The 70,295-nt window shown below is 39.3% G+C and overlaps 5 protein-coding genes and 3 long non-coding RNA genes across 15 annotated transcripts; all 8 read left to right on the forward strand.

The window, feature by feature from the left end:
- Positions 1-4,337: 4,337 nt before the first annotated feature.
- LOC133720486 (patatin-like protein 3) lies at positions 4,338-8,870 on the forward strand. Its single transcript, XM_062146821.1, has 7 exons — positions 4,338-4,550; positions 6,877-7,058; positions 7,265-7,451; positions 7,551-7,709; positions 7,872-8,177; positions 8,266-8,441; positions 8,658-8,870. The coding sequence occupies exons 1-7, from the start codon at positions 4,407-4,409 to the stop codon at positions 8,725-8,727; spliced, it is 1,224 nt and encodes a 407-aa protein (XP_062002805.1). The 5' UTR covers positions 4,338-4,406; the 3' UTR covers positions 8,728-8,870.
- Positions 8,871-9,027: 157 nt separating this feature from the next.
- LOC133720474 (uncharacterized) lies at positions 9,028-14,046 on the forward strand. Its single transcript, XM_062146814.1, has 5 exons — positions 9,028-11,734; positions 11,809-11,940; positions 12,010-12,096; positions 12,175-12,510; positions 12,585-14,046. Exons 1-5 carry the CDS (start codon positions 9,878-9,880, stop codon positions 13,254-13,256), a joined length of 3,084 nt encoding a protein of 1,027 aa, XP_062002798.1. The 5' UTR covers positions 9,028-9,877; the 3' UTR covers positions 13,257-14,046.
- A 9,674-nt stretch (positions 14,047-23,720) lies between these two features.
- On the forward strand, positions 23,721-26,902 carry LOC133720497 (uncharacterized). Its single transcript, XR_009851898.1, has 10 exons — positions 23,721-23,876; positions 23,975-24,117; positions 24,254-24,418; positions 24,505-24,573; positions 24,717-24,778; positions 24,930-24,988; positions 25,555-25,730; positions 26,090-26,266; positions 26,404-26,473; positions 26,711-26,902. It is a non-coding gene; the product is annotated as an uncharacterized LOC133720497 (long non-coding RNA).
- A 4,533-nt stretch (positions 26,903-31,435) lies between these two features.
- Positions 31,436-35,011, forward strand: LOC133711187 (uncharacterized). Its single transcript, XM_062137366.1, has 4 exons — positions 31,436-32,618; positions 33,403-33,618; positions 33,842-33,892; positions 34,050-35,011. Exons 2-4 carry the CDS (start codon positions 33,405-33,407, stop codon positions 35,009-35,011), a joined length of 1,227 nt encoding a protein of 408 aa, XP_061993350.1. The 5' UTR covers positions 31,436-32,618; positions 33,403-33,404.
- Positions 35,012-36,133: 1,122 nt separating this feature from the next.
- Positions 36,134-41,652, forward strand: LOC133720504 (uncharacterized). Its single transcript, XM_062146838.1, is given in 8 exon segments — positions 36,134-38,198; positions 38,200-38,278; positions 38,280-39,168; positions 39,255-39,897; positions 40,444-40,676; positions 40,768-40,819; positions 41,049-41,221; positions 41,319-41,652. Coding segments are annotated over 3 exon segments (1,752 nt in total). The 5' UTR covers positions 36,134-36,711; the 3' UTR covers positions 38,466-39,168; positions 39,255-39,897; positions 40,444-40,676; positions 40,768-40,819; positions 41,049-41,221; positions 41,319-41,652.
- Positions 41,653-43,019: 1,367 nt separating this feature from the next.
- On the forward strand, positions 43,020-51,006 carry LOC133727355 (uncharacterized). 6 transcript variants are annotated; one of them, XR_009855131.1, is made up of 7 exons: positions 43,020-43,087; positions 43,221-43,297; positions 43,509-43,587; positions 43,787-43,928; positions 44,017-44,094; positions 44,181-44,341; positions 44,719-45,352. XR_009855131.1 is itself a non-coding variant. In XM_062154947.1 (6 exons), exons 3-6 carry the CDS (start codon positions 43,824-43,826, stop codon positions 50,663-50,665), a joined length of 525 nt encoding a protein of 174 aa, XP_062010931.1. In that variant the 5' UTR covers positions 43,020-43,087; positions 43,221-43,297; positions 43,787-43,823; the 3' UTR covers positions 50,666-51,006. The 6 variants fall into 6 exon arrangements, 1 of the variants encoding a protein (XP_062010931.1); XR_009855133.1 differs by lacking the exons at positions 43,509-43,587; positions 44,719-45,352 and adding an exon at positions 46,907-47,062; XR_009855129.1 differs by lacking the exon at positions 43,509-43,587.
- Positions 51,007-52,861: 1,855 nt separating this feature from the next.
- On the forward strand, positions 52,862-55,074 carry LOC133727356 (uncharacterized). Of its 2 annotated transcripts, XR_009855134.1 has the most exons (4): positions 52,862-53,152; positions 53,240-53,291; positions 53,758-53,818; positions 54,919-55,074. It is a non-coding gene; the product is annotated as an uncharacterized LOC133727356 (long non-coding RNA). The 2 variants fall into 2 exon arrangements; XR_009855135.1 differs by lacking the exon at positions 53,240-53,291.
- Positions 55,075-66,014: 10,940 nt separating this feature from the next.
- On the forward strand, positions 66,015-68,071 carry LOC133727470 (uncharacterized). 2 transcript variants are annotated; one of them, XR_009855194.1, is made up of 3 exons: positions 66,015-66,422; positions 66,756-66,932; positions 67,605-68,071. It is a non-coding gene; the product is annotated as an uncharacterized LOC133727470 (long non-coding RNA). The 2 variants fall into 2 exon arrangements; XR_009855195.1 differs by having other exon boundaries at positions 66,756-66,927.
- The last annotated feature ends 2,224 nt before the right edge of the window (positions 68,072-70,295 follow it).

Raw genomic sequence — 70,295 nt, forward strand, 5'->3', positions numbered from 1 at the left:
AACCATTCATTCTCTGTAACATTAAATGTCACAAGTAACTCATCCCATGTAAACTGAAATTCTGCAACTGTCTCACAACCATAAAGACACTTATTGAACATTTTTTTAAAGTCAGAGATTCCTAAGTAGCTTGCTATATGTCTTGTTGCATTCAAGGATATATGCCACAAGCATAGATAGTGACATGTATCAGGAAAAACATCTCTAATGCCATTTTCCATTGCTTGACATTGATCAGTATAAATGGGGTCTTTGGTGGTTGATTTCCCATTGACTCTAAAAATGTTTCAAACAACCAATTGAATGAAGCAGTTGTCTAATCCAATAGAAAAGCACATCCAAACAATACATTTTTCCAATGGTTATTGACATCCACAAAAGGAGCACAAATCATGTTGTACTTGTTGGTTCTGTATGTAGTATCAAAGACTAATACATCTCCGAAGCACTCATAATCAAGTCTTGATCGGCCATCTCTCCAAAAGAAATTTATCATTCGATTTTCTTGATCCACTTGCACTGAGTAAAAGAACATAGGATCTTCAGTTTGCTTACGCTTGAAAAGATTAATTAAGCTGTGAGCATCTCTAGCCCCAAACATAGTCATTTTCTCATTATTCACAAAATTATAGCAATCTCTCTTTGTAAACCCAACATTTTGAGATCCGCCAACTTCTTCTGCTAAATATATATATATATATTTTTAGGGAGGAAAATTCCCCCCAAATTTATTAATAAAAGAAGAAAGAAAAAAGACTAACAAGATGGGGGGGGGGGGGGGGGACATGAACTTAACCCCTCCAATAAGAAAGTCGAAAGACGTCTGACCAAACAACCAAGCAAAAAAAATACCGAAAGCGAAAATTAGGAAGCCCCATAAAATCTCTATTGCAAAAAGAAGCAACAAAATCAGAATAAGGTAAGGATATCCTTACCTGACTTATATATATATGGATTAAAGTTTGTTTAGTCCCTGTACTATGCCTCCAAAATCGTTTCAGTCCCTGACATTTCAATTTAATCTGTAAAGTCCCTGATCTCTTAATTTCACTCCAATAGGTCTGCTCCGTTAGGGTTCCATCCAAATCTGCCGTTAAGATGCTGACGAGGCCATCAATTCCACGCCACCTCAGCTATTTGCATGCCACGTCATTGGAAAATTGTCCAATTTACCCTCTTGCATTTCTCCCCATTCTTCTTCTTCACACCCAAAATCCAAAGCGAAAATCACCAACACTACCACCATAACCACCACCGAGCTCTCTCTCCGAGCCCAACCACCACCATGAACCTTAATTCTTTACTCCTTTCCTCCTCTACTCACGATCGATCAGCTCCAAAATTCCATTCCGACTAAAAAATTCTAAAACTCTCCACCACCACCACCAATCCCACAATCCAAACTCTGCAACAGAATGTGGAACTCTCAGTACGAATTGCTCCTCCATCAATACAAAATCAAAAGACCCCAACTTTTAAACCACAAATCGCAAATGTACCAAATCAAACCCTCATCTCGCCGGAACACCAAAAGAAAACTCAAGCTGAAGCAAATGTAAAATTGATAGAGAAATTGACCTCCTAATGTAAAATTGATTCGAAAATTGAAATCTTTAACTAGCTAGCTCTTACAATTAAGATAAAACAAAGCTAATAATTATAAGCATCACCGTCTTCCTGGCCGGAGGAGAAAGTGCGGCTGGACAGACCCAACCATAGGACCGCCGTATGAATCGGCGTCTCTGGTCGAATAGAGAGCTAGGATTTGGGAATTGAGATTGGATTGAGGATGAGGAGCTGGGGCTAGGATCTCGGCTTCGGCGTTGTCGGTTTTGAGGTTGAGATCGACCGAACGGTTTTGAGGATCTCATCTTCAGCAACGACCCGGCTCATCCGCTAGCTCCTCCTCTCACGACAATACGTTGTCGTTCTGGAGGTCCCTCGACAGCTGGACCTGGTTTTGAGAAAAGAGCGAGCCCGCCACCGTCGGATGTCGTCGCCGACAGTCTGGAATCCTTCAGTTTGGATCGAGGACAGGTTGACGCAGAGATCCTCGCCACCGTTCTTCGGGGTGATGAAGCTGAACCCCTTCTGGTCATTGAACCATTTCACCGTTCCGATCAACCTCTCACTCAACCTTACGGTTGAGATTAACCGATCTGTGGCTGATGTCGGCGTGCCGGAGGACATGCAAGTGATGGTCGTCGATTTGGGCAGAGGAAGAGAGCAATTAGGTGGCTATGGTGGAGGGGAAGGACGACCAGGATTTGGGTTTTGGGAGATTCGGTGTGAGGAAGAAGAAGTTTTGTTCTTTCTGTCTGAACAGAGAGAACTCGTGAGGAAGATGAGGTTGCAGCAAATCGGGCTGCGATTCTTCTTCCCTATTGCACCCAAATTTCAATTTCTAGCTTCGGGTTTATGAATTTCGACGGGAACGCAATCAGATTTCTGGGTTTGTGGATTACGGGGTTGGGGTTGGGAGCAACGAACGAGAATTTTAATTTTGGGGTTTGTTTGAGGATTAGGGGTCTGGGGTCTGGGGTCTAACACCCGTAATAGAGGCCATGGGCATTATGGACATTTTGCTATTACGAAGGCTTACGTGGCGCTGAGTTGGCCAACATTTTATTGCCACATAAGCCTACAAACGGACCAATTCGACGGACTGTACCGATTAGAGTAAAATTGTGACATTAGGGACTTTTTAGATTAATTGAAAATATCAGGGACTGAAACGACGACCGACTTATAGTACAGGGACTAAACAAATTTTAGTCCTATATATATATATATATATATATATATATATCGATTGAAAGAAGAACGAAAAAGAACATCAGTACACCTACCGTCAATTTCAATAGTTATTGGAATGATTTTTTTATTGATGGCAATGTAGAATAGGGAGATAAATCAACTTACTTGTATCAATTGCCATTGAAGATTTGATTTGATGAAGACCTCTCTTCTCAGGCACCAGTTGGTTTCTTCTCCCGCTTCAGGGTTTTCATTCAATTTGTTTAGGTTTGAGACTGTTCGGTGAAAGAAACATGGTTTAGGTTTGAGATTCTTCAGTTCTAAACGGCATGGAAAAGGGGAGAAAACGGAGCCGTTAAACATAATTGAGATTCCTATCAATTTAGCAGCTGTACACATGTCGCACGGGTATTGGTTGAGACCACCATGTCAATATGACACGTGGTGGTCCAGGACCACATAATAATTTCCATGCTGGAATACATTGTTTTAGTTGAGACTCCTGTTATTATCTCAGGAAGTTCTCTTGATTCTTATTGTAATCTGGGGTTTAGGCACCATGTCTCTCCCATGTATTCTACAGTTTCATTAATCAAAGCTTCAGGGCAGCCGCACCAGCCTTTCTTCAAAAAAAAAAAAAAAAGAGTTGCTTACACAGTTACACTACGTCGTTATGAATATTTCTTTCTAGGTTTAGGTGGCCTAAATGAATTATTCAAACTTAAAGCTTTCATTTTAGTTGAAAAGAGGATGTGATCTTATTTGTTGTGGTAAATCATATAAAATTTTCTCAAATCTACTTTCAACTTAGAAATGAATGGGAACCAATTGAAAGACATTCAAACTAAGAATTTTATTGTCTCACACCAAAACCATATATAGTTTTGTTTTACCTGTTTACTATGGATTAAAACCTCAAATTCCTTTCGATTTTTCACCTTTTTGTCATTGAATGTGAGAGATGCTGTCTTAATCACTGAGTAATTGTAGAATTAACACTAACATTACTACTCGAGCTGAATTTGTGTTTCATGACTTGAATTGCATGCAGGCCCCAAGATCATTAGTTAAGAACTTTTTATACTCATTACCTACCTCATCAGTTTCGTGCGGGGGCTTTTTTTTTTTCTTTTTGAGAAGAATTTCGTGCTGGAGTTCAGTTTCGTGTTGCCCCCATACGTAATCTTTAATTGTTAGATTTTTCTTGCACGATTCTGTTTTCCCTAAATCTATATATATTGCATGTCACATACCCTTATTTACTTTGGACTTTTCTGTGAAAAGATTTTCTTAAAAGAGAGCACTAGTAAAATAATATTAATGCCACGTTAATATTGTATATCAGTGGCAGAGTTTCAAACTCTTGGCAAGTCGGATTTGGGGGCTCACTTCACTGCTCTTGATTGGCTTAAGTGAATGACTAATTTTGCAAAATAAGATTATTAAAAGCAAAATAAGAATATTAAAAGTTAGGATTTCATTTCATACTACCAACGTTTGAATTTTAGAGCACATGCGTACTTATGCACATGTACATATAGTTCCTAATCTCCTATATATACACTAGGGTTCACCCATTACCATCCACAAGCTTTTCTCCAAGCATCAAACATTAGTTTCAATTCTAAACAAATCAATTAGTTTCCCTTATGGCAAGTACAAGCAGAACCTCATCGCTACAAGTTCAGCCTCCCAGATATGGGAATCTTATAACTGTTCTTAGCATAGACGGCGGAGGAATTAGGGGAATCATCCCTGGAGTTCTTCTTACTTACCTTGAATCTCAACTTCAGGTAAGATATATTAGTCTAATGGAGGGTGATATATATTAGGACTAATTTCAGTTTACCCCCTTGAGGTTAGGGGTCGTCATCATGTTAGTCCCTCTAGTTTCAATTTAATCAATAACACCCTTGTACTCTCCAAATTCATCAGCCGTGTCCAGTGGCGTAGCCAAAAATATCACTTAGGAGGGTCAAACTTTATTAACTAACAAATATACTCATTTCCAGTCGTCTTCTAAAAATAACACAATCTTTTGCCCAAAAAAATAATAATATTAGTATAATTAAGAAAATTTAGGTGTAATATTTCTTATACTAATGCTGAAATTGAAAGATCCTTAAATCATGTTGAATAAATTTTGGGATCAAAGTATAGAAAAAATTATGTGTTACTTCAATTTAGCATATTAACAAAGAATCGTAAATATGCGCATATGGGCATATATCGATCAATAGGGTAAGAAAACCTTGAAAAGATTCGTATTAATTAGATATATATAGTGTAAAATATTATTACATTCCATTAAAGTTCAAGGATAATTAAAACTAATTAAGATAAATTTGTATTGAATTTTGAAAATTGAGACTAGTTAAGGATTTTTCAAAAATTGAGAAGGGGTCAATTTTATTTCATTTCATTAAAAGGTACATAGATCATTAACACTAATTAAGGATTTTTTTTTAATTGAGAAGGGTCAATTGACCCTTCTCGCCCTAGGCTAGCTACGCCCTTGGCCGTGTCCAGTTTCTACTATTCCGTCCAATTTGGACCGTTAAATCTGACTTTTGAGGGCTAAAATGGTCATTTCAAGACAAAAAAAAAATAAAAAAATAAAAAAGAATTTTTTTTCTTTTTTTCGTTTTTTTTTTTGCATTTTTTTTCTGTTTTTTTTTTCATTAAAATTGTTTTTTTCCATTTTTTTTTATTTTTATTTTTTCTTTTTCTTCGCTTATTATTATTATTATTATTTTTTATAATTTTGTCTTCAACCTATACACCAAAAAGTTATAATATGTTTATAAAAACAAAAAAAATACTCTAGGTGGTTAAAAATCCGCTCGCTGGTCTATGATATTTGTGATATATCTCCGATAAAGCGAAGAATTTTAGGATATATCTGTAAAATATAATAGGTTTATAAAGTGAAGAATTTTAGGATATATCCCCAATAAAGTGAAGAAATATCTACAAAATATGATTAAAAAAATAAATACAGATATTTCTTCACTTTATTGGGGATATATCCTAAAATTCTTCGCTTTATCGGAGATGTTCCACAAATATCGTAGACCAGCGAGCGAAGAATTTTAGGATATATCCCAATAAAGTGAAGAAATATCTGTATTTATTTTTTTAATCATATTTTACAAATATTTCTTCTTTTTATTGGGGATATATCCTATTATTTTTCACTTTATAAACCTATTATATTTTATAGATATATTTTACAAATATATCCTAAAATTTTTCGCTTTATCGGAGATATATCACAAATATCGTAGACCAGCGAGCGACTTTTTAACTACCTAGAGTATTTTTTTTTTTTATAAACCTATTATAACTTGTGGTGTATAGGTTGAAGACAAAATTTATAAAAATAAAAAATAAAAAAATAAAAAGAAACACCTAGAGTATTTTTTTTTTGTTTTTATAAACCTATTATAACTTGTGGTGTATAGGTTGAAGACAAAATTTAAAAAAAAATAATAATAATAAGAGAAGAAACAGAAAAAAAAAAAAATGAAGAAAAAAGAAAAAAAAAAAGAATTTTTTTTTTAGTAATTTGGAGCTCAAAATTACCATTTTACCCCCTACGTGGGGCCCACATAACAAATTTAACAGCCAATTTGGACGGAGGTCCAAAAATTGGACAAGGCTGATGAATTTGGAGAGTACAAGGGTGTTACTGATTAAATTGAAACTATAGGGACTAACATGATGACGACCCCTAACCTCAGGGGGGTAAACTGAAATTAGTCCTATATATTACTAACCAATTTCCTAACAAATGTAAGATTCTATGGTTAATTCAGTCGATTGTTTAAGTGGATTTTGGTTTCAGTGGGTGAGGTTGCTCCTATTTGGCTATTAGGAATAGTGTGAGTATTAGCTTGATATACAGTATATATTAACATATTCTTAAACAACTTAATTAAGCAGGCATTTAGAGCTTTTTGGGTCCGTATAATAACCTATCTTGACGATCAACAAAAGTTTTTCGGGGTCTTTTGTTCTCTAACACTCTAAGCTACAAAGCTTACAAAAATAACCATTCATGAGGATTCTAGCCATGAAGCTCACACTAATTACTGTTGGGCGGTACTGATTCATTAGGAACTAGATGGTGAAGATGCAAGGCTTGCAGATTACTTCGACGTGATTGCTGGGACAAGCACGGGTGGTCTAATTACGGCCATGTTAGCAGCACCCGACGAAAACAACAGGCCGCTATTCGCTGCCAAAGACATCGTGCCTTTCTACCTTGATAACTGCCCTAAAATATTCCCACAATCAAGGTAATTTTGTATAAACCCTGTGCATCATACATACATGATGATATATATAAGTAACCTAAGCACAAATGAAAACATGCAGGAGAGGAAAGTACTCGATTACTAGGCATATATATGATATTGCATGCATCGAGTCATTGACGCAGTTAACTAATATTTTGAGGCTCTTTTTTGTTTTATGGCTACGTACAACTCAAAAACATATATAGGGGATTGTGTGCCTCAGTTACAGATCTGGTTAAAGCTCTAATAGGACCAAAGTACGATGGGAAGTATCGGCACAAGCTAATAAGAAATATAGTAGGGGACAAAAGATTGAGCCAGACATTGACAAACGTGGTTATTCCAACTTTCGATATCAAGAAACTACTTCCTGTCATCTTTTCCTCCTATCAGGTTGTTTAATTACTATCAAACCTCGTATGGAATTTGTTGAATTAATTTAATTATGACGAAACCCTAATCATAAGAGTGAGCTGAACTTTCTTAATGAAGGTGACAAGCGATCCAGTCAAGAATGCTCAACTTTCAGACATTTGCATCGGAACCTCAGCAGCGCCTACTTACTTTCCTGCCTACTATTTTGAGAACCATCAACAAGGAAAAACCGAAGAATTTAACCTCATTGATGGTGGCGTAGCCGCTAATAATCCGGTGAGACATTCTTCCACAACAATTTGAGCAATTTATTTTCTGTAATTCAAAAACCAATCCATATCATGTACTAATTAAACCACATTACTTGGTATATAAAGTAGTCTGTACGTACTTGTCACATTATGTGCATGATTCACTAATATCATCCTGCATTTCTAGGCTTTGGTTGCCATTAGTGAAGTGACAAAACAAATTATGAGAAAGAATCCAGATTTCTCGGAGGTTCAGCCCATGGAACTATACAAACGGTTTCTACTAATCACGTTGGGGACGGGTTCAAACAGGATTGAACTGAAATACAGTGCTAAGATGGCTTCCAAGTGGGGGATTCTGAGCTGGTTATACGATGATGGCTCTTCTCCTTTACTGAATTGTTATAATAAAGCAAGTTCGGAAATGGTTGATTACCACAACTGTGTGGTTTTCCAAGCTCTTCAATCTGAAAACAACTACCTCAGGATTGATGTAAGCATTTTCTATAGAAGCACCTTCCAAATGTATGTTGACAAAATTTCAGCGGGTTAACCAGTTTCTTGTTTTTGAATGAAACCAGGAGGACACACTAACGGGAAATTTATCTTCAGTGGATAAAGCTACAAACGAGAACTTGGAAAATCTAATGGAAGTTGGAAAGCAATTGCTTAAGAAACAAGTTTCACGTGTGAATGTGGATACAGGTCTATATGAACCAGTTGAAAATGAGAGCACCAATGAAGAAGCACTTCAAAGGTAATACACAACACACACACACACATTTTTTTTCTTTTGAATTGGAATTTGGAACCTAGTTAAGTTGGGAGATTTAACTTCACGCTATATTATTAATAAAAGAATATACAGTTTGGAACGTAACACCTAAATACTGTTTTCTATCATATTACGTAATGTACTTTTTGTTTTCGGTGAGAGAGAAAGTAAATGTTTCTTTGGCAAATCTTGTTCCAGGTTTGCTAAATTACTTTCGGATGAAAAGAAATACAGGGAGTCGAAATCACCAAGGCCAAAGACAAAGTAATAGTGGAGACTCTGCGGTTGAAACTATTGTAATTTGTAAATAAACTTTACAAAATCATATTTACCACAGAGACTTGGTCGGAAGAATTCCTAATATTGATAATGCACTTTCCACAGCTTTTTCTAAAAATTCCTTATGTTTGCTTTGTAATGAACTAATTATGACCTCTTGGGTCTTTCGTCAGTTTCGATTCACCTTATTTGAAGGTCTTTTTGGCTGGTTTTGGCCTAGTTGCCCTTGTACATTTCTTCTTTACTAATACTTGGTGTTTGGCTCCAAAACCAGTTGGCTTGCAAACTGTCTCTTTTGAGCGAGTGATTGCGCAGGCGTGCCAGCACCGCGGGGTGCAGTCGTTGGGGTAGTCCCTTGACCTGACTTCTTCTTCAAGCGCTGTGGACGAGGAGAGCACCAACCTCGTCACAGGGTTCTTCTCTAGCCTTTCGGAAAAGGACTTTTGCCTTACGGATAAGGACTTTGGTTGTGGTCTCTTGCGTTCACCGAATCGATACTTAGTGTTGTAGACTAAGCAGAGCAATCACTGGGAAGTTGGGAGAAAGCACGGGTTGCGCTAAAGCGTGACTTTAGCTTCGCTGGGTTGCGAGGGCGTTACCCTTGCTTCGCTGGCAGTAACGGTGGCGGTTGCGCTCGCAGTCGGCTCGCTGGGAGACTGGGGCTGGAAGTACGGTCGCCGGGTTGGTCTGGTGATGCTGACAGTCGGCTCTTGGAGAGACTAGGACTGGCGCACGGTCACCGGGTTTCAACAAGGTTGAAGGTTTGCTCCGGGGAGGCTTTGTAATCGCTAGGATTGATTGATATGAGAGAGGTCCTTAATTCTTCCTTGAAACCTGGTATATATACCTAGGGTTTTGACTGCTCCTTGTTGTAGAAGGACTATTGATTGAAGTTTCCTAGTCAATCTCTGCTACTTGATTCCAATAAGGTTTCGTTTTCCCTATGGATTCCGGAATGGGCGAAGCTATAACCCAAACCCTAGTAGGCTTATTTTTGGGCCGCAGGTATCGGCCCGCTGTGCTAGATCCACTAAAGGATATTGCCAAAATTACTTTTTGACTCAAACATTGCCCCCCAGGCCTCGAAATCAGGCTCATGAAAATGCAACTGATTGAAGGGGACTAAAACGACTCGTTCAATGCTTGAAACGATGTCATTAATGAGGGTTGCGTCCTTTCACTCGCGAAACGCCTTTCCGTCGTATCGTTTCCCTCACAAAATCTCTTATTTAAATCCGCAGCCACTTCAGACCTGTCTCATCAGAAACTCTTTTAGTCTCCTAAACCCAGAAACCCTCTTTTACACATATCTTCCTCTTCGAAACCCAGAAATGGTTCCCCCGAAAAAGATAGTTATCGATCAAGAAGAAGAACTGAATGAACAAGCCGCCCATTCTTGGGGAGCCAACATCGGTGCCAGCCTGATCCTCCAGACCATTATCCAGAGACCCCTGCTCCTCAGACTCTCGAACAATCATGCCGGACTGGGTCCAACGCCGCGGGATTCTTTCCCGGCCGACGCCATCGCCTTCTATGGCTTACCTGTTCGCCGCCCCATCCCAGTCCTCCGAAGGACTCCTGGGGATTTTACCAGTTGGAGTGCCCTTAATCATCTATCAAAAATAGGGCATTGGCCATCTTTTATCAGTGCGGCGGAGCTTTCCTGGTATCGTGAAGCGCGAGCTCGAGATCTGGCTCGCTGGAACGCAGCAGGTATCACCCATACTATCGATCTTTGTTTTCGTCTTCCGCGCGGTGGCAATCGTTCGCCACTCGCTGCCTTTCTCTGTTTTTGGAACACCGCCACCAACACCTTTGATTTTCGATTTGGCCAAATGAGTATCACTTTATTGGACATTCTCACCATCACTGGCCTACCCATCGACAGCGAGCCTTATCTGCATGGCCAATTCGACTCTGATACCTTTACTTCCACCATGGCCCAAAATGGTCGTAGCGCTCATAGCGGCTCCTATCCGCGGTGGTTGGCTTATTACCGCCAGGAGCACAACGCGACTGGCGGGATTGCTTTCTTGGAGTACTGGCTTTGTAAGTTTGTCTTCTGTACTTCCTCCTGTAAGCCCACTGGTGCTTGGACCTTGCTGGCAACGGCCCTCTACAACGGCTGCCGCGTGGGATTAGGACAACCAGTGCTGGGTGCCCTCTATCGAACTTTGTACCAAGCCACAATGCATCCCTTCGAGACTGGCATTTCTGGCCCTTTTTGGATTCTTGACTTCTGGATTCAAATTTACTTCCCATATTTTCGTCGCGACGACATCCCATTGCTTCCACCTACTGATCAACTCCTGGGACGATGGCTCTGTCGCGATGAAAGGTACACATCCCCTCCTTATTCTGAGTGCTTCACATACTTGTACCTTCTGCACGAGATGCCATACTGCGACTTGGTGCTGAGTCGAAGATTCCCGGCTCCGCTTGAACATGGATTTCTTCCTGGCGCCTCTCGCTACAGTGATCGCGCGCGCTTGGCCTTTCGCCGCGCAATCTCCTGTTCTGACATCAGGATTGCCGCTGACGAACTCAGTTACGAACTCTATGCTCCCAACCACTTCGCTCGCCAACTCGGCCTTGTTCAATTAGTTCCATTCCCTCTGTATGATGCTTGGAACTATAACACCTCTTGGCGTAGATTTGGGCCTCTTTCTGGGCCTCCGCCAGCACAAAGCACACTCGTACTGGTTGACCTCCCTGACTGGGCTAGAGAGATTGACTCTGTGGATGGGACTGAGGAAGGATACGAGGCATGGTGGGCAGAAGTTTCTGTTAACTGCTGGAGGCAACAGCATGATGAGCTATTCGCTGCCATTTTCGGGGAACTGCGATACCCCTACCCTGCCGACGTTGATCTACTTGCTCGCGTCCCTGAAGACGCTGCACAAGTTCCTCCTCCTGCTGCCGAGCCGGCTCCGCGACCCGCGCGAGCCCCTTGTCAGGCCCAGGCTGGTATTGTAATCCGCGAACCCCCTCAAGAGGTAAATATCCTGACTCGTGTTTTGTCCTTTGTTCATTTGCTCTTCCCTTTTAATTCAAACTTTTGCTATTCCAGGGAAACGCGCCATCCTCTGGCAGTCGCGCAGCCAACGCTTCCCAAGCCACTGGCCAGTCTGGGAAACAAAAGGCAGTAATGACAGAGCCTGAAGACAACGAATCCTCCGCTGATGATGATGACTCGCAGACGGTAAGAACTTTTTGTTTGAGTAAAACATACTTCCTCCACGAATCAAACCTAATCTTCTGACCCCAACAGATCGCCGCCCTCTCGGCTCGGAAACGTAGTCGCTCTGATCCTCGAACTGACCTATGGGCAGAAGATGAACCAATCGCTGACCGACTGGTAAGACACAAGCCTACTCAGTACTTGTTAGCAATTTCTTTCCATTCTATGCGACCATGTAACAATCCTCATTCGCAGGTCCGCCATAGGTCCTTGAGACACACTGAAGAAGGATCTTCAGCTGCTGGTGAAGGCACATCTGCTTCCCAAGCCCAAGCGCCAACTATTGTGAACAACTCTCTACCTCCTGCGGGCGCTGCCAATAATGCACAGTTGGCCTTGATCCCAGTGCAGATCATAGATGATAGCTCGCCTGAGGCCGAAGATAGAGTACCGCTACCGGATGCACCTCACGAGGAACCAAGCGATATACCTGTCCTGGAACAGATAGCGCCTGACTCAATTCCTGTTCCCAGTGAAGCTAACCCAGAGGCAATGCCAGCGGTCGTTGAGCGTGAGCCCCCAGCCGAGGAGGTATTTCCTTTAACCAACTAATTCATTATTACTTCCTGGCTTAAACATTCTATTCTGACAATACCTTCTTCCAGAATCCAAATGCCTTCAACACTGAGGACGCTGAAGCTGTAGAGGCAGAAGCTGCTGAACCCGCTCTTAATATGGTTGGCCAAGAACTTCTTCCCCCTGCCCCCCAAGTCACTGAAGCCGGAGGATTGGGAGACCTTCCTGAACCAATGCCAGAGGCAGCACCTGTCGCTGAACCTCCTGAGGTCCCTGTCGCTGAGCAACCAACTCCCTCCACTCTGGAAATGTTAGCTCGTGTACTCGAAGTGACCCCTCCTGGGGTCGTAGATGAAGCTAGAGAAGGCCTTCGTCGCTTCCTGGGCCCTGATATCCTGATTCCTGGTGCGCCCGTGAGAGTCTTAGAATATTTGAGAGTACTTCTCCGCGAGGGAGCCATCACTGAAGATCAGTTCCAAGAGGTCGATCAACTGCTGCAAAACCTCCCTCAAGGGCTCAATGAGCGGGCAGTCGCGAGCGCGCAGGCTAGGCAGACCGAGACGCACTATCAGAGCCTCACTCAACAAACAGAGACCGCGCGCGATTTCTTGGGTGACCAAGCTAACCTCATCAGGGAACTGACGCTCAAAAGGAACCACCTGAGGTCCCAGATTCAGGCTCTTCAAGCCCGGTTAACTGACGTTACTACCAGGCTTACTCATGCGGAGCCTCAGTTGGAGCAACCCCCTCGCTGCCTTTGAGACGCTATCCCAGGAACTGGCTCAAGCTCGCGTGGCAGCCCAGCAAGCCGCACAAGCTGCTGCGGATGCTAGTTTTCGTTTAGATGAACTTTTCCTTCGCCTGACCCATGCAGGCCGCAGACTTTTGGGCCTCTAGAATTAAGCCCATGTTTTGTATGAACAATAATATTATTATTAACTTAATATTTAGCCCACATTGCTTGGCCCAAATACATATCAACTTAACTTCTCGAACTGTTCAGCGCTTTAATTTGTTTTAATGCTTTTAAAACTGTTTGAAAAGATTGAAAAGATAATCTCGAAATGGAGCGGTTACCTCCTTGGAGACTGCCCCGCCTCCCACGCGCTTTCAATTATCTTCATTTCCGAGATCTTAGCATTTAACACCAATTGATACGCTCATTGATGGCAATGAGAATATCACAACCACCCATCGTACGGTCAAGGCCACTGAGACTGGCACTATAAATATCTGCACTCTGGGGAGATGATATACACAACTGAATATGGGTTTCCCAGAGATAGAATCACAATCTCTGCTTCTCTTTCTCCAGTTTCTACAATCTTCTCCTCACGATATCAGCCTTAGCCTCAAATTCCTAGGCCTTATGGCTTAACCTCAATACCTGGGTAGGTCTTATGGCCTAACCTCAGGTCCAACCACATGTCTTTGGTCTCTGGAAGTCGCGGTGAAATCCACCGGTTTCATTTAGACTGAAGAACATGTGGTGCTCCCGCCGCGGCAGAACCCGATTTTGAGGGGTCCCCTCTCTCAGATTGCCCGCGTGGAGCAGGAGGAAGAAGGGCGGAAGACCAATATGGGTCGCCTGTTCTTGCTCCGTAGTCTACCTCCAGGGTCTGACTACGTGACTTATGTTTTTCCCCTGGAGGTAGATGTGGTTGTGAGTCGCACTCCCCGTGAAGACCATCTCCATCCCGGAGGGTAATCCAACCAAAAGGGTTGCGATGGATAATTTCCTTCCTTTTTCTCCGGTACAGATGGTAACGGCTGCAACTCAGATCAGAGAAGGCATGTGGGTGAAGAGAGGGAGAGTATGAATGCCCGAGCACAGCCCCTTCGCTGCCACAAGATCCAGAAACTCTTAGTAGATCTGTAACTTTATGGTTTTCACTCTAAGCCACTTCCGGCCTTGTAAACCGCAAATGTAATTATTTTGATTTGCACTTTGTACTGCTCTTTGGCCGCAAAGCCACTTTATGAATGAAAGTTTTTAACACTTTTTGCAAAATCAACGTATAAAATAAGGCCTCAGGTATAGGCCATTACATGCATTCTTAACACCATAATGTCAAAGAAAAGAAAAATCGACAACAATAGAAATTTGAAATTGTTGACCGAAACTAAAGCCTCAAATAAGGCCTGAAAATAAAGCCTCAGATAAGGCCTGAATGTACAGAGTGTTGCCCCCTAGTATGCGTAGGTGAAGCAAGTACAGGATACTAAGGCCACAGAAAAGGCCTGAATATGGATGAAGCGAACCTGGGGAGACTAAGGTTGCCCCCCTGTCTGAGAAGAAGGTTGATCTGGTGGATCTTCAAACTCCCAAACACTAGGGTAATATTTCTTCAGGAACCGCCCGTTAATGGGATTGCGGTGGAGGTCGTCATCCAAATCTTTGAGGTGAAAGGCCCCGCGCTCCAGAATGCGATGAACAACGAAAGGTCCTTCCCATCGCGGAGTCCATTTACCGCGACCGGTCAACTTCTCGCCAAAAGGCAAAACAGCCTTCCAAACCAAGTCACCCTCTTTGTAACTACGGCCACGCGTCCTCTTGTCATAGGCGCGAGCAATCCGTTGCTTTTCCAAAACCAAGTTGTCCAAAGCTGCCAAGCGTTGCTCGCTGAGATCTTCGTGTTCTTTCCACATCGCCTGAACATAATCTTCCCCGATCAAGTGATGCTGATCTTGGACGCGCAGAGACTGGATGTTGATCTCCAACGGTAAGATGGCATCATGACCGAACATTAGTGCATAGGGGGTCGTAGCAGTAGGATTCCTCTTGGAGGTACGATAAGCCCATAAGGTCTCATACAACGTATCGTGCCACTGTCTAGGGTTTTCAACAAGCATCTTCTTGAGCAGGGTGATAATAATCTTGTTACTGGCCTCTGCTTGACCATTGGATTGGGCATAATATGGTGTGCTGTGGACGAACTGGATGCCCAAGTCCTTGACAAGTTTCTCTACCTCGCCGCCCATAAATGCTGCCCCCCTGTCTGAGACCAACACTTCTGGAATGCCAAACCTGCAAATAATATTCTGAAAGATAAACTGGCGAATGGTAGCGCCGGAAGCTTCTTTCAAAGGTTCAGCCTCAACCCATTTCGTGAAGAAATCAGTGGCTACAATGATGAACTTATGCTGGAGCGAGGAATGAGGGTGAATCATCCCAATCAAGTCCAAAGCCCAGCCTCGGGCAGGCCAAGGTTTAATAATGGGTTGCATGGGAATATTGGGAATGTGCTGCACTGGACCATGCGCCTGACAGTCTTGGCAACCTTTAGCGAACGCGATACAGTCCTTCAAAATGCTGGGCCAATAATACCCATGTCTTCTGATAAGCCAACGCATATTGGGGCCTGCTTGATGGGCGCCACATACTCCCGTGTGCGCTTCGCGCATCAGCCTCTTGGCTTCGCGGCCATAGACACAGCGAAAGTCTACGCCATCTTCCCCACGACGTCGCAGCTCATCACCTCTGAGGAAATAATTTAAGGAAAGAAAACGAGTCTTCCTGTATGCTGTAGGGTCTGGGTGCTTGAGGTAGTCAATCAGCGGAATGCGCCAATCGACGTCAATAGGCTCGAGAACCGCGACAACTGGATCATCCGGTGGGTCAGGCCGCGCGAGCCACGAAGGCAGTGTGCGGCGCTCAACCTTCAGGATGCGCTCGCGAACGCCATACTTCAATGTAATGCCTGTAGCCAATTGAGCGAGCTCATTGGCCGCAAAGTTGCGCTCACGGGGTATGTGCTCCAAATCCGCCTCATCGAATTGATCCAGAAGCTCAATGGCGCGATGCAAATAAGGTATAAGCAAAAGGCTTTCACACTTGTACTTTCCTTGGAGCTGATTGATTATAAGCAAAGAGTCGCCGTGTACCTGAACGTCCCTTACTCCCAACTCTAGCAGAACCTCTAGGCCAATGATCAGGGCCTCATACTCTGCTTGATTGTTTGTACATTTGAACTCCAACTGGAAAGAATAAGAAAAACGATCGCCTGCTGGATTCTCCAGAACAATCCCTGCCCCTGCTAACGTTTCCGTTCTTGAACCATCAAAGTACAGTATCCAGGGCTGCAAGGAGACTGTGACTTGATACCGGATAGCGTATTCTGGGATGCGCGCTAAATCTGGCCGAGTTATGGTTACAGCTGCTATCTCTAACTCCTTCACTACGGGGATGTCCAAGGTAGGGTGGTGTGCCAGGAAATCTGCGATAGCCTGTCCTTTTACTGCCTTTTGTGGCACGTACTGTAGCGAGAATTCAGATAAAGCCAATACCTATTTGCCAATGCGGCCTCTCAGAATAGGCCGCGACAGCATGTACTTGACCAAGTCAGTCTGAGCGATGATGCAAGTGGTAAAGGATAACATGTAGTGGCGCAGCTTGCATGCTGAGAAGTACAATGTGAGACACAGCTTTTCCATCGGAGTGTACCTTGTCTCGCAGTCTGTGAGTGTCCTACTAAGATAGAATATGGCATGTTCGACACCACCCTCATCGTCTTGGGCGAGCAGGCTGCCAATGGAGGCCTCAACTGCAGAAATATATAGTTTTAATGGGAATCCAGCCCTAGGAGGAACGAGCACTGGTGGGCTCGCCAGGTAGGCCTTGATTTTATCAAAAGCCTCTTGGTGTTTATGCTCCCAGACGAACTCGCTCTGGCCCTGTAGCTTCAACAGAGGAGAGAAAGGCTGGATCTTACCTGCAGAGTTAGAAATAAAGCGTCTCAAAAAGTTGATTTTACCGAGCAAACGCTGCAGCTCTTTCTTCGTGCGTGGCGGAGATGCGTTGATGACTGCGCTCGCTTTGTCTTCAGGGACCTCAATTCCCCTCTGATGGACAATGAACCCAAGAAAGTCTCCTGCTTGAACCCCAAAAACGCACTTAGCGGGATTCATTTTTAGCTTGTGCTGTCGCATGCGCTCGAATACTTTCCTGAGATCGGTGATGTGATCCCCTCTCTTCTGAGATTTGACAACCACGTCATCAATGTAAACCTCCAATATCTTTCCAAGGATGTCATGGAAGATTAGGTTCATGGCCCTTTGATAAGTCGCACCAGCGTTCTTCAGTCCAAAAGGCATAACCACATATTCAAAAACGCCTGCGAACCCAGGGCAACGGAACGCGGTTTTGTGTCTGTCTTCTTCTGCAACCGGGATCTGGTGATATCCTGCAGTGCCGTCCATGAAGGACAATAATTCATGTCGCGCAACGGCGTCGACCAACATATCCGCGACCGGCATGGGGTAGACATCCTTAGGTGTAGCAGTATTAAGGTCTCTATAGTCTACGCAGACCCTCATCTTGCCATTCTTCTTGCGGACAGGCACTATGTTAGATAGCCACTGATTGTATTTGGCCACCCTGATAATGCCTGATTTATGCATTTTTTCAACCTCCTCTTTGACGAGGATTTGAGTTTCTGAATTCATTCTTCGCGGTTCTTGTTTCACAGGCCTCTTGTCAGGGAGTGTTGGTAGCTGGTGGCAAACCAAGTCTGGTGACAGGCCGGGCATATCCTCGTACTTTTCCGCAAAGCAGTCTTTGAATTCTAGCAATAAGTCGATAAGCCTCTGCTTCTCGCTAGGCTCTAGGTAAGCGCTGATAGCCACTTCCATGGGCTCATCTGCTGTCCCGAGATTGACTTTCTCGGTAAGGTCTCTGACTTTGGGAGGCGTGTCGTCCAACGCTGCCGGAGCGAGCTGAATCTCCACCTCATCCTCTTGTTCCTGATCAGAGAGTTCTTCTTCAATGATTTCCAAAGTCGCGATTCGCTCATAGGCCTCTTTTTCCACTAGATATGATGATAATCTTTCGTACAGCGAGTGGAGGGCCTCTATCCCTTCCTCTGGAAGGTCGTAATCCATTAATCGTTTAAGGGTTTAGGCACAGCGTGGCCAGGCCTTTCCAAGCCTTCTTTTGCGAGCGTAAGCCCCCACTGTGCCAGTTCAGAGGCCGTCACCCCTGTGGGGCGGCCTTTGTTATCGAGGCCACTGACTTGCAATGGAGCGATAGGCTCCAAATAGTACCTGGCATCTACATAGTTTGCGGATACTGGGAATGGACGAGGATCCGCTTTGATCACCTCAGCTTTATCTGTCTCCCTGTTCCACATAATAAGTTCCTGATGGAGGGTTGACGGAACACAGTAGCTCCGGTGAATCCAGTCCCTTCCCAGGATAGCGCTGTAGGCCGCATAGCAATCTGTCACAAAGAAAGCATAAACTCCCTCTGCTGGACCTACCTTGATACGCAAGAAAAGTAATCCCAAGGTCTTTGTTACAGTCCCCGCGAAGTTCTTGAGAGTGAGAGACGTTGACTGGATCTTCTCCTTCTTGATTCCAAGCAAGTGCATGGTTCTAGTAGTAATGACATTAACCGCAGCTCCAGTATCAACCATGATCTTGCTAACTTTGGTACCGCCAACGTCCGCCGTGATGTATAAAGGTCTCATGTGCTGGACCATAGCAGGCGTTGGCCTAGTGAAGCTCATGAAGAATTCTTTACTGGTGGCGTCCTCTGTTTCCAGACAGACAATCTCTTCTACCGGTGTTGGGACCGCTGACGTGATCTGCAGGGGCTGTGTATTACATTCCTCAGTTTCTACGCATTCCTGAGCCGCGACCGGTATTGCATACCGCGCTGGGAGCACATAAACCATATTGCAGGACGTATCTAATTCACCTATGTCGTCCTCCAGGTTGAGCTTGGGTTCGTTGACAGGGATAACCGTGTTGAACTGTTTAGCCAACCTGTCTACTAAGGATTCCTCAGTGAGGCCCTTTATCTCACACTGCTCATGCTCCTGAACCACGGGAGCGTTTTCAGGGGAAACTGATTTTGGTTCCCTAGCAGAATCTGCCTCTAGGGGGGCAACTACTACACTCTGGACTTTTTAAGGTCTCCACTGTAAAGTGTCGGTAGTCCTATCCTTGCCCCCCAGTCTCTCGAAAACTGAGGACTTGGCTTCCGGTTCATCGCGAAACACACGGCGCCTGACGTGCGGTCGCCTGGACGGCGAGCTCTCCTTTCTGGCTGGCGGAAGTGTTCTCTCCTTGGTAATTCTGCAAAAAACACTGGGCTCAGAAATCCCTATTGCTGAGCTCGCTTGCTTTCGCAAACTACGAGGGGCCACTAATGGCTTGGCAGCAAGTGCTTCCATCTCCCTCTGATACTGCTCAGGCGATTTGACCAATTGTGAAGGTTTGATCAGGCCCTGGTCTAAGGCCTCGAGCGCGCGCTTGGCTTCCCCAAACCTGCGCTGCAGTTTTCGCTTTTTGGAAGGACTTATCTCCACTACCTTCCCCTTCTCCCTGGTGTACCACTTCCCTTCCTTGATGGTAGCGGTTGAAGCAGGTGGGATGTAGGGTTTTGTCAGAATGTCTTTGTGCTTGTTTGCAACCTTCGCCTCTGTCTGCTGATCAACCGTAGTTGCCCTCAGCTTCTTAAACAGATTGGAGTCCTTTGTAGGTGACCCCATTTCCTCCCTTTCTCTCGGGCTGGAAGGTTGATAGTTTCGCGATGGCGAAGCCCACTTGATGGGCGGGAGAGAGCCAAAATGAAATGTCTGCTCGACCTCTTCGTGCGACACTTAGATGCCACACTCTTCCTTGCACCGCGAGCATAACACTACGGGTGAGGCTTGACCAAATGGTTTAGCCTTCTTCTGGGCAGTGGCCTCGTTCAGCTCTCCTTCTCGCCCCTTTGTACTCAAATCCAGGGTTGGTTTCCACTGGTTCTGCTTGGTCCAGTTCACATCGACCATGTTGATCCCAGTATCAGGAAAAGGGTTTAGGTCAACAAGCGCTGCTGCAGTTACTGGAGCCTCTACTTGAAGACTACCGTTATTGAGCCATACCTGAATCTGGTCCTTGAGCTTCACACAGTCAGCTGTATTATGGTTCCACAAGTTATGGAATTTACAATACTTCTTTCCTTTCAGCTGATCTGGTCGAGGGAAAGGTCCAAAGTTGGTCTTTACCATCTTCGCGGCGATCATATCATCTAGAATCTCGTGTGCCTTGTTGGCATCATATGTATACGCCGCGAACTCAGGTTTAGTGAAGGCCATCGATTTGAGCTTGACAGGTTCCTTGGAGATTTTCAGTTGCTTCAAGGCTGGGTTCTTTCTCCCTGTCAGTTCATAAGCAGCGATGTCGCTCTCATCTTCCTCATCGTCCTCCTGAACCAAATCCTCACTATGATAGTTATAGTAAGGATCATACGTAGCCGGCTGGTAGCTCAGGGCCGCTATGGTGCGATTTTTCCCTGGTACATACGTCCCTCTGGACGCATTCTTCCTGGCATCAGTTTCTCTGAGGAGATGTTCGAAGCTCCCCACCTCTGTGATGAGCTCTCCCATTGACTGAATCATGCTTCCATGCTGCTTCTTTCGCTGGCGCAGCTCTAAGCCTTTGATCGCCAACTTGATCAACTCTTTCTTCGGCAGGATCACATTCAGTTTGGCCTTCTGAATCTGGAAGCGCTGAAGGTAGGCCACAGCGGACTCCGTGGGCTGTTGGGCCATCTCGGTGAGAGAAGCCAAGTCTACCTCAGGCTCTGTGGCCCCAAAAGTCTCTCGGAAGAGCTTTTCCATTGCAGGCCAATCTGCCACAGTTCCTGGTCGCAGTTTGGAGAACCACCTAAAGGCAGCCCCTGATAGAGAAGTACCAAAGATCCTGCACTTGAGGATGTCATCATTCTGGTACTGGCCGCATTGTACCCTGAACCTGGCCAGATGAGTTGCCGCATTCTCGGTATCCTCCCCTGAAAAGGTAGCAAATATGATGTTTTTATAACCCCTGGGGAAAGGCGCGAGCATTATGTGCGGTGGGAAAGGTCCTTCATAGACCCCATCCATCTGGGCCCTAGGGTTAGCCTGTCTGATCATCTCCTCTACCTCATCTCGTCTCACATATTCTGGACCCGGAGGAGGAGGAGGTGGTATTGCCATTGTATGGCGAACAGGCTGCGCAGGTATTGCTTGGTTTACAGTCGCTGTCCCTTCTCCTATCTGCACAACGCGGGTTGCAGCTGGTTGTTGAAGAGTCACTGCTGGCATAGGCATCTCTTTTGCCAAAGCTGTTATCTTGATCGGGTTACCAGCCTGGTCAATCCCATAATAGCTTCCTGGCAGCTCTTGGTATACATTCTCTGCCCCATCGCTGTCGTACTGAATGAACACAGCGGGGTCGGACGAAGTGTCAGCATTTTTCGATGCCTGCTGCTTCTGTCTGGCGGTCTGTCTAACTGACGGTGTGGTTTTTTCCTTGCTGCCGCCAATAACCAGAGCTCGTTCCTTATCTCTCACTTGCGTGGTAGCAGCGGTCGCGGCAGGTGTAGCGGCAGGTGTAGCGGTACTGCTGCTACCCTTTTCTCGCTGATTTGGCGGCACATATTTACCCGAACCAGATGGTTGGCCCAGGGAACCAAGGATAGCGTTAGGATCTCCTAACGTCTTATTCAACACTTCTTTAGCTTGGTTCAACTCAGCTCTTTGCATGGCCACCTCGGTTGCGAGAGTTGCTCCATCTTTGCGAAGACCTGCCATATCTAATGCTGTTTGCTTGGTATGATTCGCCAGAGCATCAATGATCTTTTTCTGCTGCTGACTCTGGGCATCTGCGATGCTTATAGCTTGAGCTTTCAATGCATTCTCAGTTTGCGACATCAGTTGCTCAGTTTCCATAGCTTGTTGGGAAATACGCTGGTTTATTTCGAGTAAGATTCTATCTGTTTTCGCGTTCTCCCTTTTCAGATCAGCAGCCATCTTCTTGCGATGGTTTTCAATGTTTTCTGAGATGATCGCGCATGCAACCTCGACGGTCGCTCCCTCTGGAATAGGCTTCTCGACGAAATCCTCTGATTCTTCACTCCCCACCGTATTGGAGACAGGAGTAGCGACAGGCTCACTGGACTGATTAGTGATGACAGTCTGACCCTCAGTAGCGGTCGAGTGACTCTCTCCCTGTTCAGTTGACATATCGGAGAATTGGGGATGAAGGGAGAATCTTTGAATCACTTGTTCTTCTGACAGACCACGACAATCCGCGCGAGGATGCGGTTTGTAACTGGAGGTCTTGTGTTTTGAGCAGTTAGCGTAGCCCTTTTTGTAAGGGTTTTCGCTTGACTTCCCAATGGCTAACGTTCACGAAGAGACACTTAGTTGGATCCCACCGGGCGTGCCAAAATGTTTGGCTCCAAAACCAGTTGGCTTGCAAACTGTCTCTTTTGAGCGAGTGATTGCGCAGGCGTGCCAGCACCGCGGGGTGCAGTCGTTGGGGTAGTCCCTTGACCTGACTTCTTCTTCAAGCGCTGTGGACGAGGAGAGCACCAACCTCGTCACAGGGTTCTTCTCTAGCCTTTCGGAAAAGGACTTTTGCCTTACGGATAAGGACTTTGGTTGTGGTCTCTTGCGTTCACCGAATCGATACTTAGTGTTGTAGACTAAGCAGAGCAATCACTGGGAAGTTGGGAGAAAGCACGGGTTGCGCTAAAGCGTGACTTTAGCTTCGCTGGGTTGCGAGGGCGTTACCCTTGCTTCGCTGGCAGTAACGGTGGCGGTTGCGCTCGCAGTCGGCTCGCTGGGAGACTGGGACTGGAAGTACGGTCGCCGGGTTGGTCTGGTGATGCTGACAGTCGGCTCTTGGAGAGACTAGGACTGGCGCACGGTCACCGGGTTTCAACAAGGTTGAAGGTTTGCTCCGGGGAGGCTTTGTAATCGCTAGGATTGATTGATATGAGAGAGGTCCTTAATTCTTCCTTGAAACCTGGTATATATACCTAGGGTTTTGACTGCTCCTTGTTGTAGAAGGACTATTGATTGAAGTTTCCTAGTCAATCTCTGCTACTTGATTCCAATAAGGTTTCGTTTTCCCTATGGATTCCGGAATGGGCGAAGCTATAACCCAAACCCTGGTAGGCTTATTTTTGGGCCGCAGGTATCGGCCCGCTGTGCTAGATCCACTAAAGGATATTGCCAAAATTACTTTTGGGCTCAAACACTTGGGATGTTAGGGAGGCTACACTGACCTTGTATCAACGAAAAAAGGAAAGAGAACATATATATATATATATATATATATTATTATTATTATTATACATTATACATACATCTAAAGCTGAACCCACTGTTCATAAGGGCCTGAGATGGAGTTACGGTTTTGCCCTTTGTTTTACTCTCAATTACAGTCTGCCATCCTTCTACACTCTTCTTATTCCGCGTGGCTCTGTTTCCTTGCTCCACGAAGAGAGAGAACAATCCAGAGAGAAATCAAGAACGATCGAGACTTCGAGTGAGAGAGAGAAAAGGGTTGGATTTTGATCACCGGAGGATATTTATCAAGCAGCGAAGAGTATTCTTTATCAGGTCAGTTTTCCAATTGCAAGTAACCAAATTTTTCATCTGGATTCCCAGCTTTAGCTTACTTTAAATTTGACTCCTTACATCTGAGTCTTCGTGTTTAGAGTTTGCTTCTCAATTAGTCTCTCTCAGTTTTGGTGTGTGATCGCTGGAGACCGAAAGAGAGGGGAGAGTGCATGTGCATGGTTTAGGAAGAGCGAGTAGAAAGAAAGACACCGACACTCCCACTCCCACTCCCATTTCCAAGGTTTGATTTTTTCGCACCCCATGTGTTTGTCGCAATGCCTCTCTCAGTTTTCTAAGACCTTTCTTCACATTCTTGGGTTTATGAAATTAAAGCTTCTTTCTTTATTTTTCTGGGTTGTTGAAATGGGAATCTGCAGACGCTGAAAAGGATGAAGGGTCGCCTGAAAGAGATGAGTGAGTGGTGCAGGCAGCTGATGCGTGAAGAAGATTTGGAACAAGATGAAGAACTTGAAATTGGAGTTACTCAAGATATTCCTGACATTGATGCCACTCAAGATATTTCCAATGGTACTTCTACTGAGGTATTGATTTTTCTCCTCACAATTCTGTGTCTGATGGTCTCCATCTGAAGCTATTTTTGATCGGTGTGGATTTTTCAAAAGAGCAGTTATCAGTTGCTTCTTTCCGGCACAAGTTGAAGTCCAAAGCCTGCTACATGAACATTGAGTGAGCACTGGTAAATTTAATGGTGGATCAACTACTATAGTTTGGAACCTAATTCAGGATTTTGAATGCAGCTTTTATTCTCTCCCTTTCTCACTCCAATGGCATTGAAGTTCTAGGTTGTTTACGATATCTAATTCATCTTTGACTTTATAGGCTCAAGAGTGTCCATCCTTGATCTTAACAAGAGTACCAACCCAGTAACTGCCTCATTTCAGGTACTTTTAACTTGATAAATTAATCCTTTGCGTTTTAATACTTAATAAAAGTTTTATCATATATATTGTATTGACAGTTTAGACGTGCTGAATGTTTCTCCTATCACTAGGAAATGATGATTGACAATATTGTTGTCCCTGTGGCTTCCAGTTTTGGCCTTGGAGAGGATTATAATTACTTAAGGAGATCAATCAGAGAATTTTTGACAGGTGCGTTTTCCTTGGTTTGCTTCTAGCATCATGCTTTTACCAGAAATTTTGGTATCTGCATCTGAAATTGTTTCTGTTAGTTGAAGCTCTCTTTGTTCAAGGCATTTAGGCTTGGTTTAATCAGTAGTTGAGTTGATAAAAGGTACTTAGATTAATAAATTTCTGTGAATGCAGGGGAGGAGTTGGAGAAGCTCGCTTTAGATGTAGGTTTTTCTGATGCAAGATATTATGATTAAAAATTAGAAGATGAAAAAAAAAAAAAAAGCTGGAATCTTAGTTGACTTGAATTAAAACATGATTGATTAGGTGAAGCCCAAAATGTTAATTCGTTGAGCTTACATTCATATTGATCCCATATGTATGTGATCTGCATGGTTTTAAATTATAAATTAAGCATTATGAAGCCTACTGGAAAGAAGTTATGCCACGTGAAGTCAACAATATATTTTTTTTCAACCATGAGTCTATGCATTGGGTTTAGGAAAAATTTACTGTTCATTCAATAGAAGGATTCCACTGTATGATATATATATATATATATCTTATTAAGCGTTCTTATCTTCCAGATCAGGTCGCATATTTGTGATAGACACAAAAACAGATCCAAAAGCTCCCTTTCTGCATAAAGTTGTTGACCCTGAAGACATCGTACAGAAGACTGGATTGGCATACCCACACACATCTCACTGCCTTGCATCTGGTGATTTCTTCTCCGTGACTCAGAGTTTAATGTCAAGGGAAGGTACAGCTCTCTGTTCCTTTGCATAAGTTTGATTTAAGACACAAAAATCAATATGTATATATGTATGTAATACAAATAAACTATATATATATGTATTTAATACAAATAAACTAAAACCAACATGTTACTTGAGATATGATCACTCCTAGAGAGTCTCTGCAATGTTTGTACTCATCTGGTAGTCATTTGGATTAATGATGCTTACAGAAATCAATATGTATGTGTGGTTTGCAAATATCTTTTACAATAAACTAGCACCAACATGTAAGATATATGATTACTCATTGTTCACTTGCATGGTAGACCGTAGATCAAACACATCTAAGTATCTGACTTCTAGCTATCCTATTATTTATCAGATGGGACAAACCAGGGCACACTTCACTTTTTGGTTATGATTTCTGGTACCAACGGCGGCACAAGACAATGATAAGCACATCATGGGTGCCCCGCTGCTTTCACCAAAGGTTTCAACCTTCAGCATGTCTCTGATGGTCTCTATGGGAGGCATCTTCATGTCTACAGTTGGCCTGAGGGTGAAATAAAACAAACTTTGGATCTTGACAATATGTGTTATTTTCTTTTTGGTTAATCTCCTTGAGCAAAATGATGGAACTTTTTATTTCTATTTCAGATCAGTTGCTAACATACATTTTGCAATCTTAATTTACAGTGGAATTATGGATATTTTACAAGCAGACCAGCCCTCAATCACTGTTAGAATGATTAGCAGCTAATATATGGTATACTCTCTTGAATATTTTAGTTTCTGTTGGTAATAATCATGTTTTAGGCTTTTAGAAAAACATTTGCAGGATTTCTATGGTAATTTTTGCTTCATTGTATGAATTGGCGGCAAGGCAATTGGAATTTTTTTAAGGGAATAAGTAAATCAGGGCCTAACCCATATTCTCTAGCTGATGCTTTATCAATTGTATGCTCAACATCATGATGCAGTTACATGTTCTTTTTTTTATTAGTGAGCATGCAGGAAATATAGTGCAGAGGTATGAAAATCCGAAGAATATAGATCGATCAATGAGAGTAAAGCTATGTTGTTAGAGAAAATACTTTTCATTGTTTTGTAACAAATACATGAAAATTTAGTATGTCACTGATCATAATAATGGTTTGTATGGAATCTTTTTCTAACTTCAGTTGAATTGATTATGATGCAGCTCAATTCAAGTTTTTATGACAGTCATCAAATGTACTGCCCAGGTAAATTGACTAAATTCAGTACTCTCCCTTAGGCTGTTCATGTTCATGTCATTTGTTTCGAAATTGAAAAACCTGGTCAAAAATTCATCTTGGTGCATTTATTTCAATTCAATCCATGAAAGTTCAGTGCATACATTTATAAAAGTTCAAACAAATGTAGAAGTGCCCATTTGAGTTATTTGTCTGATCGAAAGTAAAACTTGGTGTGTTTAGATCAATTTGTGTTTGAGTATTCAGCAGTTATCATATTGTTGGTTGTTTTCATATTGTTGGTTCCTATGCTTAATCATTCTGCATTTTTATGTTACATGGCAATTGATTGCCTTAAGTAACAAAGCAAAGAAGTGTAAATTTACTTACAATAATTACTGTTACAGTTCTGATATCTATTTGTTCTTCCTGTTTCAGAAGTTCTATGTATACTTATTGTATCTCCTCTGATGTGAGTTTGAATGTTGGTCATGAAGTCCTTATTTTGTTTGATTTATGGATTGCTGTACATTTATCTATGGATAGAGATTTTGAATGCAACAGTTACTCAAGGAATACTTTGAGTTACTGGAATTGATGTGTATTTGTCATTCAGCTTATAATGATAACTTAACTAATATATCAACTTGGTTCAACTTTTGAAGGTTCAAGTAGGAGAATCAGTTTTTTTTTTTTTTTTTCAAAACTTCATTTGCTTTTGTAGTGATCGAATGATGTAATTGAGCTGAATAGGATCATAGTGCTACCACATTAAGGACTGTAGCTCACTCATTTTTCTCTATGTATCATAGCCTGATTTTCATTCATAAAATCCTCTCTCTCTAAATATCTGTTCTTTAAGACTTCATACTTTTTCTTTGTTAATTTTCTTTCAGTTTCCATTTGAAATTTTCATGGCTTTGGAGTCATAATGTGCAGTTATACGAATACATACTTTACTTTTCTTATTTTGTGGGAAAAAAATTTAATATGAGACAGAAGCTTAATTGAAACAAGCCATTTGTGTTGCTTCATTGTCTTAGTTGCTGCAATCAGAACATATAAAATAATGCATTCATTCTACATTTAATCACTTATACAAGTTATGAACTCATATTTTAGTTTTTGATCATTAAATCAATTTATATGATATTTTCCCTATTTGAAAATCATCATGTCAATGAATATTAACTAATACTAAGTTGTAATCATGATCTAACTGCTTTTGTGGTAAAAATCCCATCTATAATAACCAATTTATGTAGAACAATTAAAATAGAATAAAACCTGCAGCACATAAATCTGGTAATCATTCAATATTTACAAGTGTGACGAATTCATATTGATGTCTGGTTTGGAAATCAATTAACTCTCTTTGAATTCTATTTGACAGTTGATTTTAATTTTAATCAATTAACAAGCTAGCCTGTTCAATTTTATAGACATGTTGATATTCAAAAACACCTGTTTGGTCAAAATTATAGATATATTCACATTGATCACGTTATCCTGTTTTAAAACATTAGTAAAGTCTATAGACATGTTCACATTGATTGAAGTACCCTGTTTTGAAACATTATCTCCAACATTCTTTCCATATCTATAGGCTATTCTGCAACTTTGGTAATTGCTATAAGCATGGAAATTTACTAAAGTCACATTTGGTTTCGCAGCCATCAAACTCTCAGATAGAATTTTAGCTTTTTCGCGGAGCCTCGATCGACATCCATCTTCACTATTTCGTAGGATATTCGTCTTTTATACTGGTGGAACTACAGGTGATGTAACAGCTCAAGTTTGATGACAGAAAAGACATAATTCATTCATATTTCAGTAAAATTATAAAATATGAGTAAATTCACTTAACTATTATGTATGTTTTATGATATGAGAGCGAACAAACTATATTTTGGTTTTATATTTGGGTTTTCGATTGTTCTGTTTCTTGGTGAAATTTTGGGTTTGGTCTGTTTGATCCTCGATTGTGGAAAATGAGAATAAGGGCTTGGTTTTGGTGTGCTTTGGTTTTTACTGGGTCTTTTCTTTGACTTAGTTTTGGAAATCTCAGTATTTGGTTGCGTTTTGCAGTTGTCAGTATTGTGGACTGGAGTATCTGCCTGTTTTTGCTTCCTCGATTGGATCTTGCTGTATCTAGCGTGAAGCTGATCAGGTATTAGCCTTTGTTTTTATTTTAAGTTCTTGATTGATTGCTCTGTACTTTTGGTTGTTTGAGTTCAGAACATTGGTATTTGGTAGCAAAAAGAATTTTGTCTTTATATTTATTTTTAAATTAGTGTGGTGGCTTTTAACGTTATGTCACTGATCAAGTTCTATAAGACGATATAATCAATTACAGTTTTAACTAAGATTTGAGAAATTGGAATATTGAGGTTTTATGTTTTTTATGGTTTTGTTGTCAATGGTTTGAAGTTATGGTTTGAGGTTTACAGTAGTGGTATGTATTTCTGAGAAGAAAATTTTGGCAGGAGTTCAGCAAGAGAAAGTCATTTGATGTTTCCATTTTAGTTTCTTAACAAATAGGAAACCAATATTTTGATATTTTGTACTTTTGCTTTTTGAAACATGGTTAAAGAATGCAATGGTGTAGTATATTGGAAAGGTGAATTTCGTGTGTTGGGATATATCAAAATAGTACCAAAAGTGGTACATCACAAAATAATTTGATTGTGACGAAGATTGAGACTGCACCTATTTGTCACCTATTTTCAAAGGTGTTATCCTGTTTTGAAACATTGTGTAGCTTTTTTTTTTTTTTACCTGGTAAGTTGGAGATAGTTCTCTGTTTTTGCCCTTCGGTTTGTCTCAATCACAGTTTGCCATTGTTTGATAGTGTTGTTGTGCGATGGGTTTTTGCTATTTTGGTTTCCTCCTTTTTTTTTTTTTTTTTTTTTTTCTGGTTAGAATTTTAAGTTAGTCTTTACTCTGTCATTATAAGCTGCACCTCAAGTTTCTTTAACTTTTCCCTTTTCATTTTCTTTGGGTTCTTCTTCATCAATTTTGTTTACTTCTGTACTGAGATCAGAATTAATTTATCCTTTTTTGCAGCTCTGATGCTGTTACTAGATTTACTGCCCTTGATCTGTCAACCCTTGATCTTCCATCTATTCCTCTTTGACATATACCTGCACCCTTTTATGTTAATTCCTTTCTCTATTCATTTTCAGGTAATTCAAACTTAGGAACTGTCCATGGGATAAAGCTTTGAAGTTAGAACTCGATATAATCTTAGGAAAAAACTCGATATAAATTGTTGAAACACTTAGAAAATCCTGTACTGGCTTACAATTTCTATTACATCATCTGATGCTGCAATAAACTAGAATAGAATTCTCAACATGAAAATTTTTGGATCACTTTATTTTACATATGCCTTGCTTCAGTTAAAGATCTTATTCATTTTTGTTAATCAAACCATACTCACTTACAAAATCTGCAACTAAGTAATCATCGCGTAACAATTCTGCCCCGCAGCAACGCGCGGGAAACATTTCTAGTACTATATATTAAAGGAGGGTGCGGGATTCACTGTTCATCATCGGCTTAGTAACAGTACCGGCTCCAGCCGAGCCGATGGTGAAAAGACGATTTTGTCCTCCTTTTCCTTTTAATTACAATCGGCCATTCACCCTAGCCCGATCTTTTTCCACGCTTCTGTCTCCCAATACCCTAGATCTGCAGATAGAGAACAAATCCAGACAGAAGTTCCAGAGAGAGATCGGTGTGATAGAAGCATACTAGAGAGAGAGAGAGAGAGAGAGAGAGAGAGAGAGAGAGAGAGAGAGAGAGAGAGAGAGAGAGAGAGAGAGAGAGAGAGAGAGAGAGAGAGAGAGAGAGAGAGAGAGAGAGAGAGAGAGAGAGAGAGAGAGAGAGAGAGAGAGAGAGAGAGAGAGAGAAGACCTCCATCCGTCCGCACGGGCCGCCGCGATTCGAAGAAAGTCCCTCGCCCTCAATCGTCAGCCACTGCTTCACGGTCTCGATTCCGATCCCGGCCTCGACCTCCATCAAGGTCAACACCCACTGTTCGCTGATATCAGGCTTATCCATCGCAATCAACATCAGCAGAATCTTGGTAAAATTTAGCTTTCATAAAGTCAGTTGATTTCATTTACCATGTTATCTACCTTTATCTTTCTACCCAGATCGATCAATTTTTTCATCTCTGTAAACCATATGTTTACAACTTCTTATTCTTTCTGATCTCGAAAACTTTGTTCCTTATGATAGTATTTGTTTTTGTTTTTTAAGAATTGGGAAACTGAAATTTTGTTATTAATCTGACAAAATAGAGTTACAGTAGAAATCAACCGAAGAAACTTGATTTCTAATAAAACTCTGTTTTCCCTATTATTCTATTAATTTTTATGTATTACGGCTTCTATTAGATTATCTATTGTTCTCAATTTTGAACTGATATCAGTTTTTATCTTCTACAGATACTGTTTTCTCTGCAATTTCACATCTAGGTGGTTAATTACAACAACTTCCACGTATGCTTTTGATCTGTCACAATTTCAGATTTTTCACTACTGATCTATAGCATCTACTTTGTACTCTTAATTTCAATAATTCAATTATCTTCCAGTAAAACTAATTGTCTTCCAATGTTTTTTTTTTAATTTTTTTTTCAGATTGATGTAAACTTTAGGCACTTAGTTTCTATGGATGTATAGTTTAGTTCATAGATTGTTTTGAGTTCTTCAAATTTATACTTTCTCAAATTTTCAAGCAAAGTTTTAGATTATAAACGTTGAGCATTATGAAAACTTGGTGACGGTTCAGTTTAGTAGAATCAATAAGAATACAGGGGCAACATCATAGATGGTTTTTTTCTATAGTGAAACTGATCTGAAATCTGAAGTGGGGTTTCTCTTTTTATTTTCACACCCTCGGTTTCAACAACAAGACTTCAGATTCTGGAGTTTATTCTTTTTATCACATAAAATTTTTCAATTTTTGTTGGCATCATGGGGTTTATTTTCCCCTTCTTCATTTTGACCTGGGGCGTTGTTCATGTTTCATGTTGCTGGTCTGAGAGTTGGCTTCTTCTATTTAGTTTGATTGACTATGGTTTAATTTCTTTAGTATTGATATTGGTAAGTACATAAGGAACTTCTTAATTGTTTCTTCATTTTGTATGAAAATCCATGGGCTGAAAGAAAAAAAAAATCACTGGATTATGCAGTCAAATTTTAGCTGTAATTCACTGTATTTCTGGACGGTAAAAGATTTGCATTTTATCGATGTTTGTTTGTAGATGAGTGACACAGTGTTATCAGTGTTTGTTTAATTTGACTTCCAACGTTGTTTTAAATCGACACAGTTCATTAAAAAAAAAAAAACAATTCCTCTTTTGGTAAGTTGACAATGTCAAATGTTTTTGGCTTTTATTTTGATTGAGTGTGCGAGGAAGCTTTCAACAGAAGAAGAGGTATATGTTTGATTTGGATTTCGTCTCAAATTCAGTGTGTACCTGCTTCCTATGTAACATTTCATTTCAGTGTCTAAATGTTATTCATCATTTCTATGTATCATTTCAATGTTGTTTTAGGTAATCACATTCAGTTTCTTTTCTATCTTTTTTCACGTGGAACTTGATTTTTAATCGCTGCCTTATCAAACAGGCTGTTATTAATTGTGGAGGACGTTGCGCAAGGAATCTAAACATATAGAGTGCAGGTATGTGAAATTACACTATATATTAAAGGAGGGAGTGTAGAGTTTAAAAATAGGGAAATCAAGGTCTGAGAATAGAGTGATTGATACAAACTTCTTTGGCTCAATCAAGGCATGTAGGTAAGGCTTTTCTCTATGTGCTTCGATCGAACCAAAGATGAGCTTGGTATAGGTTACAGTTATTTATTTATTTATTTATTTTGGCTCGCAGAAACTTTGTATTAAAGTTATTGTTAGTAACTTTACAATTAATTTTAGTGTTTCATAGTTGTTTTATTTGATTTCTGAAGATTTTATGCAAAAGAATTTTGGTACTATCTTTCTGCAACTGTTCCTTTGTCTATTGCTCAGTATCATCTTGCTTGCTTATTCTTACTCAGGTATAAATTCTAAAAAAATTAGATTGCTTCTGTATTGAGTTTATGGTATGTATAGCCATGATAACATCAAATTATATTCTTAGTACAGTAAAACCCCCGAGCAAATTTCGTATATTTATATTTAGCAAATTATTTATTTGGAACTATTTATGCTTTGTTTGTTGAGTTCCGTTTTTCAGTTTAATTGCTTTTTGCTGTATGTAGAAATAATGTCAGCGATACTACAATTTTCATTACACACGTGTTTAATGTTATGTAGAAAAAAAAAGTTTTTTTTTTTTCCTGATGGATACATATGAATACCGTGTATATTACATTCAAGCAAATAAATTTAAAAAAAAAAACATTTTCAATTTGCTTCTCTTTTTAAATAAAACTGTGTTGATAAAACATATTTTTAAACGCAGTTATGCCTCCCAAGAGCAGGACAACAAGGAAAAGAAGCCTCTTAGAAGATCACAGCTCAGTAAATTTATCCAAGAGCAGCACAACAAGAAAAAGAAGGCTCTTAGATGGAGATCCCAGCTCGGCAAATTTATATCATGCTGAGAGTCTGGCCGAAAGCTCATCAAGACCAGGGGATATATGTGTAAACTCATGCAATGAGACTGAAAGTACAATAGGTAATTCCAAGCAGTTACTCAATATTTGCAAAAGAAAATTAATAGACAATATACATAAGAGCTTGATCTGTTGTTTTATATTATCACAACATTTAAGAAGTAGTATCTTTCACATTATAGATGTTCATGAAATCAGTGTCAAATTTTTTCTATGCACTGCATGTATGCAAAATTATTATATTAATTAATACTGTGAGTAACAATTTTTAAATTTTACATGCAGTTGGAGGTTCATCTTTTTTTGGTCAGGGGTTATATCAAAAGAGTAGACAAGGTTTTAAGTTTTCTATTTCAAGTTCTACTGTTTTATATTCACAGAACATTTAATTCCAATGAACAACATGATTCTGACCTTCATTTGTTCAATTTGGTCGATCTGATACTTAGAACTAACTCTTTTATCTCTTTTATCTTTATGGTTACAATTGCAGGAATGACTACGAAGTATGAGGATTTTGGTGACAATGTTTTTGCATGTAATCATTGTGGCGCACGTTTTTGGTTGAAAGAAGCAAACAAACAAAAGTCCAAAAATGCACCCATCATCTATACAAATTGTTGTAAGAAAGGAGAAATCAAAGTTCAGCAATCAAACCCAATACCGGCATTTCTTGAACATCTATTGAATCCAGAAAATGGTCCAGAAAGCAGGCTTTTCAGAGATAATATTAGAGTTTACAATTCAATGTTCTCTTTTACATCAATGGGAGCAACAATTGATCATGGTGTAAACGTTGGATCAGGTCCTTATGTCTTCAAAATAAATGGTCAAGTACATCATTTAATGGGTTCTATGTTGCCTCCTGATGGTGAATGTCCTAAATATGCACAATTATACATCTATGATACAAAAAATGAGGTTGCAAATCGTATTAACGCTATTGATCCTTCTCATATCAATGAAAAAATAAAACCAGATATTGTACAAGGATTGATTAAGATGTTTGATGAAATTAATGAGTTGGTTAAAACTTATCGAATGATCAGAGATAAATTTGAAGATAATTCTTTGCCTTCATTCAATATGACTATGCTTAGTCGCCAACTAACTGATAGTAAACAATATGAGGAACCAACAAGTGAGGAAATTAGCGGTTTAATCGTTGGTGATATTGGAGAATTCAATTCAAATAAAGATATAGTCATTCAATCAAACGACGGACATTTAAAGCGGATTTTCAAAATACATCCAAAGTACATGTCATTACAATACCCAATTCTTTTTCCATATGGTGAAGATGGATATAAACCTGATCTACGAATGCAAGCAACTGCAACAAATCGTGAAAAGAAAAGAGATAAGATATCAATGCGAAGTTTTATTGCATATCAGATTCAAGATAGAAATAACAAAACAAACACTTTATTAAAAGGTGGACGACTGTTTCAGTAATTTTTAGTTGACTCTTATGCAACTATTGAAGAACATCGTTTGGACTACATTAGAAAAAATCAAAGAGATTTAAGAAGCGAAGCTTACAAAGACATTTGTACTGCATCTTCAGCTGGAATCAATGAAGGTCGTAATTTAGGACAAAAAGTTTTTTTACCAAGCTCTCACACTGGAAGCCCTAGATACATGATCAACAATTATCAAGATGCAATGGCAATTTGTAGACAATATGGCAATCCAGATCTATTTATAACTTTTACTTGCAATGTTAAATGGCCAGAAATATTGAGATATTTTGAAAATACACCTGGATATAAACAAGAAGATAGGCCTGACATAATTTCAAGAATTTTTAAATTGAAATTAAATGATATGATTACATATATTAAATCCGGAGAACCTTTTGGAGAAATTGAAGCAGGTAAGTCCGTTAGTGTAAAAAACCTCACTGTACATATTTTTTTTGTTCATTTTTTTGTCAAATTTATTTTATTTCCATGAAATTTAACTTAAGTTTAATTCTATAAATGTGCCAAAAATAAGTATATCTAAATTTTCATTTCTCATTTTTCAATACAGATGTTTGCACGGTAGAATTTCAGAAGAGAGGACTCCCTCATGCCCATATGCTATTTTGGTTGAAAAGAAATTACAAATGTTATACAGCGACTGATATAGATTCTATTATCTCAGCTGAATTACCAGAAAAAGATGCCAATCCAGAACTTTTTAAAATTGTTAGCCAATTCATGATTCATGGGCCTTGCGGACAAATAAATCCAAAATCTCCTTGCATGCGAGATGGAAAATGTTCCAAATTTTTTCCAAAACCATACAACACAAACACTACATTTGAAATAAATATGCCACCAACATACAGACGTCGTGATGACGACACAAGATTTGTAGTAAAAGATGATGTACATATCGGCAATAATTTTGTTGTACCATACAATTCTAATTTATTATTGAGATATAACGCTCATATCAATGTTGAATCATGTTCCCAATCTATGCTGATCAAATATTTATTTAAATATATAAATAAAGGTCCAGATAGAGCTCGAATTATGTTTCATGAAAATCTAAATGATGAAATTCAGACTTATCTTAATTGTCGTTATCTAACTCCTCATGAATCTGTGTGGAGATTGTTTGAATATGAAATTCATTCTAGACATCCTTCAGTTCAACATTTACAAATTCATATGCCTTTAAAACAAAATATCATTTTCAATGAAACTGATTCTCTTGAATCAATAATAAGATATAGAAGTACAGAAGATACTACGCTCACTGGATGGTTTAAAGCAAATATAACTTATCCAGAAGCACGAGAATTAACTTACACTGAATTTCCAACTAAATTTGTATGGGACAATAGAAAAAAATTTTGGGCACCAAGAAAACAATATCAAACCATTGGCAGAATAGCACACATACATCCTGCATTAGGTGAATTATATTTTATGAGAATGCTATTAAATATTCAAAAAGGTTGTTGTAATTACAATTCAATAAGAACAGTAAACGGCATTATACATTCTTCTTATCAAGACGCATGTCGAGCTTTGGGTTTGTTAGGTGATGATAAAGAATGGATTGAAGCACTAACAAATTCTTCACATGTTGCAACAGCTTCAGAGATGCGCTAGCTTTTTGTTACAATAATTTTGTTCTGTGATGTTGCCAATCCTCAAATGCTATTTGATTCACATTTGTCAAATATGTGTGATGATATCTTATACAAACTTCGAATTGAATCCGGAATTCCAAATCTAATCGTACCAGAGTCAGAATTGAAAAATAGCCTTTTATTTGAATTAGAACAACTATTTAACATTTCATCCAGTTCATTAAAAGATCATCAACTACAGCTACCTGATGCAAATAAAATGTCAGAGTTGAATAATAGATTATTAAGAGAAGAATTAGATTACGATTGTCTTGCATTAAAGCATCAACATACAAACTTTCTGAGCCAATTGAATACCTGTCAAAAAATTGTCTACAATGAAGTTATTAGAGTCATTGAAGAAGAAAAATCAAGTATTTTCTTTGTTCATGGTTGTGGAGGAACTGGCAAGACTTTTTTGTGGCATACAATAATAAGTAAACTAAGATCTGAAGGAAAAATTGTTTTAGCTGTTGCTTCATCTGGAATTGCATCATTATTACTTCCAAAAGGCAGAACAGCTCATTCTCGGTTTAAAATACCTCTCACATTGACTAATTCCTCAATATGTCCAATAAAAAAAGGCACTCATCTTGCAAAATTACTTGAAAAAACAGATTTAATTATTTGGGATGAAGCTCCAATGTGTCATAAGCATTGTTTTGAATCACTAGATAAATCTCTCCGTGACATTCTATCACATGTTAACAGTACGCAAACAAATAAACCATTTGGTGGTAAACCTCTTTTATTAGGTGGAGACTTTAGACAAATTTTACCAGTCATTCCAGGAGGAACTAAAGAACAAATAATTGAAGCTTCATTAAACAGTTCATATCTGTGGTCATCATTTAAAATATTCAATTTGACAGAAAACATGAGATTATCAAAAAATGATTTAACTATAGAGCAAAAACAGAAAATTTCAACTTTTGCAAATTGGATATTGCAAATCGGAGAAGGTCATACACGTTCAATTCATGATACAAATGATAGAGATACATCTTGGATCGAAATTCCGGACGACTTACTCATTAACTCTTATACAAATCCAATAGAATCAATTTTCCTTGCAACTTATCCAAATTTTAACATTAAGTATAATAACTTTGATTATCTAAAAGAACGTGCTATTGTTACACCACGAAATTCAACTGTTCGGGATATAAATGATTATGCTATAAATTTATTACCGGGTGAAAAAACTACTTATTTAAGTTCGGACACCATTTTGTTAAACTCTGGAAACAATGAAAATATGAATCTTTTATATCCTACAGAATTTTTAAATAAACTTGAATTTAATGGACTACCTTCACACAAATTGAATTTAAAAATTGGAATGCCCATCATGTTATTAAGAAACTTGAATCAAGTCTCTGGCTTATGCAATGGTACGAGATTAATAATAACAAAGTTATTTGATAGATTGATAGAAGCAAAAATATTAACAGGAAATAACACAGGACAAAAAATTTTCATACCTAGAATTATTCTTACTGCATCTGAAAAAAAAATGGCCATTCATTTTGAAAAGATGTCAATTTCCAATTAGACCATGTTATGCAATGACAATCAACAAAAGTCAAGGCGCGCCAATCATTAAATCAAGTAGGCATATATCTACCTGAACCTGTATTCACTCATGGTCAATTATACGTCGCATTATCAAGAGTTACATCAAAAGATGGTCTAAAATTTTTGATAAATAACAACAATGATATACCAAACAAATATACTAAAAACATTGTATATAAAGATGTGTTACAGAATTTGTAAAATCCTCCTCTTCATAAATTTTGTAACGTTTACTACTCAATGTTTCCTTTATATAATTTGCACAGTACTAATCATATATACTATATGGTAAAAAAATAATCAAAGAAAACCTCTTTGTCCATATAATGAGAAAATGGCTATGAAAAGAATTCAAACTACTAATCGAGAATAGAAGAATGGTGTCAGGAAAATGAAGCCCAAGAGTAGGACAATCATGGTAAAATTGTTGATTTGATTTTGTAGATTATTTTTTTGGCGGTTATTTGGTTTTGTAGATTGAGCATTGATTTTTTATGTATGCAGAACACAAATGTGATACGCAGGAATTGATCCATCAAAGAGGAAGCAATCAGTATTTTGATCATGGAGGTGGAGAGTTAATGCAGTAGCTAAACCTTGAACAATACTGGGCACTGGCAATGATTTCTGATAATGAGAAAATGCACATAAAAGACAAATTTTAGGAATCAGGTTACACGTGTGCAAGTTAGTTGCACCAAAACTTGAAAGTTGAAACCCAGCACTTCCTTCTCTTAGTTTGGGATTTGGGAACATCTATCTCCTGCTACAGCCATTTCTCCGTCGACTAATTTGTTGTGCTGATTATCAGGCGGCCTGGGAAATCTTCTGCATTGAATTGACAACGGTGAGCTAAAACTGCTTCCAGAGCATCACGATCGCCGCCGTGACGACTTCATCTCCGGTAATCATCTACTTAACTTTCTCAATTCCATTGTTTATTTGTTTAAATTTTCGGTAATTTTGATCGACTTTGATTTATCGTTACAGATGTGTTTCCTCCCTCCTCTGCTCTCGATGTGTTCATCATAGATTCATAGGCAACAACTTTACCAAGCCTCAGTTTGGAACCACTGCTTGCCAAGAAAGGTAGCCTTTCTAATTCTTCCTCTGTACACTTTTGAATCTCTCTATTGTTTATGTTTTCTATCAGTAAAAGTAATTCACTTTCTCCATTTGACATAAATTATGTTCCTCATCTCTTTTGTCTATCAAATTTAATGTCGGTTGGATCTATTATTCTTGATAGTAACACAGCATAGAAAGAGCAAACAAAGGCAAAGATCATTTTGCCTTACTGGGGAAAGTTATGGAAGTAAGGGAGAAGTTGGTCAATACAACAGAGAAGTCAGCAGAAGAGTGAAAATCGCAAACCTAAAAGCAGCTAGAGGAACAATTGGAAAGAGGATATATCTGGATTCACTTGAAAATTCCATTTAAGAGCATGCGAAGCATGCTAAGGCGTTGCAAAAGTTGTTAGAATAGACGAAGAAGCATTTGGATTCGATTTCCAAAGAGAAGAAGCTTAAACATAATGCCAGACAAATTGGATTGCAGCTAATGGAGAATGACGCTTCTGTTATTAATGGTAGATGCTTGCAGCTGATAATGAGTCAGCAATTCATCAAGAAAGGTGAGCTTAATATTAGAATGAGCAGGTTTCACTAAAATTGATTTTTTTAAAAACTCTATGTACTATGTATATTGTTATTAGTAATAATCTGATTTGTAGTGAAGCATAGCATGAAAATGCTGCTTATTGTTATTGGAATTCTTTGGCATCTTTTAAGAAGCTATTGTCCTTTTTGAAAGATGCAATGTTATTAAAATATGTAGAGGACGTGTGAAGAGTGTCTATACTGATATCCTGTTGCCAATTAAAAGTCAGATCTTCATCTCTTATGGAAGCTCCTGTTAAAGAAAGCAGTTCAAAATTATTATTCTTTTCGTTTGTCCAAGTCCAAGTTCCCATCTTAAATGATTCAATTATGTTTAAGACTTTTGAGGTGTTCATTGAGTTGATTCTTTCTTTCTTTCTTATGTTTCTTAGTGTGTAATATTTTCATATGCAATTGATTGTTATATTATAAAACATTTACGAATCGTATATAATCAGTCGATGCTTTGAGTATTGTTAACATGTCTGGTGTATATTAACAATGATTCAATCTCTGTTCAGATATGGCCTTACGACAAAGAAAAAAGAAGGTACATCTTCTTTTGGGTGGACAAGAAAGTGAGGAGGATCCAGCTGTTTCTTAAACCTCTAACTAATTCGTCAAATAAGAGCAACAAAGACAAAAGCAAAGAGCTGGTAATGCTGCAACGGTTTCATCTACTTCTATTAGTATTCCAGAAGCTGGTCCATCATGCTCAAGAACACGTAGAATGCGTGAACACACTCAAAAAAATGTAAGACATTGTCATTTGTATAACTCATTTAGTTGTCAAAATGTAGTAAAAGCGCATTATAATAAACAGTAATCTTTCTAATTTTGTTCAGCTTTCAACTGCATCGAGCGTTGGTCAAGCTTCATATCAAAGAAATAGAAGTGGTAATGGTTATTTATTGTTTTAAACGTAAATTTTCATAACAAACATTCTTTCAATAAATTTATACATATATATATATTTTTTTTCTTTCATATATATGTATTTTTTTTCTTTCATATATATGTAAACCATTTTTACAATGCTATGTTATTAGTTTGTCATTCTATTGATTATTTTCCACTTATTTATTTATCTATATGTGGTTTACAAGAACTCATATAAGTTATGCAGATTTTGGAGACAAGATTTTCAAATGTCGTCACTGCAATGCATTATTTTGGTTGAATGAGTCTATAAAAGCGAGATATAAAAATCAACCTCCAATGTTTACATTATGTTGTGAGCAATGCGTCCAACACCGAATATTCTTGATGAATTATTAGATAAAAAAAAAGGCATAGAAGGTATGTAATTTTGCAGCCAGAAGTGAGGATTAAATGTAATAGCGTGATTCAGTATGCTTCATTCCATCCAATATTCCTTACGATGTTCCTCCATCAGGCTGCAGGTGAAAATGCCAAGTTGTATGCTGCAATTACAAATGGTATTGTCAGTAAACTTGACAACGGAGGCCTTGGTTTTCTATGTGCAAAATGATGGACAGCTGCTACAACATTTCTATTCCTTTACTTTAGCATTCCCTGCTTCCCAGTGGGAAGTTCCCACAATACTTGATGTTGTCAAACAATGTAAACCAAACAATTTTAGAGAGATGAAACTCTCTCATTTTATCATTCTGTCATTATTGTAAATTATTAGCAACAACAAATCCCGCGGCAAAGCGCGGGCACTATTACTAGTATATATTAAAGATGAGTTGGGGTTACTATTTTTAATTGTTCATTAGGGGATGGGAAATGACGTAGCTATCCCTGACTTTGGGTTTGAATCACAAAATTGCTGTAGGTGTTTTTTGGGAGTCAAAAAATTGCTGTGGGGGGTTTTTGGGGAGAGCATGTACTAAAGATGAGTTGAGGTGGTGAGTTGAGATCGGGGGTGGGAAATGACGTAGCTGTCCCTGCTTTTATTGACGTAGCTTAAATATATCAACTACAAAATGGTTTGTCTTTTTTTTGTCGAGAATCTAGAATCATCGAGAGATAGAGAGAGAGAGCGCGTCAAACTGAGAGTGCCAGAACGATCTAGAGAGAGAGAGAGATCTGATCCCTCATCGTTACAGGTAGAAAGAGAGAGGTATTGAGCTTTGCTGTTTTGTATTGGTTGTGTTTTATTCAAGCTGATTTTCTTGAATTTGTTATGTGTGTTCTCCAGTTTTGTAGTGATTGGGTCCAGTTTGTGACGAGAAGATTTCAACCCAATCAAGTGGAACAGGTATGGTATTTGGTTGTATTTTTCTTTCTTTTAAGTGATTAGTTGAAAATTGTAGGGCTGGGCACGGGCCGGGCCCAAAACGTGTTTTTTATAAGCTAGGCCCGAAGTAAGCCCGGACCGTAATTTTTCGGGCCGGTTTTCCAGGCTTACGAGCCCAAATAGGCCTTCAAAAAAAAAAAAATGCTGCGCACCAAAAACAAACTAATCTTCTTCAAGATCTGTGCCCCCAACATGCAAAACCCTCCATCCCATTCCTCTCCTCCTCTACAACCTCACATCCACCAGACCCATACCAAATCCACCTCCATCCCCCAGAAATTGGACCAAGTCCGCGCTAATTACATGGAAATAAAGAAGAAGATGCAGAAAGTCCTCCAACTCCAGGATCTATTACTGGTTGACCCGAAAGCCCACCTCCAAATCGAGCAGGAAAAGTGAGCCATCACCGATGTGGGTCTCCGGCGACGCAGATCCAGTCAATTGGTGCCGTTAGAAGATGATCCTCATCAAGATGGCGTTAGCAGAAGAAGGGGTTGTGCACTGAGGAAGAAGAAGGGGAAGAGAAAAAGGAACTGACGAAGAAGAAGAAGGAAAAAAAAATTGAAGAAGAAAGAGAAAAAAGAAGACCGCGAGTAAAAGAAGAGGCAATTGAGTGAATGGCGCTGGGTTAAAAAATAGAAGAAGGAAATATTAACTAATACTTCGGGCCCAACGGGCTTTTACATATTTCAAAATCCAGGCCCGGGACCGGACTGGGTCAGAAACTGTGTGAACCGGACCGGCCCGATTTAGCATATTTTTTTGTAAAACCCAGACCGAACCGGCCTGTCCGAGCCGGTTTTTCTGGCTTCCGGGTTTTTTCGCCCACCCCTAGAAAATTGTGTGTTCTGATGGGGTTTTTAGCTTCAGAGCACAAATATTCTGAACTTTTGTTCTGGGTCTGTTTAATTTGATCGGTTTCTTTCATTTCTGAGTTGAATTGACAGAGAGTTGGGGTTGATTGGTTTGATTGTCCACTATTTGATTCGAAAGTTTGGTTCTTCTGAGGAATTTGTATTTGATTGATTACAGACAGAGGTTCTGGGCGGGTGGTTGGGCTGATTGGGGAAAACGGTGGAGCTGCAGATGCCAAAAATCTACGGGTGAAGGTAATTTTTAGGCGCAATTGTTTTTGGGTTTGTTTTCTTTTATGAAAAAATCTGCTAATTCTAAAAAGAGAAAAGAAACACCAAGCCAAAGGAAAGGAAATTTTATAGCTCTCAAATTCCTCTACTGGTAATTGTTCAGCATCAATCATGGTTTAAATTTTGATTTGGATTAGTTTAGAAATTTATTGGATATTTCTTCTTACCTCCTCAGTTAACCTGAAGGTGGATTAGCTTTTGGTTGGCTGGGAGGAGCAGCGCATCTCCCTTGCATGTCCCCTACACTTTGAATTGTATTGCTCTCTGCTTTATCTAGTGGTTGCAACATTCTTGAATCGGAACTGTTCTGTATGGTGACATGCAATGAGGCTGTGCTGTTGTGTAATTATGATTGAGCTTCATATCAGAATCTGATATCTGTAGTGTCAATGCTTCGTTACTTTTATTGTATTCTTATGAAGTGTTTGATTTTGTGGTTGTGATGAATCACAGGGAGGAGTTTCGCAAGACTTCAAATTGGAGTTTTGTGATGCAAACAGATGTTAAGAGATCAAAACTTCCTTCAGATGCAACTGACATTGTGATGGAAGATGTCCCATTATTGACAAATCTTCTGCAATATCATGATGCTAAGGTACTTCTATTTTTTGGAGTTTCAAAGTTAATAGCCATCATGAGTAGTTTTTGTTCCATTGAGGATGTGCGCTTTGTTATCGCTGTAGGTTTGGAGCATGCTTCTGTATGTTTGACCCGAATTGCTGAATCATTTGCATCATCGCCTGACAAACTTGATGAACTATGTAACTTTTAATTATATTTTTTTCTCAGCAATCTATTCATATCCATAAATATGTCAACGATAAATATACCCTGCTTTACATTTCAGGACAAGCTGGTATTTTGCAGAACAACGTTAACCAGATTTGTGCCTGAAGATGCATGGTTCTATGCAGCCTGTCCCTCATGCTCAAAGCAAATGAGGAAAAAGCCACGGAGTCAACTACTACTAATCTGCCGAGATCATGAAATGCAGCAGCCACATTATAGGTAACGCGATCCAAAACTTAATTGATGTCTTCAATTTTGTAACTATCGTGAAAGATGGAATGATGAATGCCTAAGAAAATGGCATAACATTGTTCCTTTACAGTTTGTTTGGATGTTTATATCTATAAATAGCAAAACTTTATTTCCAATCCATTATGCTTATGATTTAAATTAGGGGAATTTGATTCTACACCCAAATTCACACACACCTTTTAGATTAGGGCCGTGACCACTTACCCAATTTCAGCATAAACATTGCCCACTTACTCCATTAAGAGTTTTTTAACCCTATTTACCCAATCTAATATCTAGAGACAGTTTTGCCCCTTATTATTTAACTCTATCCTCTCAGACTCTCTCTCTCTCTCTCACCGTAGACTTTCCTTCTCTCCTCGCCGGATCGCGGTCAACCTCGTTCCATCCCCGCAACGCAGTGGAAAAACGTCACCCTCTCCAACCATTCCCTTCCCCATGTCGGAATCAAAAGCCCAAACGCAGATCGAAAAATTCCGATCGGATCCAACCCATATCGGGCCAGATTGCGCCGAGCCAAGCAACGTCACCACGATCCCATCAACTCCAGTCCACCTCCGAATCTACGCCGACACACCGATCCTAACCCCCAGCCAGCAAGAAAAGAACCATCACCCGCCAACAGCCCTGATCTGCTCTACCATCCCACTGATCCTGATCAATTCCAGATTCGTTTTCAGGCGGAGAAAGAATCGTAGGCGAACAAGTCTCAGAAGCTGGCGTTGAAGCTCGCGAGCATGGGGGCGATGGAGCAGCGGTGCTTGGTGCTGGAGCAGAAGATCGCAGCCTAAAGCTTCAAGATCTGGGCGCTCTGGTCCGATATCGAGTTTCTTCGTCCCTAGTCGATCTGATCTGGTGCCCAGAGCACTTTTTTGTATACTCTGAGCTCCGAGAATGGGGAAGGAAAAAAAAAGTGAACATGTACAATTGAACATATAAATTGATCAATTGTGTCTTTACTGTATTCATTTTGGTTCACTTGAGGGCAATAATATGATTATTTGAGGGTAATAATATGATTATTGGGGCAATAATATGATTATTGGGAGGCAATAATATGATTATTGGGGGGCAATAATATGATTATAAATTGATCAATTGTGCCTGAAGTGTATTCATTTTGGTTTTGGGAGTTTATACAATTCACTGGACGGCAATAATATGATTATTGGAGGCAATAATATGATTATTGGGAGGCAATAATATGAGTATTGAGGGGCAATAATATGATTACTGGGGGGGGCAATAATAGGGTTACTGGATATTATTAGGGGGCAATAAATTCAGACGCCGGAATCCGGATTCCTGTGAACGGTTGCCGGATTCCGGTCATCGGTCGCCGGAGTCCGCGGCCGGCCACTGGTCACCGGAGCACAACAAGGTGGAGGATGACTTTTCTCTCTAAGTGAGAAAGAAGGAGAGGGCAAAAAAGTCCCAAAAATAAATAAAAAGAATAAAAAAAGAATTAATTGGGTATTAGGGAAATAATCTCTTAGAGTGTTTTGGGTAAATGGGGTTAAAAAACTATTAGTGGAGCAAGTGGGCAATTTTTAAGCTGAAATTGGGTAACTGATCATTTCCCTTTAGATTAAACCCATCTATAAGATTGTTTTAATATACACCCAAACCTATTAATTAGGTTTAGCTAAAAAAGAAAAAACTATTAAATAGGATAAATATGGGTATTAATAGTTGTTTTTTTTTTAGGAGAAAGACGACCAAATTATATTACTCAATCAGAGAGTACAATGAGAAGCCACAAAGCTTCTAATATCAGGAGGGACAAGCCCACTCCATGAAAGATTAACAGAAGAATGTAAAGCTAATTTAGCTAAATTTTGGGCAGCCATATTAGCTTCACGATACACATGTCTCAAGGAAGAACCAACTAACATCCCAAGAGAAAAGTTGATGTCCTCAATAATACGACCCAAGGATGAAGTCTCCTCCCCCCTCAGCCTCAATAGCAGAAACTAAACTCTGACAATCTGACTCGAATATAATAGGAGAAAGATGTAACTGTACTGCCAGGGAACAAGCAGCCCTAAACCCTATTAATAGTTGTTAAGAAATACTAAAGCTGCCACCATCTCCAAACTTTCTGCAGATACAAGTTTTGAAACGGTTGGGCAAAGACATCGCCCAGAATTAATCAACTCTTGATTCCAGCAATTGAAATCAATACATGGGTTGGAGATCAAAGGTGTAGCTACACACGGGCTCCGATGGGCTACAGCCCACCCCAAATTTTGAAAAAACATTACTTTGTAGCTTAATTTTAGTTAAAAAAATTAAATATTAAAAATTAGCCAAATTTCTATACTTAGCCCATATGTTATTAAACTTAGTCCATATGTTATTTTTTTTCTTTTTTTGATCAGATATATATTATTTATTTTCTTGAGGTATTTAATTTGATTTTTTTTCTATTCTGCTTTAAGAGGTATAGTCGCATAAAAAGCTTGCTTTTTTAGGTAAACTAGGTCAACTTTTTTCTCTTTTTTCTCTCACTGTTTCTCCAAAATCAATCAGACCCAGACGAAAAGCTTTGGTTCTTCTATCGACTACCGTTTTCCCTCTTCATTCTTCAGGTATAAGTTTATCCTCTATTTCTTTTGGGTATATGATCTTTTGCACCTCTTCGGTTTTTAATTCATATATTTTTTGTTTTTAGTTCACAATTGATTAATCAAATCCATTTGAGTCCTATCGCGCTATTGCTACTTGATTAATATACTAATTTAGCTTGCTGACTTTGTTTAAGAGGTGTACATGCTACTGGTATATATTTTTTTTTATTGACCAACGTTTGACTCCATATGTATTGTTGGATTCTTTATCAGTTCTTAGATTGGATTGTTCTGTTTCAATTAAGGTTTGGGATTATGCGTTTGCTTTTTTTGCTGATCAGTTGGCTCTTCGTTTTATCGTTTAATGAATTGTTAGAGTAGTGTTTGTGTTTAACTTTTGATTTTATTATTGCATTTGTCAATTGGTGATGGTTGCATATTTAAATATAATGTCTGATCATAATCGACCAACCAAGAAAGCAAAAACTCTTGATTCATGGCTCAAGAAAATAAGAGAAGATCATAATAGCAGTACACCACTTGCATCTAATGAGCATCATCATGTCACTTATTTGCCGGTTTCTACAGCACCTACAGAAAGAGCATTTTTAGCTATGAAACATATCAAAACAATATTGCGCAACAAGATGGAGAATGACTTTTTGGCTGATAACATGATTGTCCACATTAAAAAAGAGTTGCCCGAGAATTATGATACAGATTCAATAATTAAAGATTTTGTTTCTATTCAAGGGCGTAAGGTATAATTTGAGTAGGTATGTTCTTTTGTCTTAGACTTCCGTTATCAAGTTTCTATCAAACGTTATAATGTTCATTTTTTTAACCAGTTAGCTATTTGATCGTTTGATATGTCTTTAATATAAGATTTGGTTTGTAAAACTTAAAAAAATTAAAAGAATTAGTAAACTTTTATAAAAATATTTTTTTAGCCCACCCCATTCTAAAATCCTAGCTCCACCATTAATGGAGATTATGTAATCTCCACATTCAAAAGCCTAATCTAAATCAATTCATGGGTTGGAGGTTATGTAATCTCCACATTCAAAAGCTGGAATTATAGGTGCCTCAGTCATTCTCTGAATGATTTAGGTACATATTGTGAACTCCCTAAATGATAGGTACCTAAATCATTTGCTTATGTTAAAACCCACACGATGTTTAACACCTGAATGATAGACAAAATTATGCAATTTTACCTATGATTCATTCTACCTAAGTTATTCCCTGATTGATAGGTACAAATTGTGAACTCCTAAATGATAGGTACCTAAATCATTTGCTTATGTTAAAACTCACATAATATTTAACACTTGTACGTACGATAGGAAAAATTATACAGTTAAGCCTATGGTTCATCTAGAAATACCAAAATTAGCAAGTGAAAGTTAATGACAAGGGTGTTGGATTATTCTATTTCATTTCCAGTAAATGATGTGAAATGAATATTTTACTAAAAAGTCAACAGCTATAGTTGAGGAACAGTTTACCTATTCAATCATAAGGGTAAAATAGTTAAACTAAAAAAACATGAAAAATCGTAATAGACTTAAAACCTATAACGAAGGTTTAATTATGTGAATGGGTGTAGATTAAAAGAAAATATAGGAATGAGTTTTTCCTAATAGGAGCTTCATTTTTTGGGTTTTTTTTTTCTTTCTAATTTTCTCTTTAAATTATGTTATCTGATACCATGATATACAGAATTATGGAATTATGTAGCTACATAGACCTTAAATTTTGATACCTTTAGGTACAATTCTTCTCCAAGCTCTTTTACATATAAATGGTTTAGTTGCAATGCTGCATAAAAAATTGAAGATACATTCACCCTATGATGTATAGCTCATCTGTTCATGCATGATCTAATTAACAAAAAATATGAACTGCCTTTACAGTTTGTGGCCTTGAAAATTCAGTACTTAATATGTACTCTTACTGTACATTTTTAAAAGCAATGTTTATGCATGGTTTAAGTCCATCTAGGAAAAGCACTGGATTGCAATGTATGAGAGTAATAATGGTGAGTTTTCTCTTGACTTTGAGATAACAAGCATGATGTAGAACAACACAAGGTGGGTTAGAGCATCTTTAGCAGACTCTCTATTTTGGCTCCTTAGCTATTTTAGAGAGCATGTTTAGTTTTTTATCTATTTTAGCAGCTGCACCAGACTCCTAAGTGGCTCTCCATTATAACTTTTAGCTATCTCGCTACTAAATATAGAGAGCGAGATGAGGCTCTCTATAATTTAAAACATTCCTTTTGAGTTATTTATGTAATTTATAAATACATTTAAGCTATTTAATCTTCATTTAAAAAATAATATAAATTCAAAATTAGTTAAAATAGAGAGCATTGATACAGACATATTTCTAAAGTGGCTAGTCAAAATAACTTTTTAGCTATTTTGGCTAAAATTTGACTCAAAAATAGCTAGCATTGCTAAAGATGCTTGCCTATAATTGTGGTAAGCCATAGATGGTAGAAACTTTAGTGTTTCTGGTGGCTTTCTCCGGGTACCTCACACAGAATGCTATACCGTCTGGGGTACCGATCCAACTCCTAAACCCTGTATCGAGAACAAACGCTTAGAGGGGTAAACCGTACCGGACGGTTTACGCCTCTCCGATGCTTGAGTGAGAAACTAATATAGATGTGTATCAAGTAAATAGTGGACAAAGGAGTTATTACCCGTAAAAGGTGGTTGTGCTAATGCCCTTATACTCGAGCATGTGAAAGGAGTCTCCCCCATCTTCGATGTGGGACACACGTTCTTCTGATGCCATATCAGTCCTCCTGTTGTGTAAATAGTTGGGCTGTGCTGGCCTTGCCCAGGGCCCTGGGTGCCCGGGGTGGCATCCCAAATGAGCCCCGCCATGGTGGGTCGTGAACCCGGCCCATGGCATAGTACATGGGAGTACCGATGGGGCCCAGCCGATAGTGCCAAACTTAGTTGAGATTTCCCTAGTATGTACATTTAGTAATGGAAAGAGGTATTTAGCGAGGACAAAAAGATAGTGTTGTAGTTTTGGGTATTTCAGGAGAAATTAGAGTGCTTTGAAATAATAGGAGGTGAAGAGAGACTCTGGAAAGAGATCTCAAGGAACTACGACTTTTGGAAATGGTGAAATCTATTCGTCTTTTTATGTCATGTCATTCAACCATAAAGTGAGTTGTTCACAAGATTTTCATAAAAGTTATGAGTAATAGCCAAGGTGGATTGTCTTAGATGCAGTAAGTAAAGAAGATAGCAAGGGAAATTCTCCCCTTAAAAGAGGTTTGTCAAGTTTAGTCAATGTGACTTCTTCATTCATGGGGTGGGAGGATACCCTTCCCTTGATAAGCCTTAGAAAACACTAAGCTAATCATGGAGTGTTATCTCCAAGAGATTCAATTGGTTGTATGTACTGATATCTTTGCTTTACCTAGCGGCTTAAGAGAATATTAACACTTTTTAATAGTTATGCATTCATTAATTATTTATGATGTTCATCTTGTGTAGGTACAAATTTTGATCAACTTGGTGTGTTGCCATTCCCATACAAAAAGGGAAAGAATCGTTCGGGTTTAATGGGTTTAATATCGTTTATTCATTTAAAGATATTTTTCTTTGTGCCAAATTGTATTATTGATTTCCTAAGTATTTTAGGATTTGGTGGATATCTTGTATTAAAATTTCTTTCCTATTTAAAGTCTAATTAGGGTAGAAATCTGTTTGATTGTGTTTTGCTCGACACCTATTCATATATTGAGAAAGAAGGACAGTCACAAGTCAAGGACGTAAGAATCAGTTTGGAGGTCTTGCTTGCTTGAGATTGGTTTGGTCATAAGGGTTAAAGGCACTTGTTCCATGTATAAGTGTTCTTGATCATCTTTCATATGCATAAATTCTCTAGAGATCAGTAGAGAAGCTGTGAAGAAAGGAGAGCCATATTTGGTGATAGTTCAAGTGAAGAAGGAGTTCGAGACGGAAGACAAACTTTGGATTAGTTTTTGTCTAATCATTGTAGCCGAGCTAGTGCTATTCAAGTTTGTAAAGAACATATCCTTCATCATAAGTTAATTCTTATTTTGGGTTCTCAAGAGTAAGAGCTTCATAGTGTTTTTAATCTCATGATTGAGGTTTTCACTGCGTAACAAAAAATCTGGTGTTCTGTGTATTATTTTTGGTTTCTGCCCAGTAAGGATTGATACGTGCCTTGCAATCCCCGTTTTCGAGAAAAACGTTTCATCATTGTATTTTCACTTGGCATCAGAGCAGGTTCTAAAGCTTTTTAGTAGATCCGAGTACATGATGGAACGTGAATATAACAGAGCCTCCAGTTCGATAAACTGCCCTCCTTTGTTTGATGGTGAAGATTACTCACAATGGAAGATCATGATGAGGGCATTCCTCTACTCTCAGGATGAAAATATGTGGAATATAGTTGAAACTGGATGGGAACACCCCACAAAGGCTGAAGACTCAAAGAAATTAGAAGGGACATCTGCAAGAGTTCTTAAGCCTAGGAAGGAATGGACAGAAGAGGAGGTTTGGAATAGAAGTTGTGATTTCAAGGCACGGAATTCCTTATACACAGCTTTATCCAAGAAGGAGAGGCTGAGAATCAGCCATTGTGACACAGCTAAACAAGCATGGGATCTTCTTCAGGTCACTTATGAAGGAAATAAAAAGGTTAGAGGTCAAAAGCTTCAGAGTCTTGTCTTGGAGTTTGAGAACATGCAAATGGGGGAGGATGAATCAATAGATGACTTTCATGCTCGTCTTCTGAATGTGACAAGTCAGTGTCACAGTCTTGGTGATCCTTTTGAAGAGCATCGAATCGTCAAGAAAATTCTTAGGTCTCTTTCATCAAAGTTTCAATCCAAACAGACAGCTATTGAGGAAGCTCAAGACTTGGGCACCTATTCTCTTAACGAACTAATAGGTAATCTCAAAACCTTTGAGATGAGGATCAAGCCTGAAAAAAAGGTAAAAAGTGTTGCTTTTTCCTCCATTAAAAAGAAAGATTATATTGTTGATGAGTCTGTGGATTTAGCTTCGTTGACGAAAGAGTTCAAAATTAAAAAAAAAAACCAAAAACTCTTCTGCAAACTCTTCGAAAATTTTTCCTAACAAGCCTAAATGTTTTGAGTGTGGTGGAATTGGACATCTTGCTGCCGATTGTGGCAACAAGAGGTATAATTTGCTTGGAAACAAGGGTTTAAAGTCTACTTGGAGTGACAGTGATGAAGGCTCTCAATCTGATGTCGAAGAGGTAAATCTTGCTCTTACTTCCTCCTTTGATTCTGAATTATCTGATGTTTCTGATTTAGAAGAGGACACTCTTGATGAAGAAACAAATGAAAAATGCAAGCAATTGTATAATGCCTCAAGAATTGTTCTTAGAAAAAATAATAAACTTGAAGAGGAAGTCGAATCCTTAAGAGGTGTGAAAGAAAAAATTGAGTAAAAATTTGATATATCTTTGAAAGAATGGGAAAAAGAACGTACTGATCTTGTTGATAAGATTAAAGTTTTGCAGGGTAAGGTCAAGTCTCAAGACTAGGACAATGAGCATGATGAGATTACTAACAAAATCAAAGTTTTGCAGGTTGAAATTAAGGCTCAATTGTAACATCCCGTATCTTAATTTACCGGTTTACTAATCATAAGGACGGTAAACGACATTTACTATCACTTTTACTGTCGTTTCAGTACTTTTAGGGGGCCATAAAATATGACTTTTTGTTCGGGTCAAAATTTGAGAAAATGTTCTTCATGGAAGTTGTAGAGGACGTTAAACCGAGCGCGTGCATATGTGGTATGTAAAAATCGGAGTTCGTATACGAAAGTTATGGCCAAAATACTAAAGTTACTGTTCATAGTAAGTTTCTATAAATAGCTGAGTTACTGTGGTAAGTTTCCATTTTCGGAAACTTACCGAGCCTCTTCCCGATTCTCTCTTCCTCTCCGACCTCTTCACCTTCTTCCGGCCATAACTCCTCCATCCGGCGACGGATTTTGACGTGTAAGATGTCGTTGGAAAGCTCTCTTCCTTCTCTTCATTTCTGGGTTCGTTTCGTAGCTTAATATGAACTGTGGAAGGTGCAGCAACGAGAAGAAGAGGACGGTCACTGTAGCAGTTTTGAGTCAACGCCGATATTTTCCGATTCCGGCAGTCTCCGGCCACCAAATTGGCGTCGAAGGTTCGGTTTTTGACATAGATCATTTCCCCTAACGTCTTTCATTTCAATTTGTAGTGTAGAGGTCGAATTAACAATTTCAATTTCTAGGGTTCTTGGAATTTCTGGAAAATATTCACCGGCTAAATTGGAGCTCTTCCAGGTAAAATTGGAACTTGTTGTAGTTGAGAAAGAGGTTGGGTTTGTTGAGTAGATGGTGCTGCCAAATTTTGGTGGCCATCGGAGGTGGTTGCCGCCGGCGCGTGGGGCCCACGCGCTTCCACTGTTGGTGGCGCGTGGAGGCGTGTAGGGCAGTGTTTTAATTTCAGTTTTTAGCCCATTAAATTGTAGAATTGTTGTAGAGCTTGTATGTGAAGTTTGGTGAATTTTGGAGGGGTTTGGAATTATTTGTGAATTTCCGAAGTTTGAAGTTTTGTGATTGAATTGTGGGAAATCCGGCCGTCGGATTTCCTTCGTTTTCGTTGTGGGATATATAAATTGAGGAATTGGTGTTGTGGAAGAGATTTGGGTTGAATTTGAGAAGTAATGGAGATAGGGATTTTCGGGTTTCGTTTAGGTTCGTAATTATTTTATCGGATTGTCGTTTACGGAAATATAATTGTGTACAGGGCAATGCCGCGAGCTACGGTTAAATGAAGGAATTCGTTTGCGTGGTCGCCCAATAGTACTGTGAGTGGACTTTTGTTTTTAAGTAAATGATGCATGCATTTATTTTGAAATTATTGGTTTATTTAATTATCGTTTTATTTATCGAACATGATATTTTGTCTTGGATTATAATTTGACATTGATTTTTCATGAGTTTCGGATATGAACTTATTATGCTCGGATTTGGATTTATGAGTTGTTTTTGAGAATATGAATTGATTTTCAGAAATTGATTATAATTATTATTTGAAATTCTGATATTGTGATTTTCAATGAATTCTTTTCCGAGGTGATTTCCGAAATTTCATATTTGTTTTTCATTCACCGATTTGAGATCTCCGAAAGATTTTCGAAATGAGATTTCGATGGAATTATTTCTTGTTTGTTTATCGACTTTCGGTTTTGGCATTGGGAATGCCTCGATGATGATTTTGGAATTGGTTTTGTTTCGAATCATGATGATACTCTTGGCGTGTGGGACACGTCGTTGGAAATGCATTTGCGAGAGATGGGGAAGCCTTATGTATTTTTGGATTTACTGGATTTTCGGTTATGTTTCCCTGTGCCATACTGAGGGGTGATTTTATCATGCTAGCATTGATTTTTCGCCTTTGTGGCGCGGTGATGGGATCACCGTAGCCCTTCCGCCTTTGTGGCGTAGGTTACTATCTCTGTGACAGTAATTCTGTAGCCCAGTATCCTATCGCTACACTTAGTGGCGTAAGGGTATATTACGGGAGTTATGGGAGTTCTTTAGCCTGGGAGGCTATCACCCAAGCCTGAGTGGCTTATTCGTATGGCTATCATCTTCCCCTACTCATTATATTATTGCTGGGCTAGCGGGGTCTAGTCCGATTCCCTTAACCAGCGGGGCTGGTCTTATTTTCTTGAGTATCAGAGTTCTTTCCTATTTGCTTGGTTGTGGCTAGCGGGGCTAGTCGGTTTTCTTGAGCTGAACTAAAGTTGTGTTTCTTTAAATTGTTGCATGCATCGGGATTTTTAAAGAAATAAATGTGGGAAAGTATGAAATACATTTGGTTTTAATTTGTTTATTTTTGTCCACTCACGCTAACGTGTTTTTCAATACTTTTCCCCTGGGCCCTTCGGTTTCAAATGCCCAGTTTGCAGGCGAAATTAGTTGAGGTCGGGCGTACATGGAGTCGAGGCATAGCCAACAGCATTGCTTCCGCGTACTCATTCTATTTCTGTTTTCTTTGTTACCTAGTGGATTAGTATTGCTCTGATAACCTATGGGATTAATATTGTTTTTGGGTTGAGACTGATATTTGTGAAATTGGAGTTGTGATTTGGGGAGCAGATGGCTCCAGAAGATTAAGGATGGATGATTTAGAAGTGTAAATGTTTTCCTACAGGTTTTGGGTAGCCTACTTTTAGGGGAAGTTCCGCCAAATTTTTGGTAGAATCTCTTCTAAAGTGGGCCCCGCAGGGCCACTTCGGATTTCAGGGTGAAATCTGGGGCGGGTCCTGTCATCAATCCTCTTTAAATCTTTCTCTAACCCTTGAAAATAAGAAATTGCAGGAAGAATTATCAAGAGTCAAGGAAAGTTTTAACAAGTTCTCTATAGGGTCTGAAAAAGTCTCTAAAATGATTGGATTTGGCAAAGCTCATTGTAATAAAGAAGGATTAGGATATAATGGCGAGTCTTGCAAACCTTTGGCATTTGTAAAAAGTGTAGAAGGTGAGAGTTCATCAAGTCAGGCACAAAGCTCTAGTGACAACAAGTCTGCCACCGAATTGGCTGTAAGACCAGAACCTCGTGAAGCCATCCAATCACTTTAGAAAAGCTTTTCGGTAAGTTCTGACAAGCACACCTCTGTGCGTCAGCTCAGGTATATTCACAACTCCAAAAACTTCATTCCTACTTGTCATTATTGCGGAAAATTGGGACACATACGTTCTAGGTGTAATATACTTCACAGGGTCACTCAAAATCAGAGGAAAGCATCAAAAATTAGCCCAACTGCATCGCTGCAAGCTGAGCTGAAAGAGCATCTGAAGTTGATTAGCAGGATTGCAGAGCATATTGCAATCCCCAAAGAGCAGAATTTGAAGCAGAAGCAAATCTGGATTTAAAAAGGTTCAAATAATCATTTTTCTACTCATATGGATAATCTTGATAATATGCTTGAGCGTGCTTTTGTTCCTACTGATCACAAATTGGCTAATTCGTTTACTAGACCTTTAGACATAACTCAATTTGAATCACTTAGAGGCACCGTTGGTGGATGCTCTAAGTATTGATACTCTCACTTCGCTTGAGCCATTTTGCATGCATTCATGTTGTATGTCTTCATGATAGTATATGTGCATTTTCTTTACGTTTCTGCATTGTTAGGTTCAGTTTCTGGAAATTCAGGATTGAAATGGTGGTTTGTATCCCCGAGTGTCTGACAGATTATTTTGAACTTAGATTGACAAGGGTCGTACTCTTTTCCTTAAATCTGTGTGCAATGAGGTGCCTAGCACGTTTTGAATTTGCTCTTACATCACTCTGTAATTGTGAGCTTGAACAACAAATTCTCTATCACCTTGAATCCTCACATGCACACATACTCTAAGTGGTGGTAAGTCATACTTGTTGGTTGGCCTGTTCTCAATACTCGTGTACAAAATTATTACTTATTTGTGTTGCTCCTTGACAATAAAAAAAATGATTTATGGAGCATGGCCAGACTATTCCCAAAGTAAACAGGCCTCGGTCGTGACGAACGATATGAGGATTGGGAATAAACGGGAATGGTTTGGTCACCCTGGTGGATTGTGAGACTATTGACTCTAGTAGATGTGCTCTTTGGGATGTCCTTGTTACATCTAGTACCCTAAAGTCATCTGACTTGGGAGCTGCTAGCATAATACTCGTTACATGGGTCGTAGTCTTCTTGAACAAAAATGTTACTTTGTGTGAAAGGCCAAAAGAAAAATTCAAAATCATGCTCACACAGTGTTATAAGGAGGATTATAGTTTACGTGCTTAAATTTGTTTCGTATGTGAGCCTTGCTTTTCAGGTTCCACAAATATTACACACCCCATCTTGAGATACGTTCACTCTTCACAACAAGAGGTATAGATACTCGATCACCCTCTATCTTACCTTGTGATTGTCGGAATCAATTCACTCGTGTGAACTTATTTTGTTGCACTCTTGTTTATGGTTAAGTGGTATTGCTCTTGTTGGAAAAGCTATGCGAATTAATCTGTTCTTAGCATTTGGATACAACCCACTTATTGTGTGTTTGCATTTCATTCTTGCATCTCTCATCACATGATCACACTTAGGGGGAGTATTAATACTTGGACTATCTTCCTCTGATTGATTCGACTTGGGCTAGTGTCTACTGTGCACCATCTGTTTGTGATCCTCCTTCTACATAGCTTCCGCTACGCAAGTTACCTTTGTCATTCCTATTCAAAAAGGGGGAGAAATTAGATGTGTGACTGTGATAACGTTATTCTATCTTATGCATTTTACTAATGTGTGATAAGTGTTTCAGGAAAAGTATGGATTGTGATTCTCTCCTCCTGTACTTGTTGAGGGGGAGTTTGCGTTGATTAGATGTGTTTTGTATAGGAATGCCAAAGGGGGAGATTGTAGGTACAAATTTTGATCAACTTGGTGTGTTGGCATTCCCATACAAAAAGGGAAAGAATCGTTGGGGTTTAATGGGTTTAATATCGTTTATTCATTTAAAGATATTTTTCTTTGTGCCAAATTGTATTATTGATTTCCTAAGTATTTTAGGATTTGGTGGATATCTTGTATTAAAAGTTCTTTCCTAATTAAAGTCTAATTAGGGTAGAAATTTGTTTGATTGTGTTTTGCTCGACACCTATTCATATATTGAGAAAGAAGGACAGTCACAGGTCAAGGACGTAAGAATCAATTTGGAGGTCTTGCTTGCTTGAGATTGGTTTGGTCATAAGGGTTAAAGACACTTGTTCCATGTATAAGTGTTCTTGATCATCTTTCATATGCATAAATTCTCTAGAGATCAGTAGAGAAGCTGTGAAGAAAGGATAGCGATATTTGGTGATCGTTCAAGTGAAGAAGGAGTTCGAGACGGAAGACAAACTTTGGAGTAGTTTTTGTCTAATCATTGTAGCCGAGCTAGTGCTATTCAAGTTTAAAGAACATATCCTTCATCATAAGTTAAGTCTTATTTTGGGTTCTCAAGAGTAAGAGTCCCACAGTGTTTTTAATCTCATGATTGAGGTTTTCACTACGTAACAAAAAATCTGGTGTTCTGTGTATTATTTTTGGTTTCTGCCCAGTAAGGATTGATACGTGCCTTGCAATCTCCGTTTTCCAGAAAAACGTTTCATCCTTGTATTTTCATCTTGCAGGTACAAACAAAGACTCTAAGAAACAGATTAGCCGCTTTATTTTTAGGTACCGGTATACTTTCATTTTGCTTCAAGATGAGCTACTGTTTTTCAAATTGCGTCTCTATCAATATTTTTCATGTTTTTGCAAAATATATAGTAATCAGAGAGTATAATTGAGGAAAGTATTTTAGATTTAGGGTCTATGGTCACAGTTGCTCCAGTGTTGTTACAATTTATTTTAAGGATTAAATACTCGTTACTCCTCATACTTTTCCCTGAAAAACAGTTTGGTCCCTCGCCTTTTAAATTAAACTGAATAGTCCTTATTCTCTCTAATTCTCATATAACAAGTCCAAAATGATTAGAAATGACTATTATGCCCCTCATTTTCTATTATTATTATTATTTTTATTTTTTTCTCTATTTTTTTAATTTTTCTCCCTTTTTTTATACTCTCTCTCTCTCTCTCCCTCCTTCTCTCCTGGCAGCACGGTCTCTCTCTCTCCCTCAATCTCTCTTCTTCTTCTCTTCCTCTGCCATCACCGGAGACCACCACTTCCGGCCACCATCTCACCAAAAAGGGAGACCAAGTCCCATTTGGCAGACAAAGACCGAGGAATTCCAATTCGTATGCTGTGATGCGAGAAGAATTCCATCCTGAACACAAATTCAAATCTGGAAAAGTATGAGCTAGCAAAAACCACCAAAAGCATTATTTCTTAATAGCAGATCATCAAACAAACCATTCACTTGATAAACTAACACGGCAAAGATACAATACAGTTTTTTTTTTCCCCATCTCCAAATGCCTTCAAATGAATATTCACAGATTGACAACCAAGTTCCTTGATGAATTAAGACAAATAAATTTCCAATGTTTCAATGTTCAACTTAACGGAGATGGAATCATCGCCGCCGCGGCTGTAAGCGACGAATTGGACTTTTTGGGCCGTGGTCCTTCTCCTTCTCCTTCTTCTCCACCGTCTTCCTCCTCCTGGGCCTCATATCGCCGTCTGATTCATCCGACGACGTCGGAAGCCCGCGGCAGGTCCAGTCCTCTTCCTCGCCGTCGTCGCGGTACCCTAGGCTGTCGTCGTCCTCGATGAAGTCCCCGAACTCCTCGCGCCGCTTGGCGATGATGGCGTCGTACTCGTCCTCGTCGACCGTGTAGTAGATCGGCTTCTCCATCTTGATCTGGAAACCGGTCGTCGGCGTTTTCAGAGCGGCGGCGGCCTTGCTGGAGAGCTCGGAGGCGCTCCAGGACGCTGGACCACGCCGACGCCTCCCGGTCACGATCGGTTGCTCGTCGTCCGCCATAGCTCTTCTCTCTCTCTCTCTTCTGGATCTGAGTGTCTGCTTCGTTGCTTTGTTTCTCTCTCTAGGTTTTCAGAGGCTTCGTTTTGATAAAAATGGTCTGGATTCGACTGGTGATGGTGGCGCTGTGAGTGGTGGCCAGAAGTGGTGGTGAGGAAGAGAAGAAGAAGAGAGGTCGAGCAACTAGGAGAGAGGGAGGGAGAGAGAGCGAGAGAGTATAAAAAAAGGAAGAAGAAAAAAAAAATAGAGAAAAAAATAAAAATAATAATAAAAATAGAAAATGAGGGGCATAATAGTCATTTCGGATCATTTTGGACTTGTTATATGAGAATTAGAGAGAATAAGGACTATTCAGTTTAATTTAAAAGGCGAGGGACCAAACTGTTTTTCAGGGAAAAGTATGAGGAGTAACAAGTATTTAATCCTTATTTTAATATGGTTATTCCTAAGGAAGCTGAAATTATATAGATCTAAGAAAACTTTTCACTAAAATTCAAAGAAAACAGGAATCAAAGTTATCTTTTCTGAGAGTCGTGAGCACAAAAGAGCAAGAATATAGATTAAATAAGGATTAAATACTGTTTACTCCCTATACTTATAGGGTTTCATTGTTTCAGTCCTTGACCTTCGAATTTCACCTCAAAAGTCCCTGAACTCTCAATTTCCTCCCAATTGGTCCCTGCCGTCAAAATTCTCTGTTAAAGTTGCTGAAAAATGTCTATTATGCCCTCACTTACTTTTTGTTTTTTAATTTATTTTTACTCTCTCTTTTATTTCTTTTTTTCATTTCACCTCTTAAAGGTCTATGGATTGGAACCATCTTGATGAGGAGATGAAAAGAAGGAGGCGAGAGAGCCGGAAGAAGAAGAGGTAAAAAGAAAAAATAAAAAAAGAGAGGAAGAGAAATATATATATTTTAAAGTAATTGAGGGTATAATAGACTTTTTAGGGGAAGATAACTGAGTTTTTGACGGATGCTTGACGGCAGGGACCAATTGGGAGGAAATTGGGAGTTCAGGGACTTTTTAGGTGAAATTCGAAGGTCAGGGACTGAAACGATGAAACCCTATAAGTATAGGGAGTAAGCAGTATTTAACCCATTAAATAAGCTAAAAAACCATTTTAACTTCAACATATTTTTTTTTGAGTAAAATGAGGTTAGCCCTTTATTGAAATTGAAAGCTTACAACGAAACGGTGCCAAAAAGCATTAAGAAAGAAAGAAACGGTACAAAAGAAAAAGGATGCGAACATTGCATCAGAAATACAATAATTAAAAAATGCAAGAGCAACTACGTCGAAACGCATCGTTGATTTTACATTACTGATTGCAGCCGTTTAGTTATTTGAGTAGTCGGTGGTTTGACTACCCATGCAACTCCAACGCACAAATTGACAAAATTCAATTTGGCACCGGAATAAGGGCACTCTCCCACCTAAAGATCGAAGCCGGCCAAGGGTGTCAGAACATGGCCATGTTGGCAGACGATCTTTCACGAATAGGTACCATAAATTCGGGTCTCGAATCCAATACCAATAACGCCCTGAAGCCCCAAGTCATTCTAGCATTTGACCAACAGCCCAACAAAGATGGTGGGTCACAGTCCAAATCCAAAACCCACCGGGATCCCAGATTCGGATCCTATTGCAGATTCGACTCAGATCCCAGATCCGGATCCAGATGCACAGCCGGCTCCAGGTTAGAAACAACGGACTCCCATTCGATTCCCATCGCCAGGAACACCGCCGGCCCAATCCCACACTGATCACTCCCCCACGATGTAGAGACCAAGATGAACAGCGAACCACCTTCAGCCAGCCATGGTGAACAACAGCCAGAACACCACCACTGTCCCATGCGCCCCCCACAGCATCCTCCTTCACCGGATCTATGTCAGCAACCATCTGCACCGACAATCCACAACATCTCCATTGCCCAGACTTCGGAAGCCCCAAGAATTGACCATCGCTGCTAAAGTTCTCTGCCCGAGCAATTAAAACAAACACCCCACCACCGCTACTATGGAAAGCAACGAGAATATAGAGAAATAGGCCGAAACCCATAAGAGACTCCATGAAGATGGAGTAGGTACAGGAGAGGCGAACCCGAAGGAACACCGAAATCCAAACCCTAGCAGAGCTAGGTCATATTTTTTTTTTTTAAAAGTATACAGTATGTCTTCTGTCCAAAAAAAATCGCAAAAAAACTTCAACAGATTTAATTATATTTATTTGCTTCTCTATACCCTCCTAATATAAAAGTATGAATTAAAATTATAGTGTTTAGAATGCCATTCAGTACCATTTGCTCTCCTTGCTGTTTCTTCTATTTCTATTTTATTACTGGAATGTCCATATTGACATGTAGGTAACCGAAGCTTACAACTTGAATTCATTTACCGAGTTCTTTTCTTCAAAACTTTTTAGATATATGCTGATGAATTCTTTTTATTACAGATGAATAGTATAAATTTTGTGGGGGAAGAGTCATAAAGCAAAACATATCTTGGTTGAGTACTATGCAACATTTAATATTATAGTTTAACCAAAACACTCAGGGACTACTGCAACAACAAAAAATACAGTATATAGTATTCATCATACATGAAATTGCTTAATGTATGAGAACTCCTACATAAAAAATTCTAACTGCAATTGACATATCACACAAATAGCTTTTCATTCATTAGACTAATGGTTTCTCTATGCTAACTGAAACCTGCATGTATTTCTCTAACTTTTGTTTTACATGAATTCCAATTATGGTAATGTACTGTTTATATAATCATCAGCGTTGTTGTATGCTTATTCTAACTACTGCTTCTTCTTTTTTTCTTCCTATTCTGGGTGGAAGTTACATCTTTTCTCTCTTTTGTTTTTTGGATAATAATTTGAGTACTGTAGTTCAAAATGTAGTCGAAGTTTCATGCTTGCAGTCAGTAGTTAAGAGTAGTTTAGCTTTTGCTAAGATTGGTACCTGATTGTAAGTGGTATTTGAGAAGGCTTAAGGAGTAGAGTATGTGACTACATAGACATTGTCTAAAGTGGCAAGTTTAGGTTTCAGATTTCTCTTGATCTTTAATATGTGGGTTTTGACTTAACCATACATTTTGCTTATTGTTACAGGAAGGACCCCGTGCACATGTCATCGAAAGAGACTTGACTGAGCTGGTGAGATGTTGCAGCCGGGGTGGGGGGTGGGGGGGGGGGGTAAGCAATTTAGAGTTCCTTTTTTGTTCTTGCAATAGTTTGTCGTATTTTATGCTCTTATTGAATGTTAAGTCAGCAGAAATTTTTTAATCAACAACACCTATTTGTGCCTGCAGATTGTGCAATGAGGTTATCAATTATAATATTTGCTCAGTGGAGTTTAGTATCATTCTGTTTGGTATAGCCAAATTGCAGGTACATATTTCTCTGTAATTAATGAAATTTGCCTAAACATAACTTTAATCCGCAATTCTCTGGATTACTATAGAGCTTAAATTTGTACGATTGTGTAGGCAGAGAATCATAAATGCCTAACTATAAACTGCAGCAAAGTTATGGTTAAGCAAGCATTATAATTTCCGGATTGAATTATAGCCATAAGAGAAAGCAAAACCGAAATATTAGTGAACTGCTTATTTATGTACCTTAAACGCTTTTGGCAATGCAATTTGGTTATATGAAGTTTGCAGGATACTTTCATTATACATAATACGTACCTGCATTTTCTTGATGAAGGAGGTGTAAATTATTTTGTGAATTTTGTAGATTTGTTCTGCTGGAGGTCCCATGTATATCAGTCAAGTTAATTTGATGGTATTTAGTTGAAGTTTTTTTTTTTTTTGATGAAAATAAAATACTTAAATAAGGAATCCTCTTGGGCAACCAATGTTTACAACGTCAAACAATAAGGCACTAGAAGCCTCACTAGGAACCCTATCATTCCAAGACATAGGAAAAGCAGCCCCATGTCCTAAATTTGCAATGGCATTAGCTACAAAGTTTGTTTAAAGGAAATTTGAGAAAAGGAAGTTGCAATAGTTCTAATGTCTTCAATTAATTTGAGCAGCCTCCAAGGTGGGGTCACCCTTCCATTAACTGCATCGATAACCAGCTTCAAGTCTCCTTCAACTTCAACTCTTGTGAAACCTTTGTCTTTGGCCGCAACCAGGCTAATCCCTGAGAGCAGTAGCTTCTGCGACAGGGGTAGTAGAGTTGCCAATATACTTGGTGGCAGCGATAATTGGTCTTCCATCATGGTCTCTAATAACAAAACCACTAGCAGCTGAATCTCTATTAACTGAACCATCAAAGTTGATTTTAACAAAAGAACTAGGAGGAGCAGACCACTTAATTGTGGTTGAAATGTTTGAAGTGGTATTTAGTTGAAGTTGGTTTTGTTTTAATGCACAGATGTTTGATTTTAAGAAATCTGAAAATTAACAACATGACAGACCTCTACCATGGTTGCTTTTAGTAAATGGTGAGCAAAATTGAATGACTAAAACACAATCATAACTCAAAGGAAAACCTAATCACTGAAAGAGCTAATAATGCATTAAAACTGAAACCATAAATTATGTTTATATACAAAATATGAAGTACAATTTAGGAAACAGAAGGTCTCAAAAGGCAGATATTAGGTTCTGGTGTGCAGATATTCACACCATGAATATTTGAAATTTTAGATGATTCTGTCATTACTATAGTTTTTCCGTTGACCTGACAGAATCATGTAATAGTGTAGCATCACTGATGGTTGCAGCAGCTAGATTTTCTCATGACCCTCATGGTTTCTTATCTAACATGAAAGCTGATTCTTTAACTGCTCTGATTCTTATATTTCTATACTTTTAGTTTTATAGAAACAAAGGAATTGTTTATAGAAGTTGAAAGTTACTATTTGCTTAGATGTGGACAAGAGCTATAGAAACTGGGTGAAACCAAAATCTACTTACCCATAATACAAGCTTCTCTCTAACCACTTGGTATCCTTGCTTTGTTTTCCAGGGAGAGGAGACTAGAGTTGCTTGCAAACTCAAGGGTGGTGTTTTCTTGATTGGCTGCTCCACTTTCAGAAACTTATCCCTTGGAAACTGTAAGTTAATTTTATGCTAAATCCCTATATTATGGGATACTTTTGGTTTCTTATTGTTACTGTATTATACAAAGGAAAGGATTTTATTATGTGGTCCTTAAAAGTGCTGATTGTTTGTGTGCATTTTTGTGCAGTTGATTTTGTTATATATAGTAAAAACTCTATAGTTATGTCAGAAGTTAAAACAAATAAGAATGTGTCTTTATGGATACCTTAGCTTCTTCAATATATCGGTCTCTACTTCCCTACTATGTAGAAATTCATGCTATATTTCCCGGTTTGTTTTCCAGTCTGTCGAACTTGATCGGCTTGCACTTTATCTGGATTGCGGGGATTGCTATATTGCTTCATCTGTTAGGATTGCGGCTCAATATCTAATTCCTTGTCTGTTTTGGATTCTTTACTTCTGAAGACTTTGGGTAAGCAATTTTAGTGTATCTAGGATTTATGGAGTTTTTCCTTAGAAGTAAAGGTTTAGGATTGAAGATCCTATTGGGAGTCGGACTAATCGTGAGCCTATAAATAGTCATTCAGGGTTATTGGTTTGGTGTGTACTTTCGGAGATTGGAAGACACCATTTAGAGAAGATGTGAGGGTTTGGAGATTCTCATATTGTGGGTTGAAAGAGACTCATTCTGGAGGGTGCCATTGAGACATCGTTTAGAGAGATCCGTATGTGGATCAATTGAGTGTTCTGATAATTTGAGAGATTTTAGAGAGTTGCAACCTTTAAGAGATCGGGTGTATTTGAGAATTCTCTATTGAGAATTTGGATTGTGAGGAGAGAGGTTATTTGAGTGAAAGAACCAAAACGTTCTTCAAAAGTTTGTAATCTTCTTCTCGTTTAGTGGATCCACCAAAATCATCACCCGGGGACGTAGGTCAACTGTTTGACCGAACCTCGTCAACAATCTTGTGTTTGCTTGCATAGTTTGTGATTACTGTCTTGATTCGGTTTCGGTCTTGGGCTAGGGAATTCGGAAGGTGACCCGAATTTCCTAACATGATGCTCCATGGCATGTTGACAAGAAATGGAAGGATTTGCTTCCATCAGAGTGGGTTCAGGTATGCCCAATCAACTCTCTTTACTAGGTTGATCCATGGAACACCCCCACACTATTATTTCTCCATCCAATAGGTCCATCCGTGATAAATAAGTCAATTTCAGCCGTTTAGGTGCTGACGTGGCGATCCAACTTAGCCCAGGTAGGGCCCACACGGAAGTGAAATTCCCAAACTGACCCTGGCCAACCAAATATGAAAAAATCCAAAATAAATTCCAATCTTTGAGGTTGGGGAGAATCAAACCCACACCAACACCTTTCATTTGCAAAAGCCCAACCACCAGACCACTTGCATGGTATTGCAATATTACAAACGAAAATAATATATGTATAATAGTTTTAAAAACTCTCCTTCTCCACCCACCTCTCTCCTCCTCTCCTCTTCTTCTTCCTCTGTGCATTCCCAGTTTGTCGGGCTTGCTTTGGTTCCTTCTTTCATGTCGTCGTTGCTTCTGCGTCTGGTGTGCAGCGCTAGGCAGAGGCTGGAGGTTGCCGGAATTCAATTTGGAGCAGATCGGGTCTAGTGCTGCAGGCGGTCTGGGTAGCGAGGCCGATCTGGGCTATAGTCCGGCAAACTGGGAAGGCACAGAGGAAGAAGAAGAGGAGAGGAGGAGAGAGGTGGGTGGAGAAGGAGAGTTTTTTAAACTTTTATTGCACACCCCGTGCACACCCCGTTTAAATTCTCTGTTCATTCCCGCGAATTACATTTCTGTTTCTGTTATTCATACCATAGAAAAGTAAAGAAAGGCTCCAAGAATCGAAGTTGAATGACGAAGAAGAAGAATCCTCAGCAAAGCTTCATGAAAGAAAAAACAGGTTGGATTCTATCTACAATGCTAAACTTGCTATATTGGTTAAGTAATGAAATAGTCTCTTCTGCTTTCATTTTCTGGGTTTCTCAGCCTTTAGGTGGAAATTTATTTTATGCGTTTTGTAAATTTGTCTTTGGAATTTCAAATTTAAGTTTTCTTTGTCTGTAGGCACTAGTTCAGTAATGGGTACTTTCTTGATTCAAAGTTATTAATAATGACATGAAGGTCTGCATTTTGTTTTCTGGATTTTCATAGCTTGAAGATGCAATTTCTTTTATGGGTTTCTTTAACTTTTTAATTAGATGGAGTTTCAAATTTAAATGTTTTCTTTATCTAGAGGCACTGGGCAGTCTTCAAATTGGAGTCAGGAAGATGTGTTGTTGATAAAAGGGGTGGAGCAGTATGAATATAGAAACTGGTGGAAAATTTCTTCCTTTTTGAAGGGAAGAAAGTTCAAGACAGCTTGTAAGCAGAGATGGGACACTGTTCTTTTGCCACTGCTACAAACGGTATGGTAATCTCTGTCTCTCTGTCTCACTCTCCCTCTCCCACTCTGGCGTACCCTGGCATCCCTTCTTTGGTCAAACGAGAATGGCCCATCCACTGTAGATTTGATCTCGGCCATCTTGATATAACTAGATTAAGATGGCCGAGGAAGACAGAGCGTTTATCGCCCCCCCCCCCTCTCCTGCTTACTTTTGAATCCTGATGAAGCCTGACAGGAGTTTTTGTCAATTTAGTTGTTGTATTTCTCAAGTTCAGCATAAAGATAAAGATTCATTAAGATGAGGGATGCCAGAAAAGGAAAAAAAAAGAAAAGGAATTTGTTGTTTGTGTTTTTTGTTTCCCTCCTGACTACTTTAAGTGATGTTTGGTGTATACTATGTACACGTATGTCTGAATTGTTGATATTTACTGGATTTATTGGTTGTGTTGTGGAATGATATCTCAGTATTTGAATTTTTGTGATTTGCTTACTTTATAAGTAACTGATGGGGAGATGGTTGCTTGTTATCGATGTTGTCTAATGTGTCTTAGGTACTGTCTATGGCAAGTTTAATTTACGCAATGGCTGGTCTGTCTCTGAACTTTGATTTGATATTTTTATTATTTCCCCACTGTTCTTGTTTTATTAAGGTGGCAGCAATAGATTAAGATAACACAAGTGTAAACTGTGGGTTTGCAGGATATGTGGACTCCCCAGGAGGATAAGAAACTCATCAGGCTGGGGAACATGCTAAAACCCCAGTGGGGACTGTTGTAAAGGCCTTTTCGTATCTGCGTATAACAGCTTGATGCGAGCAACGGTACAACAACCTGATACAAAGCTGTCCCCAGGTGAAGCATGCGGAGAGATCACTTCCCAAGGCTGACTGTTCTCAAGTGAACCAGTCGGAGAAATCATTTCCCAAGGATCCTACAGCAGAGGCAACGCAACCCCCTATAATTGAAGCCGCAAATCACAAAAGCAGAATGTTTTCTAGGTATCTTCTTTCACGCATTTATTACTAGCTAGCTTATTTGAAATAATTTTTTTTCTTGTATTAACCTTTTTGTAACACATTAGACTTCTCCTTGCTGAGAGGAAGGAGAAAGTGGTCCTTGGAGATAGAAATTGCATGGTAAGTCCTCCATATCAAATCCACTGGTAGAAAAAAAAATAGGGCTAATTACTGCTTAGTACCCTGTGCTTTTGGTCCAACATCAATTCAGTCACCCGACTTCCAATTTCATTAAAAACACCCCCACACTATTATTTCTCCATCCAATAGGTCCATCCGTGATAAATCAGTCAATTTCAGCCGTTTAGGTGCTGACGTGGCGATCCAACTCAGCCCAGGTGGGGCCCACACGGAAGTGAAATTCCCAAACTGACCCTGGCCAACCAAATATGAAAAAATCCAAAATAAATTCCAATCTTTGAGGCTGGGGAGAATCGAACCCACACCAACACCTTTCATTTGCAAAGGCCCAACCACCAGACCACTTGCATGGTATTGCAATATTACAAACAAAAATAATATATGTATAATAGTTTAAAAAAACTCTCCTTCTCCACCCACCTCTCTTCTCCTCTCCTCTTCTTCTTCCTCTGTGCATTCCCAGTTTGCCGGGCTTGCTTTGGTTCCTTCTTTCATGTCGTCGTTGCTTCTGCGTCTGGTGTGCAGCGCTGGGCAGAGGCTGGAGGTTGCCGGAATTCGATTTGGAGCAGATCCGGTCTAGTGCTGCAGGCGGGTCGAGTCTGCAGGCGGTCTGGGTAGCGAGGCCAGTCTGGGCTGTAGGCGGAGGCGGAGGTGAGCAGCATCGCGCTGGGATTGCTTCCTTAGGTAGTGAGGCCGGTCTGGGCTGTAGTCCGGCAAACTGGGAAGGCACAGAGGAAGAAGAAGAGGAGAGGAGGAGAGAGGTGGGTGGAGAAGGAGATTTTTTTAAACTATTATACATATATTATTTTTGTTTGTAATATTGCAATACCATGCAAGTGGTCTGGTGGTTGGGCATTTGCAAATGAAAGGTGTTGGTGTGGGTTCGAGTCTCCCCAACCTCAAAGATTGGAATTTATTTTGGATTTTTTCATATTTGGTTGGCCAGGGTCAGTTTGGGAATTTCACTTCCGTGTGGTCCCCACCTGGGCTGAGTTGGATCGCCACGTCAGCACCTAAACGGCTGAAATTGACTGATTTATCACGGATGGACCTATTGGATGGAGAAATAATAGTGTGGGGGTGTTTTTGATGAAATTGGAAGTCGGGGGACTGAATTGATGTTGGACCAAAAGCACAGGGTACTAAATAGTAATTAGTCCTTTTTTTTTTTTTGGAAGTTCATCCTCCATATACGAGTAACAGAGGTGCTAGCATTTTTTCAATGAATTGTCAACTCTTGGTTAGCATAGGCAACAATACCATGTTTGCTCATCATCTCGTATAAATATGTTTTTCCAAGTATTATTTTCATTGCATTTAGGTGTCATTGTCCCTAAACTGCTCCTCTCCTACTTAATTGTTTCCATAGCAGCTTGAAATGAACATGCATGGTCCTTTTGTTTTAGATATGTATGGGATAGTTAAGGAATTTAGAATAATCAACCATGAGTCTAGTGCATTCTCCATAGATTTATATCAGATTGTCGAATTTTTCATCATATCTATAGAATAGTTCCACATAAAATTGCTCTGCACTGATGATGTGCGGGAAGATCTTGTGGACAACTACCCATTGCTGCGTTTGTCATATAAACGTGTTGAAGTACTGCCTTTTGTTGCCGCTCGTTCACATGTTTGATTGCATTCAGAATGAGCAGTGCTTCATCAACTGAGGTGTCTTTGTATTTCCCATTTTCTCTCCTTTTTTTTTTTATAGCGCAATGATAGATCTTGTAAATTGTCAGCTATGTGAGCAAGGAAGTCTATCACTTTACAAAGACGAAGTCAAATTCAGAAAATTTAATTTGACTTCAACGTTAAACAACATTTGGCGATATATATTTTAGGGTTTACATTGGAGGAGAAAATTTTTCCCAAGTTGAAGACTATTACTGGTCGTAGAGATAAGAAGAGATTTTTTTTTTTAACAAGGGTTAATTCCTGTTTACCCAGAAATCACTAGTATTGTGTCCACTTGCACCAACAAGTTTGTATTGTGCCCATTTACATAAATCTTAGAGGAAAAGACCTATGAGGGTAGTCTTTTCTAAACTAGTGTCTAATATGTCCTATGCTGACTTTTGGGTTTAACCTTTGCTTTTTTCTTAGAAAATCCTGTTCAAACTTTTGAGAAAAATAAAACTAGCCTTCAACATGCCCAAGTTTTTCACCTAACAGCTCCCTGCCTAGCGGTTACTTTAACAGGCGGAATCACTGCTGCTTGTTTCTATCTT

This window comes from Rosa rugosa, chromosome 1 (assembly GCF_958449725.1).
Source record: "Rosa rugosa chromosome 1, drRosRugo1.1, whole genome shotgun sequence".
In the NCBI taxonomy this organism is placed as follows: Eukaryota; Viridiplantae; Streptophyta; class Magnoliopsida; order Rosales; family Rosaceae; genus Rosa; species Rosa rugosa.

Bases quoted from the DNA above. Each gene is read 5' to 3' on its own strand.
- LOC133720486 (XM_062146821.1), top strand. From the start codon at position 4,407: ATGGCAAGTACAAGCAGAACCTCATCGCTACAAGTTCAGCCTCCCAGA. The intron at 7,710-7,871 runs GTGAGACATTCT...CTGCATTTCTAG, and splicing joins GCGTAGCCGCTAATAATCCG to GCTTTGGTTGCCATTAGTGA. The intron at 8,178-8,265 runs GTAAGCATTTTC...GAATGAAACCAG, and splicing joins ACAACTACCTCAGGATTGAT to GAGGACACACTAACGGGAAA.
- LOC133720474 (XM_062146814.1), top strand. From the start codon at position 9,878: ATGCTTGAAACGATGTCATTAATGAGGGTTGCGTCCTTTCACTCGCGA. The intron at 11,941-12,009 runs GTAAGAACTTTT...TGACCCCAACAG, and splicing joins ATGATGATGACTCGCAGACG to ATCGCCGCCCTCTCGGCTCG. The intron at 12,511-12,584 runs GTATTTCCTTTA...ACCTTCTTCCAG, and splicing joins GTGAGCCCCCAGCCGAGGAG to AATCCAAATGCCTTCAACAC.
- LOC133711187 (XM_062137366.1), top strand. From the start codon at position 33,405: ATGCCTCCCAAGAGCAGGACAACAAGGAAAAGAAGCCTCTTAGAAGAT. The intron at 33,619-33,841 runs GTAATTCCAAGC...TTTTACATGCAG, and splicing joins TGAGACTGAAAGTACAATAG to TTGGAGGTTCATCTTTTTTT. The intron at 33,893-34,049 runs GTTTTAAGTTTT...TTACAATTGCAG, and splicing joins ATATCAAAAGAGTAGACAAG to GAATGACTACGAAGTATGAG.
- LOC133727355 (XM_062154947.1), top strand. From the start codon at position 43,824: ATGCAAACAGATGTTAAGAGATCAAAACTTCCTTCAGATGCAACTGAC. The intron at 43,929-44,180 runs GTACTTCTATTT...TTTACATTTCAG, and splicing joins TGCAATATCATGATGCTAAG to GACAAGCTGGTATTTTGCAG. The intron at 44,342-46,906 runs GTAACGCGATCC...AAAATCAATCAG, and splicing joins ATGCAGCAGCCACATTATAG to ACCCAGACGAAAAGCTTTGG.